The 70,800-nt window shown below is 46.0% G+C and overlaps 2 protein-coding genes across 4 annotated transcripts; both read left to right on the top strand.

Annotated features, from left to right (window-relative positions):
- Positions 1–1,018: 1,018 nt before the first annotated feature.
- On the top strand, positions 1,019–9,667 carry UBE2J2 (ubiquitin conjugating enzyme E2 J2). The gene is made up of 7 exons (XM_019494021.2): positions 1,019–1,161; positions 2,149–2,279; positions 2,718–2,758; positions 3,148–3,250; positions 3,372–3,510; positions 4,174–4,254; positions 6,139–9,667. The coding sequence occupies exons 1-7, from the start codon at positions 1,072–1,074 to the stop codon at positions 6,421–6,423; spliced, it is 870 nt and encodes a 289-aa protein (XP_019349566.1). The 5' UTR covers positions 1,019–1,071; the 3' UTR covers positions 6,424–9,667.
- A 5,414-nt stretch (positions 9,668–15,081) lies between these two features.
- On the top strand, positions 15,082–51,511 carry C1QTNF12 (C1q and TNF related 12). Of its 3 annotated transcripts, none has more exons than XM_019494006.2 (8): positions 15,082–16,328; positions 29,633–29,752; positions 30,372–30,483; positions 31,723–31,901; positions 37,711–37,819; positions 38,505–38,595; positions 47,848–47,926; positions 48,501–51,511. In XM_019494006.2, exons 1-8 carry the CDS (start codon positions 16,158–16,160, stop codon positions 48,597–48,599), a joined length of 960 nt encoding a protein of 319 aa, XP_019349551.1. In that variant the 5' UTR covers positions 15,082–16,157; the 3' UTR covers positions 48,600–51,511. The 3 variants fall into 3 exon arrangements, with proteins under 3 accessions (XP_019349551.1, XP_019349552.1, XP_006277853.2); XM_006277791.4 differs by having other exon boundaries at positions 15,083–16,328; positions 31,720–31,901; XM_019494007.2 differs by lacking the exon at positions 29,633–29,752 and having other exon boundaries at positions 31,720–31,901.
- Positions 51,512–70,800: the final 19,289 nt, after the last annotated feature.

A 70,800-nucleotide genomic window follows, 5' to 3' on the forward strand; every position in this document is an offset into this window, starting at 1 on the left:
ACTGATTTATTGTGGCATTTTCTTCAAGCTTAACCTGATCTTTAGATCATCCAAATCATGCCAAGTAAGGACACTTTAACCACCAGCTCCATAACACGGCTGATTTGGGAAATCTGCATCAACACATCCGCCATGCAAGGGAATAGGTGGCCTAATAAAAATAGACTTAAGTAACTGTGCCTTTTCTTTCCTAGCGCATGAATGGGTGTTGCATATATTTTCAGGGGAAATGCAGATGGAATCTATCTGGTCTTGAAGAACCCAAACCTCTTCGCTTCAGCGTGTCACGCAGCCTCTTCACCAAGGCATACAGGAGACAAATGGCAAGGACTGAACACCCCTTTTATTTGAGAACACGCAAGAGCGGGAGGGAAACAAAACCGACCCCCCCACAAGACCCGTTTCCACTGGAACATTTTCTGTGATGCATCTTTCAAGCGCTTCCAGTCTGAACCGGGTTTCCGCTTCGCTGGGGGCAGCTCCGTGCGGTACCCCAATGCAGGCTTCGCCTTCAAAAGCTGGTCGGACTTCATCCCAAACCCTGCAGCTGGTCAATAAAAGATATCACCTCCCCCCCACCCCCCAAAAAAGCCCTCAAATGCAGAAAAATCCAAAACCCCAAAACAAAAAACCAAATCCAAAACCCCAAAACAAAAAAAACCACTACCTCAAAAAACAAACACAACACCCCAAAAAACAAAAATCCCCCAAACAAACCCAGAAAATAAAAAGACCCCAAACCCCTCTAAAAGCCCCAAACCCTGGCCCGCTTCCTAAGCATCAGAGCAGGGCAGGGAGCAGCAGGACACACACGTGAAGGCTCCAGCAGACATCACGCATGCGCCCCTCTGAACGTGGAAGCGGAAGTCAGCTGAGCCAAAAGCGGAAGTAGCTTGAAGGGGGCAGGGCCAACCGTCACCTTTCCTGTCGGAAGGCGGAAACGCTGCGTTCCTGCCCTCCCCCTACCCTGGCGGAAGTGAGCGCGGGTTGGACCCCGCGCCCCCTCGTCTCCTTCCGGTTTCCGGGAGGAGACACCGGGCCCGGCCCCGCCTTCCTGGGCAGCCATCTTGGATGGTAGCGACGGCGCCGAGGGGGCCCCGCAGTCGCCGCTCGCCCCTCCCCAGGCCCGGAGCGGCCCGGCCCGCGGCCCAGCGCGGAGAGGTGAGCGGGGCCGTGCGCGGGGGCCGGCTCGGGCGCCCCGCCTGTACCGCGCGGCCTGACCATACGGCGCCGCTGCCCGCGCTCCCAGGCCTCGCAGCGTCTCGGCAGCTCCTTCCCCGCGTCGCCGTGGCTGGGGGCCGGCGGCCGGGCGGCGCGGGCCGGGGCTGAGGGACGCGCGCGGGCCTGGTTTCGGCACCGCGGAAATCCGTTAATTAAAGAAAAAGGACCCAATTTACTCGGAGGATCTCGTCTTCTGCCTCAGCCGGGCGAGGAGGAGGAGGAGGACGCCCTCCATAGGTTGCGCTTCGAGCCGAGCTTCATCTTTAAAAAGCAAAGCGGGAAAGCGCTGGTGCATTGGGAAAGGAAAGCCGCGGTTTTAGGCCGAGGGTTTTTCTCTCCCGGGCGAACGGGGAAAAAACGGGATTGTTACTTTTCACATGTGTTTTTTATTGTCATTTCTGGCTCTGCCGTCACTCGCGGTCTGTAACGCCTCTGAGCACGGTTTGCAAGGCGCGGCGGTGTGATTTAGTTTGTACCGGGCGGCGCTTACCCTCTACGACTCCATCGGCGCGTCGAAGGGCTGGAAGGCACCGTCGGGTCCAGCCCCCTGCGCTAGGCAGGGAAGACAACTTGAAGGGCTGGTGGGAGGATGGGGAAAAGGGAGGGAATTTGGGGGGGGTTTGTCCCCTTAGTTTTGGGGAAAAAAAAAAAAAGCAAATCATTGGAAAAAGGTGCGGAGGGTTTAATCTATTAACGTCAGGCCGCGTGTGGCAGGTCTGGTACCGTGTTCAGCCTCGCTTTTCGTATCTGTGTCGATATGTGTAATGTGGAACAGACGAGTCCAGTGGTATTTGGTGGGATTTTAGACTTCGTTGCACGCGCAAAACGCTCCTGCCCAGCCCAGCGGGCGAGCGCGCGTTTGCGTTCGTGAGCCGCGGTCGCCGCTGCTGTCGTTCTTACCCCGCGATCGTTCCTGTTTCTTCCTAGATGAGCAACAATACTAATAAGAGAGCACCAACCACAGCAACGCAGAGACTTAAACAGGACTACCTTCGAATTAAAAAAGATCCAGTGCCTTATATTTGTGCTGAACCTCTCCCATCAAATATCCTTGAATGGTAAGAATCGGAGCAGATTAGTCTTCAGACAAGCATGGAGAGACCCAGGCCATCCAGGTCGTCGAGTCTGACGCTCCCTCCCTTCCCCTCGCTCTTCATTTTGTGTTGGCATTTTCTTTGGTGAGAGAGGTGTGAGCACCTACTCTGGACCCCTCTCAGAGTCAATTGGACATTTATCTTGCTGGGATCCTGTGACCCCTACTGACTTCCTGCCCCTGGGGCGGGGGACTGGACTCCATAATCTTCCGCGGTCCCTTCCAGTCCTAATGTCTATGAAATCAATGAGAGGTGGTAAAAGGGGGAGGTGTTTTACATATGAAGCTGCTTAACTAAAGGAGTAAACACATGCGTGATTTGCTTTGTTTTCCTTTGGAAACTTGATGGCTCTCAGTGGGCTGGATTTGCTCCTCTAAAGCAAACTTCTTTTGCTTCCTTTAGGCACTATGTTGTACGAGGACCTGAAATGACTCCGTATGAAGGTGAATATTAGCTCGTGGCCAAAGCGCACACGTACTGCTTGTGGCTATAACGGTTGTTATACATCTGTATCTGTCTGCGGACTAAAAAGTGCCTCTCCGTGCAATGATTTGCTTCACTTTTTAAACTAACCTTGGCCCGTGACTTTCATGATGCCTCTTGAGATGCGATAGTATTAGCGTTATCCTCTAATGATTTCTGTTGTATCAAGTGTTTCTAACAAAGACAGCAGTTTGTATGTTTGAGGGTGTTAGGATGATTAGTTTTGATGTTTTCATTTTACATATGCACCAAACACCTTTACATTTTATTTTATGCTTTATAACTGTTTCAGAAAAAAATGTTTCTGAGTACAAAACAAATCATTGATGTTTTTCTTTATGTAACGCAGGTGGCTATTATCATGGGAAACTAATTTTCCCCAGAGAATTTCCCTTTAAACCTCCTAGTATTTATATGATAACTCCTAATGGAAGGTTTAAGTGTAATACAAGGTAAGGATTTTTTTCTAACACTTGTGCCATTAACACCTTTTTAAAACATGTTTAAATGTGTAAACTGTTCCTCTTTATTAACAGCAAGGAATTAAATGCATTGGTTGTTTTGTTTTTGAAGGTTATGTCTTTCAATCACTGATTTCCATCCTGATACATGGAATCCAGCTTGGTCAGTCTCCACAATCTTGACAGGCCTCCTTAGTTTTATGGTGGAAAAGGGCCCCACATTGGGGAGCATAGAAACCTCAGAGTTCACAGTAAGCACTTAATGATATTATGTTGGGGGTTTTTTTCAGGTCAGTGTGTGTTGTTCATGGACCGATGGTTAGAGCAGAAGCCTGGGAACCATTAGTTCTGGGTTCTAAAGCTAGCTGTACCATTGTCTGGTCATAAAGGAGGGGGGCAGAAGAGAGGTTGTTTAAAAGAACCTAGGGTCAAGGATCACAGGTGGAAAATGCATGCAATGCCTCAGTGCCGAAATTTCTGGCTGCAAAGTTAAATGTTTCAAATTGGCTATTTTTTTACATTAATAGGTGGATGGAAATTCAGTGGTATCTTGAATAAGTGAGCCTCAGATTGCAGGGAGGGATGTTTATAAAGTGTTTTTCTCTTGCACCCTGGATTCTCTGTAAAATGTAGCTACAGCCTGTATTAGCATATTGCTGAGAGCGCCTCCCCAAAATGGCATAGTTGGGTAGATGCAAACTATGGACAAACATTCAGATTAAAATAAGGAGTCCTGAAGAGTTGGGTTTAGAATGCCATTAGTGGTAAATCCATATTCAGAAATATTAGAAACTTAGTAGGTTAGTGCCTTGCAATATTCTCACTTGAAATAACCCGGTGCTTTAAGGTTTAAAGTAATGTGTTTTGAAATTTTTATTTCCAAGCTGATATTTTCTCCTTTGTTGCCTTGACAGAAAAGACAACTTGCTGCACAGAGCTTAGCGTTTAATTTAAAAGATAAAGTCTTCTGTGAGCTGTTCCCTGAAGTGGTGGAGGTAAGAAGGTTCATTTGACTTGCCTCATTTTTATACCCTGTGTTATACATAAGCATGCAGATAGTGCAAATTAACTGGCCAAAGGCTTGCAGGAGACTAGTAAATCTTGTGGTCTACCTGCTTAGGCCTGAAGATTAGTGCCACTTTCCTTTTACTCCCCAGCTTATTGGGCATACCTTTCGCAGAGCTCCAGCCTTGTGAATATCCTGGTGTCCAGTTTGTCCTCTTCAGGGATGTGTGAATGGTGAAGCAAATGGACCCAGACTTTGTACAGGCTTCCTAAAACAAACATTCTTTAATTTTAGGGAGCATAAGATATTTAAATTTACATGGATCAAGGTAAAAATGATGATGAAATACCTACATACTATATGGCATTTGATTAGTCCTCTTGAATCAAAGTCTCTCTCTCTTTTCCCTCCTTTCTCTCTCTGGTTAACTTCCTTTAACTTTTCTTGGTCATGCACTGAACCCTGCCCCACCCATTTGTTCCTCTTTTCTCCTCTGTCTCCAACTCCCCTTATCTGAATCTGTAAATGGCATTACTGAAACACAGTTCCTTTGTTTGGCTTTTGGAGAAAATAAATTCCCTCAACTTCCCCAGAAATATTGGGGAAAAAACTTGTTTCCCTGGGTTTCATCACCTGCATTGCTGTTGGGCGGTGTCCTGTAACTTTTGAGAGGGAGAGGGGTTGTGACACTTGCTAGTGTAGTTGAGGGCTGGAGTTATCCATCAAATTCATAATCTCAAATGGAATTCATAAATTGTACATAGATAGTCTCCCAGTCATCAGCCGAATTACTGCCCGTTGATGCAGATGCTGGAGAAGTGGGAAAATATGCAGGAAGCCCTTTTTTTTTTACTGTGCTCATACCAGAGTGTTTCAGAGCATAAAATGAGGCCAGCTAATGCTATTAGCAGCACTCATAGTGCTGGAGGGAATATTTGTGAGCCGTAGTAGTAATCAGTGAATTAGTAGCTCTAGGACCTTCATAATAGTTTTTGAAGCAGCACATCAAAGGGATCCTGACTTCAGAAATGGTTTACCTGTGGTTTCTATTACATCCATATTCATTCAGACCTAGAGTTGGTAGGATTTTGACAGGTAGCTGTCTGAACTCATGGCCTGCCCTATTTAGCTCTGTTCTCTCTACTGAAGAAAACAATGGATCTGTTCCTCTCCAGGGGTCAAAATTCTAAAATTGTCTCTGTGGGTATTGTGATAGCTTGGTTGTCCCAGACTCATATACTTTTGGAGCGTACATAAGTATTTTAACACATATATATATATAAATAAAATGTTATATATAACAAATATATATATTATTTTACCCGAGTACGTAGCCCTGAGACAAGGATCTCAGGATTTTGATTTCTTCCATTTTAATCTTTTGAGAATTGCTGGTTTATTCATCATTTTTAAGAGGTACCTAAGTGCACTTTCCCACTCAGGGGTCTATACAGTGAAATTCATCCCATTTAAAAAAAAAAAAAAATTAATATCAGCATTTGACCTGGTGCTCAGCCAATGTACTGCTGAATGCTAAAAGCCAGATATACTTTTTGTAAATGGCTCGTCAGGTGTTGTAGTTACTGTCTACAAACACTTACGGTTTAAGATGTAGGTTTCTAGGGTTGTGCAAAAGGATTTAATGCAGTTGTATTAAAAAGCAGATTTGGATTAAATGTTTTTCCAGAGTTGTCAGCAGCCAAGCTCCTTAGACTAAAGTCATTTCAAGGATATATATTGAAATGGGACACTTTCTGCCCGAATCGGTTCTTTGCGATGATTAGACTTTAGTAACACACAAGGAATCTTTCAGAACCTTTCATCTACTTCATTTACATTGGTCCTTTTATTTATGTATTTATTTTCATTCCAGGAAATCAAACAAAAACAGAAAGCACAAGAAGAGCTCAATAATAGACCTCCAACCCTCCCGCTACCAGATGTTGTCCCCGATGGGGAAGCACACTATGGTCAAAACGGGATACCACTTCTTAATGGGCATGTACCACTGGCAGCTGCCAATCATCCAGATCTCCAACAGGCCAACCGTAACCATGGACTCTTAGGAGGAGCTTTGGCGAACTTGTTTGTTATAGTTGGTTTTGCAGCCTTTGCCTACACAGTCAAGTATGTACTGAGAAGCATAGCGCAAGAATGAGGAACATTACAGAAATCCAAGACCAAATTAGTGGTAGTTGCAGAATGAGTGGGACTCTTTGGGCATCAGACTTTGACACTGGGATAAATATTTGTGCTACCAGGATGCAGGTAAAATACTGGTTGGCTCATGGGTTTAGTTTGAAGCACGTGCAGTTTGTCAGAAAGGGAAAAAAAAAAGATGTTCTGCTCTCAATTCCTGTTGTCCTCACTACAGTTCGGTAGTGACTCACTGGCAAGTCAAAGCATTATTGATGAGAAGTGGCATTTTTAGTGCTTTGATTTTTATAGCACTTACCCATTCTCTTTTCAGAAATTAAAAACCTTTTAAGGAAATAAGGCTTTTTATGAGATTGAACAATTTTTAAAATGATATTTGAAGACACATCATATGTTCTACATGAAACTTAGCTGAGAATTTCATTGCAAAGGGTCAGGGTGTATACATTTGGAATGAGTAAAATGCAAGTTTCCTCACTCTATTTTGGAAGGGCCTGGTTTATTGTGAACATCTGTGCTACAGAAAGTAGCTGGTACATTTTATAAAATAGAATGGACATCATTGCATATCTAGTCGATACTAGTGATTAGATTAATTGGAAAGGAACGCTGAGCGTGTTGGTTAAATGTGTTTTCAAAATCGTCACAGTAAAATTTAAGAAGGTTCAATTTGGGCAAAGGGAAGCGCAATTGCCAGCCTTTAAAGGCTGTTGGCCAGCAAAAAGCATTAATTAGTCTTGGTGTTTTTTGCATTTATTTAGTAAAAATTATGGTTTTTACATTTTGGAAGTTCTTGTCATTTAAGTGAAACAAGCTATTTTATTTTTGACCACAAGGTGCCACTGTTCGGTTTAAGATTAGTCTGCAAAGAATGAAGAGTTTGTTACATTTTCAGAAGAAACATCTCTGGATTTCTTGTATTTGGGTGTTTTTGGTAAGTGAAATGGTATTACCCGGAGGCTGTAAAGAGGCTGACTACCAAACCAGGTTCTTACAAGACAAGTGGATTCTTCTGAAAGGCCACTCACTACAGTAGACTTGTACTCCATACATGCAGTCAGCACTGCTTACCTTGATTGACCCTATTTTCAAACTCCATTACCAAAAAAAAACTTAACTGCAAGAGGCTTTTTGTTTTGTCTGAATTTTATCCTTTTTTTGCTTCTATTACATTAGTTTTGCTATTCCCCCATCAGCTGACTAACAGTTAAATTCCATCGGATGGTAATGAGGTTATGATTATATGAATATGCACTAAAACTACTAGTGTAGTTTGACAATTTGAAATGTTACTTTTACAGCTCATACCTTCTCTTTCCCTTATGACTTAATCCTAAAGCTTTGACTTATCACAGAGACAAACTTCCTGTGCCTTTGAGAATTGGCAGTGGCCACCAAGCGAATGAAATACTTGCTCGTTGTTATGATATCATAAAGACTGTAATAGGTGTTGGCAGGGTAAAAATCTCTGCACTGAACTGCATTTTTTTGTTAAATTTTCTAGAGAGCCCAATAAATGTTACCTCATGTATTTAAGAATGTGGGTTTTTTTTTTCTGGGCTGTTTTATTTTCCTTTATTGGTTATTGATGTTTGGTCTCTGCTTCTGCTTGGTACTTTGAAATAACCATTGAATTAGGGGCGGGGCGGGAAATAATGGTAAACCCATGAGCCATGTAGCATAGATAATCAGTATATATGTGCTGTGATCAGTTTTCTGGACTAGGTATGGATTAGCAGAACTAACACAAATAGCTCCATACTAAAGGAATCTTAAAGCAGACCTTAATGTGAGTTGGGGCGGGGGGAGGAGGGAGTGTGGGAAGGTATTGTTTTAAGACATGTATTTATAAACTTTTTGGAAAAAAATTGAATCTTGTTTTTGATCAAACTTTTATTTATAATTGGTTTTTAATTTGCCTCTTGTATGTGCTTAAACTGCTCCTGTTAAGAGAAGCGCCAGTTGTACCTGTGTCTAGAAATGATTTTGTTCTGTCAGTCTTGGAAACGTGTTATGTCTTTTCTGCAGTGATGGAGATTTTAAGATTGTTTTACGGGCTGTTTTTTTTGTGGGGTTTTTTTTTCTCTCCCCCCAAAGCATACAGGTCTGTAGCAATGGTTGAGCTGCCTCTTTAAATCTTAATATCACCAAACCCCGCTTGAGACATTCTTAGTATGCTGCCTTTGCTACTATTGTCATTCACTACAGGCAGACATGTAAGGAGCCTGCTATGCAGAATGGGGTATTTTTCTTCTCTCATGGAACCTTGTTGGGCCTCAGGAATGAAGACCAAGGCTAGGAAAACGTGGCTGTCGTACTTGTGAGCCATCTGTGAATACATCTAATTGAGGTGAAAGGATTAATAAAATCAAGAGGATGTTGCTTTTCAAAAAAACAAAACAAAACAGTACTTTTATTGCGTGGCAGGAAGTTGGCCCCATAGTCCGCTGTGGACATCTGAAGGCAGAGTATCTTAAAAGGAAAAAAAAAAAAAGTGCCTCAATTGGGAGTGCAAAATTGATACTAGTTACAAAACCCTGAATATGCTGCATTTTTTGATGATTTAGAGGTTTTTTTGTTTTTGTTTTGCTTTTTGAAACAGAGCTCGTCTTCCACCAGTGATTTTTCTCTTTGACATCCTGGAGACTGAGAATGAGTTGGTGGTGATTTCAGGTGCTATTTGGGAAAAAATAGGAGCTGAAGCTGATTTGCTGCCCCCTCCTTGTCCCCCTCCCCATCTTTTTATACATGTCCTTTGCTGTTATGCCTTTGGTAGCAGAGTACTTATCCCTTGCAGTGTAGGTTTATTAAACAACATTTATTACAATATGCAGTTTCTGATCTTTGATTTTGTTACCAAAGTCAGTAGATGAAATAAATTTTGCCATGCAAAAATGCGATATCACGCCCCGAGGCAGTATGTTATCTCGATGACACAATAAAAATGAAAGCTGTCCTTTAGTGTGTTATGCTGGTATCTTTGCCCTTCACTTCTGTGTTGCATTTCCATAGAGTAAGACTGTCATGTGCAGCTGGTGGGTTGGATTTACCACTCGCTTGGAACATCGCATCTTGACTAGCCTTCTAAAAAATACAATTTTTTCGTTTTTGAATGACGGTTTTTAGATCTGTATATAGTTAATGTTTTCCCCTGATCTCCAGTTGACGTCACTTTAAGCATGTTTTGAGGAGTAGAAATGACTGCATTGTAAAGTTATCCATTCATAATAAAAGGAAAAATAAAACTCGTGGTAGAATGCATATTTTCTATGAGACCAGTTTCTGGGAAAGGGAATTTTGGGAGAAGTCCTAAGCTGGAATGGTGGGATGGACAGAATGTACAGAGACAAGCCCGGCGTTACTCAAGAAATAGGTAGTGACAATAACGGCTCCGATCCGAATATAGCATCAAAGCCTAGTTTCTTTTAAATGGCTACTTTTCAAGAAGCAAAGAATTTTAAAATGATACGGCGAGACTTTAAAATGGAGATTGTTTCCATACAGGCTGTTGAGGTACACTACCAGAAAACAGAATTCAAAATGCTTAGCAGCTACTGTAGCTGAATGACTTACCTTCTGTCAAGTCATGGGCATAGTTGGGCTCTCAAATGGTTCATTTGTTATTACTCTCTTTCCTCCATGAGATGCAGTTAATCAGTTCTTAAATACCAATTGCACAAGCCAGCAATGGCAGCTCCAGCTTTTGAGTGCCCCCAGTGCAATTGGCCTTGTACAAGGTGTGCAAAGAAAGAAGTCTCACTTACACTAGGCAATGGAGAAATAGCATTTCAGCTCTGCTTCCAGGTAAGTCCTTAGACTGGTTAAAAAAAAAAAAAAAAAGTGCACTCTCCAAGTCTGGAAAATAACTTGAGACCCATTCTGCCTGAAGGGGTCTTGGCTCTGCTACGAACTAATCCATCAATGTCATTTCATCACTGCAACATAGCTGTTGCTGTGATTGGAGTGCAGCACCCAACCAAATATACCTCTGTCCTTTTGGTCTGAGAAGCGAGTAGAAACCTTCATCAACTGTCCTCATAAATAAGTGCGTCCTGATTTGACTTCCTTTGAGGCGGGGAGAGGCAAAGGTTTAAGACTCTGAATTCGGTAGCCCCTGATCACTGTTACACTCGGATAAACACATCATAAAACTGATATTCTCTTCTGAACCAAAAGCGAATGGATATTTCAACTGATGGACTTGGCATAGTGTAAAATAGGATAATAGTATCCTGTCATTTACTTGCTCATCTTCATTTCACTGTTTTTAGAGTTTGTCATTTTTCTAATAATAGATTCAGAGGCTTCTTTCTGTTACTCTAGTGAAATGAGTGGACCTCCATGCAAGTCATGTGCCCCAGTTTCCATTATATAATAGTATTTTCTTCATAATCAGGATATCTGCATTTCTAATTTTCACTTGGATCCAAACTAGGCTTGGAAAGACTGCAGAGCAGTATAGCTGTGTAGTATTGAACCCTTAGTAGGGGATCTCTTTTGAACCTGACTATTTAGAAAGTTAGATGCACCCATCATTGTTTTAAATTGCCCCAAACAAGGGTCCATAACCTACTTTTTTTTTCCTTTCTTTTCTGTATTGGTGGCATATGTAAAATAGTGCATCTGTGTACTATTAAGAGAAGCCCTTTTGCATAAACTTTTATAATGAAATGAGTATACTCAGGTAACTACCCATGTAAAAGTCATGGCTTTAATAAGATAGACCTCTCATTCTTCATCAAAGCCACAGGCACCTTCCACAGCCAAATCTATAAGAGGAAATACTCTTTTTTCCATGAGGGCTTGTAAGGTTTGCCAGTAGGCAGCACTGGTGAACCATGCCAGCTAGTACATTATACAGGAAACTTCACATACCCAGAAGACCCAGGAGAGAGAAGGTGGAGATGTGAAAGACTAGTTCTCACCTTGACTTTGTGCATAGAGGAGGAAACCCCAAAGGTTAAGGAACCAGCATGCTATGAGCTGTTTCTTTTTCCAAGGAAAACCTCAGCAACTTAAAAACTTAGGTTTAATTCGGTCACACTGGGAAATCCATCCGTTTCAGGGAGCAGGAGGTAGCCTTTTACCCCTTTGAATTGCTTTCGCCTGTTGGCATCTAGGTGTAACCTTTCCATAACAAAGCAATTTGTAGGGGAAAGGCAGAATCCCCCCCACCAAAAAAGCCATGCACTAGATGCTAAAACGTCCTTTTTGCTACAGAATTTTCAAAGTATTTTTTTAAATGTGTGATCTTTAGGTGATTGGAGCTGATTTATTTGGCAATATCATGGTTTAATGAGCAAATATGTGGATTTAGGCAGGACATTAAAAATAGTTTCCTTCTCTCCCCCCTATTGTGATACCCTTACAATTTGTTTAGTGCTTCAATGAAATTAATATAAAAGCCTCAACTGGAGTTGGACTGGGCCCAGAATAAGTTACATTTCCACACTGAGCTACCCTTACCTGCTATGCAACTGCATATCTAGCACGCATGTTGACCTTGAGTTGGGAGAAATTTCATGGCATAGTTGGTAAACTGAAAGGACCGGGCTATTTTTCAGTCTCAAAAAATACATGGTGTCAGAATCTTGGCCCTTTACTCCCTGCCAACAATCCTTTATTTATTGGTTTATTTTTGAACAGCTTGTTTTTTAATTACTTGAGACAAAAAAACCCCCTTGATTGCTATTTGGCTTTCCCTGCCGCTCGGTGAAACGGCTCAAAATGTGCTAACTGATTCTGTTTGTTTCAGACTTCGGGGAAAGGAATCGGAGTCCCTTTACTGAGATCCAGTTGGCATCCTTTCGTCTGGTGAGATCTTTTCGTCCTGCACCTCAGACAATGTTTTTGGGGGTTTTTTTTAGACTGTTGTAACACTTCAAAAGACAGGGGAATTGTGGGAGAAACCCTCGAGGAATGGTAACGTCAAATATTACAAGCCCAAAGCTTGCCTGTAGACATAGATGGGATATTGTTCATTTAGAGTGGTGGTGCTCAGTCGCAAGGTGGCACTGCAACATCATCTAGGTGTCAAGTGTGCGACCGAACCAGACTGCTGGAAACTCCCAACTGCTTGGTGTGGTTAGGAACGTATAGACAAAGGCTCCATGCAGAGAGTCTGAAATATTATTGGCATACCCTGCTGTGCTGAAGTATGTTGCAAAACACAAAGAGAGCAGCACAAGCCTTCCTCCCTCCTCCCATTGCAAGCTGCTGTTTGTTTCTAGCTGTCTGGGATTTATTTTGTGAAGCTGGTTTGAATAGGTAACCACCTGAATTGTGGTTGGGTTTAAATAATGGCACATGGGCATGTGTAAATCAAAGACTTGGTCATTTAGGGTTCCACCAGACACACAGCCTGCAGAGAACAACACAGCCAGGCAGTTGCAGCAGTGGATAGAAATAAATGCTTGTGGGTTCCCGAGTGCTTTGGCATCCAAAAATTGTGAACTTTGGCACTGGTGCCTAAGTGTCTTTCCCTAAATCTGCAATGGGCAATGCTGGAGAGGCTCCAACCCTCTGCAGACCTTCTGAGATTTGGATCTTGCTATCCTTGCTGTCCTCAGACAAGATAAAGATTCATCTTGGAAGCCAAGGTAAATCACAGAGATCATGACTTATTCTGTGACTCCAGGGTGCGTGGGCGAGGGGTGTGATGTAGTGGTCAGAGCACAAGCACCGCAGGTTTATATATGAATCAAATCCAGGTCAAAAAATCTACCTCTCAACTAGGTTCTGTGGCTCAAAGTCAGTAATTACCTTGCCTAGCAATTCAGTTCCCTTTATATTCCGTGGTTGCTTGCCAGCTCTATTTGGATATGCTGTTTTACAGCATCTGCAGTTGTGCGATATTGGCTTGGCTTGTTCCAAATCCTCGGCATTTTGAAGTGCCGCAAAGGAATGGCTGGGCGCTGGGAGCCAGGACATTTGGCTCTGATCCCATAAGTCCCAAGGGAACGAAAGGTGGCTTGCTTGACTTCTGGATGTTGCTTTCTTCCAGCGTAGCCTGACTTTAATGCTGCCGGGCTTGCAGAGTATGATGAAGCTTCATGTTTGAGTGCTTTGAGATCTTTGGATGGAAGGTGTGAGATGGTGCACAAGGGGCCGTTTTGGTTTCAGGCTGGCATGGTGCTGCTTTGAGTGTGACAGGGACACCGACACGCTATCCTGTCTCCATGCTCGGGCAAGGCTCAAGTATCTTGGAGCAGCTGGGCTGCAGCGATGCCGTGTGGATAGGCCTTGCCGGGAGATGCAATGCTGAGCATGCCTCTCCTCAACAGCTCAAAGGCTGTGTTTGGGGCCATGGGAGTTGTACCTTTTCCGCTGACCCACTAGTCTGAGCTCATTGCGGAGGGGTCTCTGGATTGGGGTAACGCCTGCCCATGATTTGGCAGGGTGGCAGGGATTTCCACACGAGCCCTGCACCGGCCTCAGCATTTGGCTTTTCGGATGGGAAAGGGGATGTTGCATGACTCGGGCTGTCTGCACCAGCAGACAAAAACGCCGTCGCCCCACTCCAGCCTCGAGAATGTCATTTCTTGCCATGGTGTGTGGATCTGTCAGGGCTGTTTAGCTGCAATATGACAGATTGTCCTATTAATGTGTCATCAAGTGCACTTTTACAAATTCATGGCTTGTCTACAACTAACCTGAAAAGGGGCTTAAGTATGAGAAGGCGCCAAAGAAAGTTAAATATTATTAAGAAATAAAGACTGCCACATAGTTTTGATGGAATGTGAGCTGGGGGGGTTGTTAGCTGTTTTGATGGGCTGTTAACTGTTTAGTTTCTCTAGTTTTATTTTTTTTTTCTTTTCCCCCAAGATCTGGTTCTGTGCTTCTGCGACTGACTCGCGCTGACTTTTTTTTTTCCCCCTGGGATGTCGTTTTACCAGTCCATACTTTGGGGTTTTTTTCATTGGAAACATGGATGTAATGATCCTATCCCAGCATGATTCTTTAAGATCTGCTGATGGGTTGTGCTGCAGGCGTGCTGAGTATTTACTACTTGGGAGATAAGTAACAAAAAAAGAAAATAAAGTGGGGGGACTCATTCCTGGGAACACATTGGTATAATGAACAGAGGAGAGGGTCGATGTTGGGGCACCCTGAGCTCATCAGAGATTGCGGCTGTCTCACTGTGCCAAGCTGCACTCCTCAACTTCTCTGTGCCTCAGTTTCCCCGTCTATAAAAACAAGTCTGTTTTTCCCTGTCTCATGAGTCGGTGAGGATGAAAACCCCTAAGCTAAATGCTTTTAGGATTTCCCCCAGGACGTGACAAGAAGACAACTTAGCCCCACACTGAATCTGAGGTGGTCTAGAAATTTTTTAATTATTTATTTTGCATAAGGCAAAGCAGAGTAAAAGACAAGCCCCGATGCCTGGATGGGTGTCGTGTTGCTGTGTGCCTATTTCAAGCCACATACTTCTAAACTTGCCCCATTTTCCTGTGTAGATTTGCAAACTTCCCTAAAAAGTGCTAATTCCCCTGAGAAAATGAAAGGGAGGTGGTGGGGAATGGGGCTGGGGGGTGCTGATTATAATATCTCTCCGGTACAAGGGCCAGGTCCACTTATCAGTGAGTCTCTAATAGGAATGTGAAGAGAATAGGCTTGACAGCTCATTAGAATATGATCCCTCCCCCTTTTTTTTTTTTCTTTCTTCAAGTTGATGGAAACTCTTTCAGGAAAGAAGTACTTATTTGCTGAGGTAGAGCAAAGGCTGAGGAGGGCTTTGCCAATTTGCAGCTAGAGAACGGAGCAAAGGGAAAAATTAGAGATGATCAACACTTAGAGAGAGAAAGGGAAAGGTACCTGAAATACTTTTGCACGGGGAGGAAAGGAACTAGGATGAGAGAGGCACAAGACTCCACATCCCCTGACAGCTGTTTACAACCCCGGGACTGACTGCTCATCCTGCCAGACATAGGGCTAGACTTAGGACAACTTGGATCCTAGCGGACCTGGGCGTCTTCGCCGTTTCTTTGCTTCTCTCTGCTTTACCTTGTATTGTGTGAGAGAGGATGTTTCTTTCCTCCAAAGACTGAGCACCTCCAGCTTCCCCTCAAGACGAGCAGCGACAACAGCCTTGGGTTTTCATCTTCCAGCATCTATGAAGGCAGAGACAAGTGACGGGAGCTTCTCGTAGAGGAAGAGGGGCCACCCCTGAGCGGACGATGGATGGAGCCCATCGAGTCACTCTTTGAATTGTGCGGCAGGGTTCAATGACACAAGGCAAAATCTCCCATTGAAAAGGAACAAACCCACAAGCCCCCAAATGGGCTTACGTGTTTTCAGCACCGGCCTGAGCTACCTGTCTCCTGAATCACTGGACTTCTTCTAGGTTTCGTAGCCAAGCAAGCTTCAACCGAGTCTGAAGACTTGTCGGGGCGGGGGGTAAAATTTAAAGACAGATTGGAGGGGGAATTTCCAGGACCTCTTGTATTGATGATCAACCTAAAAAGCTGAACAGACTTCCTTCCCTTTCCCTTTGCCTTCTTCAACTGCTGCTGTGGATCCGAGTTTGCAAACCCACCTATCGATGTCATTTCAATGCATCCAACTTGAAGAGAGCTCTCTCCAGAAACAGGCGCGTTGGTGCACGCTGATACTTTGACATTGCCTACCAGAGTGGCTCACCTTCAGCAGCAATACTTTTTCTTTTTAGAGATAAGTCTGTATTTATTATTTCTTTCTGCTCCTTTCATCCAGCCAGCTGCCCCCCCCCCCCCCAAAATGAGGAGCTGGATCTGGGTATTCGTGGCTATGTTACTCTGCCAACAGCTGTCTCTTTTTAGAGTGATGGCAGCAAAAAAAGAAAGGAAGAAAATGAAAGAACCTAATCAGTATACAGAGCCCTTCAATGCCACCCTGTCCAACAGTGAAGAACTGCACGGGCAATCTAAGGTATGTCTTCAGCTACGAGAATAGTGACCCTATCTGTCGTCAGTGCACTGTGTACAATAGTCTCTAGCTGTAATGTAATGTCAGACTGTTTTTTTTCCCCCTTTGAACGGCCAGTCTTAACAAATTCCCTTCCACTTGCAAGCGAGAGATGTTACAATCTTCTTGCTCTGGCGGGACTCCAAGCTTCCCCAGAAATGACTGGAATACAATAGACAGTGATGACGACTTGCTTTATAATGTGCTCTTATTCATATGCCCATCCCTGCAGGGTCTGAGCTATGAAAGCATCCTGTTTACTAGGAATTCTTAAGTGTGCAAATTACTTTTGCCCCCCCAAAAAAGGTAGCTTAATGAGGGAAATATGACTGTGTAGTCTTGAGGCAAGTATCATGGTTTCAGTAATGATGCTGGAATATTAGTGAGTCTGTTGCACACACACATCTGTTGATTATGGACCACGCTGTCAAAGCTGGCTTGGACAATACAGAGGTATCAGCACCTGAGTATGCCTAAACCTTTTCCGCACCAATGGCTGCATGTGTTGGGAATTACAGGTCAGAAAAAAACCTAGCGGAGAGATGTGATCTATAGCGGGGGAAAGAGCATGTGTGACATATGTCAGTGCCTGCTTGTGCTCTTTTACCAGGTGTAGCAAGTGAACTCTTCAGGGTAGGATCTCTCTAGTCTGGTGTCAGGGAGAATCGTTCCAGCTTGAAGTTTGCAAAAAGCTGCAAATCAGTTGTCTGGAGCCCTTAAAATAAAGCCACTGAAGACTCCCATTGTGTGCATCTGGGATGGGGAGGGTGGAGCAAATTTATAAATTGCTGCTGGGATTACAAGCTGGAAAGAATGAAAGAGGACTGAGTGCCGCAGCGAGACAGGATGAGTAACCTCCTCCATCACACGGTCCCTTTTTGGCCGTTTCTCACACACGAAAATGTCCCTCATTTCAAATGTAGATGACCTCTAAAATGCGACGTCTTTGATCATGGGCATTGGGGACGGCAGTCGCTATAGCAATGGAGGAACAAACCTGTCAAAAATTGGGGCACGGCCGGGAAGGCAAATTAGAACAATTGGGCTGACATTCTCAATCTCCCATTCAAAGCCATTGTGAGAGTAATTGGTTAAGGTTGGGCAAGTCTGGGAATCTGTCCTCTATATTAAAAAGCTGGTGGCTGCTCTTAAATGATCATTAAGGGGAGTGTAGGCAGCATCTCTTCTGTTAACCTTGTGCTGTTTGCGGGCTTTATCATTACAGACTGTGTTACTGGGCACATTCTTGAGGGGCTCAGGCTTCTGATCTCAGTCACATTTCCCTGTTGCCTCTTTAAACATTTCATTCTCCTTCTGCACGTTGAGCCAAATCCATCCCAGACGTAGCTGCTGCAGTCCATCTAGGAACGAATATGGCCCAGTGAGCAATTCATCTGGCCTCATTGGCACCTGTCCTTATTTCAATGCCAGCAGAAAAAAAAAATCTAGTCCAGGTTTAAATGACCATATTATTGCTAGAAGAAGTCGCTTTGCTGTTTAAGGGCAGTGGATGTATATAATAACATACTTCAGAAGCTGCAGCTTCCCCCACGTTGAATTGCTTTGCCTTGCAAAATGCACAGCAAACATTTGACTACTCAAAGAGGCTGATCGTTCAGTGAAAACCGTTTCTGTCAAGTAAAGGGAGGGGATCAACCCAACTCTAGACGCAAACACTTTTGAGCGCTGGGGATGTTTGAGATCCAGTTCCAAATTTTGCATCTTGAGCTGATTCTTCTAGGAATGCTTCTAAATATATCACGGATGACAGGCCATGGATGAGTGTGTGTTGTATTTTATATTTATATAGCACTTTTCAAGCCAAGGGGTTTTATCCAAATTATAAATGTACAGCACCATGGAGCTGCAACTGTCTCTGGGGTGGACAGCGGCCATTGAACAGTGTACACCACAACAAGCACTTTGGTCGAGCACCGCAAGGAAGGCAATTAAGTTGCCATGGGTCCAATAAAGGGCTGGAGTTTTTAAGGTCTCCTTTGAGAAATCCCAAGGCAACGGATTCACTCAATTTTATGCATCCACTTGTATCATTGACCCTATCATATTCTGAATGTGTGGTTTTACATTGCTGCGGGGGTTTATACCTGATCTTGAGGCTGCAAACTGCTTTGCAAGCTAGAGATAAGTATGTCCACCTCTTACTGAATGAAATGTGTTTAAGTTAATGAGCGTGAATTCAGCAGCCAAGCACAATTTGATCTATTTTTATGCATGAGCAGCTTGGTGTGGTTAGAAGTAAGTGTCTATTAGATTAAAATGTTTTAAAAATAGGGTTAAATCACCAATGCATTCGTTCAAATCTGCCTATGTGGTCTGATGGTTGCCTGGGAGTGGCTGATCACAAAGGAGATGTTACTTTTAATGGAGGATTTACATATATGCTGCCCCCTCTTCCTCTCCCCTCAGCCATGAAAGTGTGGAGATCGCCTGCATCTCCCTCCCACTCACTAGACTACGTCAAAATGAAGAAACGAGCCCCTTGTGCTTCCTTTTGGTTTAGAACGATTGAGTGTTGAAAGAAAACTGCTTTAAACGTCTTATAAATATAAAATACCAGATGTGACAGAGGAGTAGCCAGAAATTAGTGGTTTGTACATTACCCGTAATTCGTATCTTACAGCGAATAGTAACTGACATGGTTTGAAGAGGCGATGGCCCTTCTTAGCCAATTGGAGGGAAGAGGAGATTGGGCTGCGGTGTGAAAGACTGCAGGATTTTTTTCTATGAGGTCATTCAGTAGATTGAAACTATTTTCTCTTCAGTTATCCTTCTACCTATTCTTGACGACGACGATGATGATGACATTTACATCTCATGCGGAGGGCGGAAATCAGAAATTTGTGCTTTCAGATCTTACCCGTTTAACTCCATCGCTGGCTAGAATGGCTCTCACAAAGATGGAGTTAGATTTGCTAATTTATATATCTTAAAAACCTTTCCTGCTATTCTTCCAGCCTTTTGCAATACAAATTAAGTCTTTGTCGACCCTTAAAAACTCAGCAAACAAATGGAGAATTGGTAGGCTTGTGAAATCACAAGGATCAAAACGCAATTTTTTGCATGGGGCGGACTCACTTCTACCTTTTCAAACAGGGGCTGAGTGAGCTCCCTGCTGATGTGAGCAATGTAGGAGCTACCTGGTAAGCCTCTGAGAAAAACAGAGAAGCTGAGGTTTCATAGTTTCATAGTGTCATAGTTTCAATCTCCTGTTATCTTTAAGGAAATACTATGCATCATACCTCCAATATTTTCCTCTGATTGCATCACTTTTAAAGTAGCCGGCTTTTCCAGCACACAAAGAGGGTCCTCATCTTTGGTACAAACATAGATGTTCCAAGACAAGGACAGGATAAATTGATGTTGAGGTTCTGGGGCACTTGTCTACAATTATGGTTTGGTTCCCACATCCTCCGCATGCACTGCTGCTTTTTCCTTGCTGAGCACAGCCTTGGGCGATCAAAAGGGCTGGAGAATAACTGTGTTAAACTCAGTGCTCGTTGTGAGCCAAGTCCATCCTTGTTGTTTGTCTGTTCATCTCAAGAGAGTGGGGCAACTTGGTGTGGGTGGGAGTGATGATTTACTTTCCTTTTTTTCCTCTTGAATATTTCCTTTCATGCAAAATGAGTCAAATGTTTTCAGCTATGAAGTGGTTCTAGTTTGATAAATATTCTTCTGTTGAGACACAGAAGAGGCAAGTTTCCATGGCTGCCAGTTTGACACCTGTCATGAGCATTAATCACAGAACAGTCTCAGGTCAGCATCCTCCAAGCCTGGTCTGCAGGGACCTCTTCCATCAACTGGATGGGCATTTGACCTCTGCATCTTACTTAGTCCTTTGCTTCATTGCTGAGTTTGCCACTATTACACATAGCCCTTTGGCATCGTGCTTGGACCCTTCCTGATGATGGCTGACTTGTAGATAGGGGCTGATGTTCCTGCTACATGTTGGTTAATGGAGTTGGTTGTCTTAGCTCAGGTAGATGAGGCCTGTGCCTCAAGCAACAGAGATCTCGGGTCCATTTCTTGCTGCCAATGACCCAATCAAAGGTAGGGTGTTACACCCAGGAGGACTCACCGGCATGCATTTGTCTGCCAGGGAGACTAACCTGATGATGTCTAAACAGGCATTGAACAATAACTTTTTGATCAGTGTTGATCTGGGCTAGATTTGAGTTGGCAGCCAGAAGAGGATTAATGCGCTTGATCCTATTGCCAAGCAATTAATCCTTCTCTCACCTCCCCCCGCCCCACGTTCCTCCCTCCCTCCCTACAATCTCCCAGCTCAGTTAAGGGCTTTACTTTAATGCAAGGATCTGAGCGTGTTTTTTTTCCTGCTTCCTCTTCAATTGGAAGTTGCTCTGAGAAACGCAAAATGCTCCGACCCATCCCAAGGACACAAATCTCTTCTGGTGCCGCAGCTATGTGTTAATCAGTTGAGGAGTCTTTTTATGACAAAACCCCAGTTGGGCTTTCATAGACCCAGCCACCACAAGTGCATATGGCCCGCCATTTATTGTTTGGTCTTCTGCATCTTTTTGCCAAATACTATCCATTCCAGAGCTGCTGTCCTGAGATAGGAGAGGATACCAGTTTCACGGTCAGCCTGGAATAGCGGTGTCTTCATCAGACATCAGCTAATAATTCATAAAGACTAAACAACAATTCAGTGAATGCAGTCTCTTGGTCTGCAAGCAGTTTAGAAGATTTTCTTGAATTAACATTGTCCATTTATGTTCCAAATGACTGCTGCTTGGACTGTGCAGTGTCATTTTATGTGTGCTGTCTACTAGTCCCTTTCTCCGAGCGTGGCTTCTCTGTCTGGGATGGGATCGCATCACTTGCCACTGCAGTGCAGCTGTCTATCCCCAGAGATCACTTCTGCTATCTCCTTTCCACCCTGAAAAAAATAAAGAGCCCCAGTGATTTCAAAGAGATTCAGTGTGGAGGTGAAGGCCCACTGGAGTCAGGGCAACCTTCTGAGCTACCCAATGGTATTTAAACTGGAAAGTGAAGAGTAATTCTTCTGGTGAAAGGCAGGTTTTCAACAGAAATTCCAGTTAGGATTTGGCTAGGACACAAGGCTTAACACCTCCTCTCTAGTGACAACTCCCAGGAGATCCTAAAAAACACAAGTGGTCAGGACCTTGGTTTTACATCTCATTAATAACCAAGTGTGTGTGTAACCATGAGTTATTAGTAGCTGACAAGGGATATTCCACGCTAAAAAAGAGTGACATGTCATTTTTAACTGATTCCAACCAAAATATGTTACCGGAGTTAGTCATTTGTTACTAATTATATATTGGGGCTGCTGATGCTGTCTGGTGTAAATTAGGAGCCACACTATGGATGTCCATTGCTAGGCTGCTGCAGAACTGAGTGCAAGTGAGAGAATGATAACCGGCTCCAATTTGTGTCTAGTCAAAAGTTAGTCAAAAAAAGAAAATTTGTTAAACATTCTCCAGCAGTTTAGTATAAGAGTGATGCAAAATAACAAGTGTCCAGTGATCTGGGGGCTCATAGAGGAAAGCTCAGGATGTCATAAATAGGAGGCAGAGAACAGATGTAGTTAGGACCACGTGGATCGTAGCAACTGCTCAGAGACACATAAGTTTATTGGAGAAAGCTGAAGGGGCACTGTCTCAATGCAAAATCTCTTGCTCTGCCTCCCCAAATCCTCACTTGTCCTACTAATGGTGCTGGAGATGATCAGGAGGGACAACTTTTTAAAGCTAATTTGCTAAAGTATAATGAATGCAACGTTGGTTTTCTTAATTTCTCATTTCACTCAGCCCAGACCTACGTTGGTCAGCAACATTTTGGTTCAAGAGTAAGATGGGCTTGAACCAACTCTTAGATCCCGCACCCTTGAACTTCAGAAGAGTTCAAACATTTCTCAGGCTCCAGATTCTTCTGTTTGATACTACAGTAATATCAGCAGTTTGTTGCATGACAGGAGAGTCCAGGCCAGACCCTCTGTGGTGCCTCTGGGCAGCACACGCTGTGTTCGTCTGGGAGCTGGGGAGCCAGAGGGAACCACAAGGTCTGTCTGCACTCAACAGCTCAATTACAGCCCAGCCAGTTTCTTATCTGCCATTAGAGACGTTCTGGGGCTGGAGCTTCTTGTCAGTTTTGCAAGCTGATTCTTATGTGCGAGCAAAAATGCTTGGGCTTGAAGGCAATGCTAAAATGCCAGTTCCAACATCCATTCAAAGTCAATGGAAAGAGCCAGACTGATGTCAGTGGACTTTGGATCAGGTCCACGAACCCAAGCCTGGTCTCATCAATTGATAAGAAAAACTACCCACTCCAGCCGGGCACCTCCGCAGTAAGGAACAGCAAACGCCGATAGAGGGGACCCATCTCCTGCTGTGCCGGGTGCCTGGGAGCGCGCTCAGTCCTGGCGATACCTGAGTTGGCTGCAAGCACACTCTGCTGCTGGAGCCTGCCTCTGCCAAGAAAAATAGAGAGGCTTGCATGCTTATTCCTGGGATTGCTTGTGCATGCCATAGTAATTAAATAATAATACCACAAGGATGGAACATTCATTTTAACCGTCAATCATGCTTGCTCTGGAGAGATCGGGGAGAGCCATGGCTGCCCTGCAGAGGGATTTGTAATTTAAGGAAGCCACAGGAGCGATTGTGTTGAGCTGCAAGGGGATTTCTTTGTCCTTTATTCTGCAGGGATGTGCCACTTTTTCTCTCTCTTTTCTTTTTGGTTTGCTTCTCCCAAGCTGAGCCTTGGCTGCTGCAAAGGGAGCCATCTTCACACTAAATAGGTCAGCTCTGCCCAGGGCTCTGCTGGCTCTAGCCCCCAGCCTGCCTGCTTTCCAATTATTTAAGCAGGGGGAGGGCTTTATGCCCATTTCACAGCCTAATGAAACCAAAAGGAGCCTTTGAATCAGGCCCTGGCTCCTTTGCCCAGCTCATTAGTTTTATTTGTGCAGCCCACTAGACAATATTGCTGAGTCCTCCCATATGAGCCAGCTGTTTCCATTGGGGCCCAAGGCATTTTGGTTTCCTCTCCTCTGGAATCCAGCTGTTCTCTTGCTTTATTCCCTGCTCCACCTGGGATCATTTCCACCTGCTTTGCAAGCCGCACTGTGGCTTTACCACAGACCCTCCAACCTCACTTGCTTCTGCAGGAGAACAGCACCTGCTTGGCTCAGCCACGCTGTATGAAGACACCTGCCAGTTCTTTAATAGGGAGACTTAAGCTCCCAGAAAATTCATGCATACAAGATAGCGGAGCATGACTTAGGACAAAGTGTGCCTTCGCTCGGTGTCAGGGATGAGAACCAAACACAACCTGAAACCGCAGCTCTGAACCTTTTAGCTTTTTCCTGAAATTTCAATGCAGATTTTTGACCTCTGTGCTCAGAAGAAGCTGAACCACATGTTCTGCTCCAAATGCTGCTCCAAACTTCGGGCAGGATCTGCCTCATGCCTTTGCAGCTTGGCCCCTCTGGGGTTTTTGTTCACCTCGATTTGCATAGACACATTTACTCCAACAGCTGCCGGTGAAAAGGACTTGCATCCGAAGCCTGCCAGAGGCCACCTTTTTAATGTCCTTCATCCTGTTTTATAAAGATTTCAGTCTGCCAGTCTGGAAGCAGATGAAATACGATGCGACTGAAGTGACCGATCACACACCAGATGGGGTTTTCACAAGAGCCAAAGAAACTTAAGTGTCCAATTCTCATTTTTGGAATTTTGGTATCTGAATTTCTTGGGCTACTTGGAGACTGCAACCACCACGAATAACGACTACCAAAGAGTCAAAGACAGAGCTGAAATGAATAGCTTTCTAAGACCACACAGGCTAAAATGCAGCCTGCAGCTGACTGCAGACCAAGTTGCAAAAATCAAACTCTGTTCAGGGATATTTTTGAACAGAAACAGCGGCTTAGTTTTTTTTTTAGTTCCTGTGAAATGTTACCCTTTGTTCTTGTTTTAGAGATGTTTGCTGAATCTGAGCTATTAAGGGAGTGTACCTGACAGCCATAATTCTGACACTAATTACTTAATTATAGTGGAATGTATCAACAATTTGGAAAAATGATTTGGGATACCCTCATGCTGGCTTATTCTGTAGATACCAGTTACCTGGAGGGAAGGGGCTGCCTGGATCGAGCAATTCTGGGGAGTGAATTCTGCCTGTGAGTCATGCCTGAACAGAAAATCACCTGAGATTAACTTCAAGTTTTCTGAGACTCAAGTTTAACTTCCCCCCCCTACGCTGCCAGATGCACAGAGCACTTTGGATTGCTTGCTGTCTATCCATTTGAAAACCATCTATTGACTCATGCTATTGAAAGAAAATAGTTGTGGTCATATCTATCTGTAATCAATGTATTGCTGCATTGCCCTGTGTTCGTGTGCCTGGACTCATGCTAGAGAGGGTGGGTTTTTTGGGCTGTGCATCAGGTCGGAAACGCTGGCGCTCTTTATAACTGCAATCTGGAATTCCATCAGGCTCCCTCAAACTTCTGAGGGAGATAACTTGGCTCCAGACCACTTTTGCTCTGCACACATCTTGCAGATCAGATCGTGCAGGCTGCAACCTTCTCTCTTTAAGGTGGATGCAAAAGAAAGGGTTTGCCTTGATATCCTTGGCCAAAAACTCCCGGCCTCTGCCTCCATCCTCTGCTGCTGCTGTGCAGTGTCTTGTCTTCCAGTTACCTGCCTTTCTCCACCTCAACCATGACCGCTTTCTAATTGTGAATCAACTCTCTATAAATGCATGGAGTTGACAAAGTGTTTTGGATACTTCGGACTGCTGAAGGTGCCCTATGCATGTTGGGCAGCTGCATATAATATAACTAAAATAGTGCACAGGGTGAGCAACACCAAGCTAATTGCTTTAGCTAGCTACTGCATAGTTGCTTTTGGCAACATTTGGCTTTTTCCCTGATGGAGCAAGGACACTGCCATTACCAAGATGACTATATCTATTTGTTCAACTCTCCTGTGAAATATGAACTTCCATTTCTACCCAGGAGAACTTTTACAATCTTTTCTCCGATGCCTGAAGAAGGACGTTTGTGCCCAAAAGCTTGCAATTAAAGATTTTTTTTGGCAAAAATCTAGTTGGTCTAATAAAAGATATCACCTTTACCATGAGTCCTGATTCCTTAGGTAAAGCTGGCACTTTTTGAGCAGTAGCAGTACTGCGTACATATAGCATGGCACATGTATGCAGTGCTTAGCAGATGGAGACCAAAGAGAGATTTTTAAAGCAGAATGCTTAAACTTTGAATTGCCAATAATGGCTCCTTTTCCTCTCCCTGCTTTTCCCAGTTTTCATTTTGTATCCTTCCTGAACCATGTGAGTTTGTCTGACCTGCTGCTACATAAATTGTTGCTCACTAGTTTCCAACTCAAATGGACTTTTAGTGGTCTAGGAATCTTGTCAAATACCTATTAAATTCACTGCTGTGTTTTACTGGCTTCCTGTTTGAATGTCTCAATCCATACCCGCCCCACCTTGCTTGGGGAAGCAAAACCACATGCTCCTTGGATGATTTCCAAGGTTTGACAATAGGCATTTTTTCAGATTTGATGTGTTCATTCCAGTATTTCCTCTCCCCAGCTCTTTCATTAACGAGTCTAAATTTTGAGGCATGATTCATTAAGCTCTGGGCTTGACAGTTCATTCTGACGAGGGCAGAGACAATTCGGGTTGGAGAAGGGCTTGTGTTTTCTTCTCCTCCCTGCAATGGGAATTTTGCAGCCGGATGTGTGAATGGATGGTTACCTTGATGGCTGAAGCTCAGTTGGTCTTGACGGGGCAGATAGCTGATAACAAAAGGGCCACAGGGCTTTCCGTTCTCCTTGGAGCTGAAAGTTCAGTCCCAGCTCAGATGAATAACAGCCAGCAGGTGTGATGATCTGAGGGCTGTGGCTGAAAGCCTTTGTGAGATGAACATGGGAATATTAATCCAGCTTCCAGTACGGCATGGATCCAAATTGTAAAACCCTCCAGAAAAAAGCTATGCATTCTGGATGGCCTTAGCGAGATCCAGAAATGGGATAGCAGTAGATGGTTTAACTGGTTTCAGGTATATTCAAGATGAATCCTCTTAGGTCATGACAAGGAGTTTATACTTCCCAAGGTGCATCTATTGTGTGCCCATACAGAAGGACTGCCTTCTCCATGGCTGTCTCTCTTGGTGACTTTCCCTAGCAGGTGTTTGATTTTTATTTTTTTTGTTCTTTTAATTAATGACATAGGCTAAGGGGCTCTATGTCTAAGTCTATGGCACAGTTTCCCCTCCCATCACCCTTCGTAGAACCAACTATGGCATGCCAAATCTTGCAATGAGAAGATAGATGAGCACCTTCTCAGTAGGTTCACTGTATATATATGTAGTGAGAGCATTGTTGTCCAGCAGGTCAGGAGCCTTATGTCCACAACTCTTCTAGTGCAATGTGGTATGGTCACAGCCTAGCTCATAGTGAAGTCCTGGCTCTAACTCACCACCCCCACTTGCATACTCAAGTCCAGGCAAGCTATCCTCGGCTTTTATAGCACTTCCAAAGCCATGTCAGAGTCTGTCCTATTAGGAGGGGAAGGACATTGAGATAAAAACTCAGGGGAGAGCCCAGACCAGCAGTGCATGGGAGATATACCCATTCACATGTCCATGCCATTATATTAGCTCCTTTTTTGAACTGGTGTTCTTCCTCTCCCCATAAGTGCACGTGCGTGTGTGTGTGTGCACACCTGTGCATAATGTAAAAAGAGAATGACGTGTATGACACAAACCTCATTTTCCCCATCTGGGGATAACAAATCCTATTTATGGTGGTTTTGAGAAAATTCATGTTGGCAAAGCTGATGCATGGCAACCTTACTGGTAGTCATCCTGTTAAAGAAAGTCAGACTGAACTGATAGCCTTCCTTTCTTTTCTTTGCTACTTGCATTGATATTAATGCCCAAGCCAGGTGCCTGAACAATGCTGCTGACAAGCATGGTAGCATTATTACACCAACAACACGCTCCTTTTGCACAGTTATAAATAGGAGGCGGGGAAGCGGGGAGCTGGAACAGCAATGGATAATCAAGTGCCAGCTGCTTACTACAAAGGTAGCATGAAGCATTGGCTTAGTATAGATCCTGCCAGAACAGGAAGGTTTCTCCATGACAGCAATGCATACATGTACCTGACACTTAAAACTTGGAAGACATTTTAGGCCCTGGAAATTTCATGGTCAAGCTGTCAGTCTCATGGTATTTCTTTGAATCCAGCCTTTTCACTCCTAAAGGAGTGCAGGTGGGTGAGCAGGGTGGTTGCCTGTGGGGGACAGTAGCAGGGGTTTCCCATGAATGTGTTAACTTGTCAGGCAGGTGAAGCCATAAATATTCTACTTGATCACCGGGTGGAAACTGCAAACTGGTTGCATATTTCTGACCTCCACGATCTTCTCACTGCTGCAGTTTCCCAGCCTAACAAGGAGGGCGAAGCGGCACAGCTGGCTGTATGCTGTCCCTGCTCTGCATGGTTGTTTTTTCTCTGCCTTCAATGCATCAAGGCCATCTTTGGCTCAGTGCAGTTAAGCAAAGCAAATGGGCTTGTACAACTCGAGTAGAAATAGGGGTCAAGTCACTCACTCCAGTCGTAACCTTTGGGCTTTTTATAGGTCTCATCTGACTGTTTGCCTGGCAGGTAGCCAGGCCTAGCACATATTGGTGCTTTTTAGAAAGTTTCAGGAGATCTCCTTGTGTCTTGTCTGCTAAAACTTCCCTTTGATTACAAGTGTAGCAGTAGCACCTCCTGCTTTGGGATTGGCACGTGTGGTCTGCACGTGTCTGCAGATGCATAAAGTGCATGTGCATGCACACATGCATGTAAGATATATAGATGGATGTGTTTGTGCATGCCAGCATGCATATGTTTGTGCTTGTGTGTACCACAATAGATATTTCCATATAGATACTACTGCCCAGTTAAGCAACCTTTGCTTAGGGGAGACCTGTAGGCACGAGTGAACTGTTTGGGCACAACTGGTGGCAAGGAGGAAAGCATAGTGCATGCAGAGTGTTTCCCTGGTTGCACACCTGGGCATAGCACAGAGCGGGCATAGACATGCTGCTCATATTTATATCATGGTGGCATCCTGCAGCTCCAGTGATAGCCAGGACCACACTGTGGTAGGCACTGAAGGTATCAACACTTGGGTCCAAAATTTGTTACCTTTCATTTAGTTGTGGAAATGATCAATATGTGCAAGTGGCCTTTTTGGCCTGATGCAGTTTGAATTCCTTTATCCGTGTGATGTGGATGTATGAGCTGCACCAGCTGAATGGTTAGGACAGCTGTCCAGGAAGCAGGAGATTTGGGTTTGTGGAAAACCTTCATGCAGGCGGCACTTGAACTTGTGTCTTTCTGACTCCCCAGCACAGGGATCTGACCACTAGGCAGCATGTTAGGCCTCATCCAGGCTCTTCTCCACTGTCCTTCGAAGCTGGACTGTTGGGCAGCCCAGACAAGGAGATATGTGGGACTAGGAATAAGAGAACAGATGGTGTGGGGCCCATTGAAACAGCTGATGACTTGGAAAAGGACAGGTTTCTAGCTTAGACCTTGGCTCCCGGTGGGGCAAAAAGTACCCACTGCTGTCTATGTAATGCCTGTTAAATGCAACGTGCAGTGGCTCAGCTTCAAAAGGAAAGCACTAGATATTATAGAGTTTAACTTGTAGCGCTAGCATTCTCTGGGATAGATGCTCACTCGGGTCCATGTGACTTTGCCCAGTTGCCTTACCCATTGAACTGCACGACTCTGTCCCTCTGTGGCAGTCTTTGTGTTGTGCTTGACTATTACATAATGTTGTTTACCCAACATAGCAACCCTTGCTGCAGCCTGCAAGATAGGGTCTAGTTCCTGTAGTTCAGAGCCCTGTCTTCCTATGCAGTGGATGACTGCTCTGACCTCCACAGTCGCGCTCCATGTCCTTACATGACAAAAGCTACCCTTCCACACCCCAGATCCCAATCCCAACTGATCTTCATTGGAGGCTGTGCTGGCGCTTGCCATCTCTGAAGCACATGTCCCTCGGAGGTCAGCGTGTTTTGGATGGAGGGGTCTGGTTCAGATCCGTTCTGCTGCAGAGGTTCATCTGAGAGATGCCCAGACAGTGGCGAGGGCAGGGAGCGCCAGCCTTCTGTACCCAAGGTTGGGATCTTGTCAGTGGCCAAAGAGACGCAATGACGTCCCTTCTGTGTTCTTGTTTCTCTTTAGATGCTAGAATCTCCGGACCCTCGAATCACAGATCCACGGCGCACCTGGATCTCATTCGTACACCGCCCGGATGATGGCAACACCTCCAAAAGGAGATGCAAAGGGAAAGACAAGAAATTAGTAGGTTACCACTAGACTGTGATGCCAACTACTGAATATCTATGTCCCGGGCCAAAATTTTCTCTCTTGTTGGTATTGTAGAAGGTGCTTTGTGGGTGACTTGGTGCCTTCCCACCCCAGGGAGGGCTGCATTTTCCCCTGTGCTGTGTGCATATATAGTTTGTAAAGCATCTGAGGAAACTTTATGAGAAAATGTGCTATATAAATGGAGAATGAGGTACGTGTGCATGTCTGAAGCGGTGCGTGCTTGTGCATAAAGGCTGTCTAATAAAGCGGGTGTTTTTATATTCTACTTCTGTTGACAAGTATTGAAAAAAGCAGCCATTTCTTCTACTGAGTTTTTCTCCTTAACTGATAATACTAAAGTACAAAGGTGTTTTCAGTTAAACCAAGTTCTAAGTTTCTTAAAGGCTAATAATCAGTTTAGGGCCCAAGTCACACATGGTGACCAATTTCTAGGAGTACACAGTAGGTATTTCACCTTCCTGCCCTGCCTCTGTGTTCCCTCATTGCTGTTCTCCTGAGTTGCACCTAACCCACTTTGTTCAAGATGACCATCAGGTGTCAGTGCAGATGGTGGGGTCTGATCCTCATTGCTTTCTTCTGGCTCTTTCCACAGCGTGGCCTTGTTGGACCCCCAGGACCACCAGGACCCCAGGGACCTCCAGGTGCACCGGGAGCTGAAATCACCCGGGAAGTCCTGATGCAGGAGTTTAAGGAGATACTAAAAGGTAAAAACTCTTGGAGCTACACATCTCTCTGCATCTTTCTCAGATATGGCACCTACGGCCAAGTGTCATGGCAGGAGCACCTTCATTAAGGTGCAGCAAAGTGCTTATGTTGTATGTCCTTAAATCCCATTCACTTGAGTTCACAAAGCCAGTGGGGCTCTGGGTTTATGGAGATCAGTTTGCAGGCCAGAAACTTCCAGGTTCTGGGCCTAAGTGCGTTAATCTTCTCCTTCCCTCCCACCCATGGTATTAGAGGGAAGTGTGGCTTCAGGTGCAGCTGAGCTTAGCAAAATGGCATTAACAGGATTGCCAGTGATGACATCCCATGTCGGACTCGATGGGAGTCGGATTCAATGATCTGTTGAGGTCCCTTCCGACCCTGGCATCTATGCATCTCTGAACATCATGAATCTGGCCTTGCAAAATCAAGAGACTGATTTAACAATCAAGACAAGGGTAGGAAGAGTCAATGGGGGATGTTTGCTTATCTTCTGGAGCCTGTGGGGTGCACCTGGGAACCATGTTAACATTTTTTTTCCTCTGTCCTAGGAGGAATTATTGAAAAAAAGGAAGCTGAGATTCATAGGAAGTGGACTGTCAGGGGTGGGGGAGTAGGGAACTCTACTGTGAACCGGGCTAAAATCAGGATTGTTGGCCACAGCGTGTTAAGCAAAGGCTGATGTTAGACAGAGTATGGAGATCAGCTTTCCAAAATGTGGGATCTGTTAAATTGAACTGCTCTTTTTCCAGAGGAGTGGTGGGAGGGGTAGGGTGGAGTAGAAAATGGGCTCGGTCTACTCAGACTGGCTTGATTAGGGATGCCGTGTGGTCTCTTATTATTCAAGATTTGTCTTACGGTAGTGCCTAGGAGAGTCAGTCATGGGACTGGAAGCCTACTGTCCTAGACACTGAGCAGACACTGAACAAACTGGTGGTTGTTGCCCCAAAGAGCTTGCAATTAAGATGAAAGGCAACCACAGGACACAAAGAGACAGAGAGGGAAGCAGACTGAAACAATGACCTCATGTGAGACTGCACCCGTTCTCTGACCATTATGAATTTTTTTCGTATGCATCATAGCCAAGGAGCATTTTAAGGAAGGAGTTGATAGATAACACTGCGGAGGCTTTGCACTTGTATTTGACAACTATGGGCTGCTAGTGTAAAAATTACTCTGATCTAGTTGATTTAGTTTAAGTCCAAGATGGTGGTCTATACGATTTCTTTTCTTTTCAGAAGCCATAGAACGGCGGGCATCTCTGGCAATCTCGGCCCACCCCAGCCAACTGCCCCCACTGCTGCTGTCTCTGGAGGAGATCTCGCCGCACAAACGGGTGGAGGAAGCATTTCACTGCAAACTGAAAGGGCAGGTCATTGTGGACAAGAAGACCCTGGTGGAGCTTCAAAACTTCCAGTCGGTAAGCGGGTCTCGATCTGGGCTTGCGCTGGCCTGAAGAACGGATCTTTTATATGATGGCTTTTGCTTGCAGTGCTCCCATGTAGATATGTAGATCAGGATTTCTCCTGAAAGGGTCCTAGGAGCCCATGTCTCATATGCTGGGAATATGGCACTCATTGTTGGGGAAAATGTCATCACTTTATTCCATGTGGCCTCGGTTCTTTACTCGTTGAAATTTGGGGTTTTGCCCTGACTCCAAAGGAAGTGAGAGTGGGATGACCTCAGTTCAACCTCCAGTGCCAACCTCAGTCCTAAAACTCTGCTTCAATGGGACAAGGATTTAACTCTGAATCCTTTCTGCTCCATATACTAGCAAAACCACAGGCACATAGTGCTCCCACTGGACCCCAACAAGTGCAAAACGAGCCAGAATCAGGCCAGAATGAGCTCCAGCATCTGCTGGCAGCACCAGAGAGCTAACAGCCCCGGGCCAGAAAGGACTGGGACCAGAGCGGCCTTCTGGCTCCAAACCATGGTCAGCACGGTTCTGACGGTGGCATCTTTCTTACAATTCATGCTACCAGGGCTTGTCTGCACATGTGGTTACTCTGGAATAGCCCTTCCACTTCGAATACACACATCGTCCTATTCCAGAATAACTTCCATGTGTAGACGAAATGTTGGCTCAGAGGGATCTCCAGATCCCTGGCATGAATTTGTGGCTCTCACAATTAGGAGGACCCTTTCATACTGCAGTTCTGTTTATATTGCCTTATAAAGGGTTGACAAATCACTGGTATTATAAGGGCGTTCCAGACATGCTGACCGTGTCTTTCTGATGGTTAGAAATTCTTCAGTCAAAAATGTTAGAGTTGATTATAAAATGGAGTTAAAAGGTTCAAGTGAACTTGTTATACTCTATAATATTCAGATAGTAAAAGACCTATCTAACTCCTTGCTCATCCTTTGGAGGCTGTTTGTAAATTGAATTCTAATGTTCTGTTATGGGGAAGGGGCATCTAGGTGCTAATTATCTTTGCTCTGTTGGCAAGACTTGATCTGAAGACTTCAGTGAAACAGATATGCAGCTCTACATCTTTTACAAAGTTATTTTCGGAGCCTGACTGAGGACATTTAAAATCTTTTAATTGGCAATTAGTTCTCTTGCTAATCGCCAGTAGTCCTTAGTTAGAAGTGGCTGCATTTCCCTGGCATTTGCACAAAGCCCTGTCTTGGAAAGGTCCTGTTCTGCATGCCTTACTCTGCAAAGCTGTCTTACAGCTAATGGGACCCCTCAGATCTGCAGATGTTGCTAGGGACGTTGCCTGCAGACGCCGAGCAGGGTTCTCTGCGGCAGGGAATCACTGCCTACATTGTGCCAACCTGGTTAGACGGCACTGCAGGTGCTGTCTCGGGAGCAAGTTTGTACTTGAAATGCAGGCAGGGCCAAAGAGAGAGCGCCTGAGCTCCTCGTTAGGAGGGAGAATGTGAATAAAGACATCTTGGCAATCGGTGCGTGGGCTGATGCTTCCCATGCCTTGTTATCATGCCCGTCAGTCCCTTCTAATTGCTGCCGGCCCCTGCGCTGGGGCGGGAGGGCCTGGCAGGTTACCTGAACCTCTGGGTGCCAGAACTTCATTTTAGCTTTTGGACAAGAACGACCTGGTTTTAGCTTGTGCTGGTTTTAGCAGACTGTGCTTGCTGAGGCTAGGTGCTTCTGGTGGGACAAGAGCATCCTCTCTTGGGCATCCAGGGGAAGGGATGTGAATCTTCCACCTCTGGTTCAGCCGTGCTAAATCTGAAAGGGCCTGCTAGTTGGAAGTAGGGAGGGAACCAACCTAACTCCTTTCAGCTGACTTGGGGCACGGTCCAAAGCTCACCACAATCATTGGAACAACTTCCACTGGGTTTGGGGTCAGGATTTTGTTGTCCCAAAGTGTCAAGCACTGAAGTGTGGCATCTTCACTGTCCTGACCTGCGATGTATCCCAAGAGTAGCAGGGCTTTCATTCCCCTGTGAAATCCCCTCCTTCTGGGCTAGTTATTCCCTTGCCCTACCTCCCACCCTGCCTTTCTCCCTATTGCTTTAGCTGTTCTCACAAGTGTCCTTAGCATCTGAGATTAAGTGGGCAGTTTTTCTCCCCCTCCCACTGACCTGGTCCACCATGGTCCAAGCATGCTGCTGCCTCAAGCATTTACCTCTTGGACACTCGGAGTAATGGACTTTGCACAGGGAAGCTTCGATGGGCCACTGTCTCGAGAGCGCAGTGAGATTCTGGCTTTTCTCTCTGGATTGACTGATGTCCAGGGAACATGATGGGAGCGATGCCAGACCCACCAGGGCTAAGAGGCAGCCCAGGTGCTTCTTGTGATGAGCAGACCTTGGGAGTTTTCCAAGGAAGAGTCCCGGTATCTCTGTTTGGAGGTCAAGCTAAACTTCTAGATCTGGCAGCTGAATTTTAACACTGTCTGGGAGGTCAGAGGGCTCCCTATTCATTGCAGAGGCTGCCACACAGGCTGGCTTCTTGATTTTTGTTCTACCCACTGATTTAATTCAACGAGAGTTTAACTAAATCGGTGCATAAGTTTGCCAGCTCTCAGCTTTGGGGGTCCCTATCTTAAACCTTCAGTGAAGGATTCCCAGCCCCCATCAATGGGTAGAGCATGCAGCAAGGTGGGGAGGTAACCTGTGTTTGGAGAGCAAAGGAGGGCTGGGGATTTACCTGCCTCGGGGGTGCCTGTGGAAATTGCCTGAGAGCAGGTTGCCAGTGTCTTGGGGATGTTTCCCTGCAGCAGAGGAATGATTGGGGCTAGGGTCAGGCAGGGACTCCAGCAGGGAGCTCTCGTGGCTGTTGGGCTACTGGAGTACGGTGCCCAGTGATTCCTCTCCCTTCCCAGAGCCGACACTTTGCATTATTGACTTCCACTCACAGAAGAATAACAAAGGGCATGAAGAAACAGGAATGTTTTACCAGCGATAATTTACTGGTGCCTGAAATTACTTTCCACATTCAGCCGGTGGTTTTCGAATTAAGTTGCTGCTGTTAATTTAATTGCTGCAAGGAGACAGGAATGGAGGAACTCCCAGGCACTGTTCTGCTTATGCACGTGGGGCCTGGTTTTCTTGTGCCTTAGAGAGGTGTAAATCATGAATAACACAGTCAATGCCTGGCAGTATATTGGTATCAAGTTAGACAATGATCTTCCTCTCTTTTGACTCCTGCTACCTTTATCTTGTAGACTACAGCTGACAAAAGTTTGTAGCAGGGATGGCACTATACACACATGCACCCACATGCACACTGTGTGTGTGTGTGTGTGTTCATGTGCTTATTATACATTATTGCAATGGGGGCCAACCTTTTTAGCAGACATGCCACTGATTTCATTCAATGAGAATTTGACTAGATCAATGCACAAGTTTGTCAGCTCTCAGCTTTGGGGGTCTCTACCTTAAACCTTCAGTGAAAGATTCCCAGCCCCCATCAACGGGTAGAGTGTGCAGCAAGGTGGGGAGGTAACCTGTGTTTGGAGACATGCCACTAATTAGCCCCATACCCTCCCCAAGCGCTGCTCTGGTCCCCTTCCCCTGCCTGATCTGCTGCTCTGCTTTCTGCTTCCTGCCTTATCTGCTGCTCTGCTGCCTGTCCCTTTGCTGCTCTGCTGTGTGCCACATACAGAGGCCTCCCATGTCACTTGTGACACATGTACAACAGGTAGGCCACCCCTGAATTATTGTATATAATGTATACAGATAGGATATTAACAGCTGCCTGTTATATATATATGTGTGTGTGTGTGTGTATGTCTGCGTGTGTGTATACATAATAGAGTGAAGTGCATTTGAGATCTAGGAATTACAACTGGCTCGTTCTGGATGAAGGCCAAGGCTTATTTTTACTCATTTTTTTTCCCCTTGCAGTGTAGAAGCACACTGAGGAGCTTGCTTGCAGGCTGCGGGTGCCCTGCCAAGGGTTGAAAATTGCCAAGTCAACTGCATGTTTCAGTCAGCTCAGCCCTTCTACCAGACAGCACCCCCTGCAAACAAATACCAGCATGCCCAGAGATCGGCAGTCCTTATCCCTCCTAAAAGGCCAGGGCAAAGAAATTGGGCTTGAAAGTTGGCACTGCCAGGCTTTTTTGGATGGGAGGACATCCTAGATTCCTTCAGGGCCTTAAGAGACAATCCTTTGTCAGATGTCTCCTTTCTTCTCATAGCCAGAGGGGATCCAGCGATCCGGCGTCCCTGTCTCGGCCGGCGGTCTCTCTGAGAGGGTGCATCCACTCCCCTTTCTCAGAGAGGGAGGCTTCTGAGCCTGCTTGTCATGTCCACCTGCTCCCACCCCTGGGTGACAAAACCAGAAATGTGGTGGTCAAGCTGCTCCAGGCACCCTGCTGTCTCTGACTTGCTGGAGAGCAGCCGCAGGAGGCAGCCCCAGGCTGCCATGTCTCCAGGTTTGGTGCATGCAAGCAAGGAGCAGGGGCGCTTTGGGGAACCTCTCTCCTTGAGGACACCAGGGAGATGGTGTACACATACCCATGACACTGGGTCAGAGGAAGGCCTATTGAGGGAAAGATACAGGCACACTCACCACACTATTCATTTCTATCAGGGCTCCAAAGCTGTGTGTTGCATGCATCATCAGATGGAAATGTGGCATACATCAGAGGGAAATGTGGCTTCAGGTGCAGCTGAGCTTAGCAAAAAGGCATTAACAGGATTGCCAGCGACAACATCATGCATCTGGCTTGCAGCAGATGTTGTGTATGTGTGTGTGTATGCGTGCATCTGTATATGCATGGATACACATCCTCTAGTGCTGTCCTGTGTGTTAAATCAGTGCAGCGTGAACCCTGCAAGGGCATTTTATTGCTGTGTTTGTCCCAACGCACTGATATGACACAAAATGCCCTCACGGTAGAGACTGTGTCTCTGAGTAACAAGCTCTTTTGGCCCATTGAAGTTATTCCTGCTTTTCCCTAACTCTAGCCAAAACCATACTGAGCAGGCCAAAGCTAACAATAAACACACCATGCCGAGTTTATATTAGGCTAAGTCAGATAATCTGCTGCGAGTCCGACTTGAGATCGCGCCCTTGCGTGGGGAGATGCCGCGTGTCGCTTTGCTCGAGTTTTGCCTGCTGTTTTCAAAGAGAATTCATGCTTAGAGGACAGCGAAGCTAAATATAGATACAAGGATCAGCAAGATTGTGCAGGGTTGAGAAATCACACATGTCATCCTGAAGCCCGGAGTGGGTAGAAAACCTGTGGAGGCCCGTAACGTAGTCTCCACCGTGTCTGCATCGCAAAGCCAACACGCAGCTTGGCACAGGAGAGAGCCAGGACTGTAATAATAACACGAGGGCACGGCTGGTACTGACTGAAGTACTTTGGGAGGACTAGGGAGATGCAGGACTGCAATTTGAGGCATCATTGCAAAGGGGTCCCCGGAGCTGGCAGAGTCGGGGGGTAAGGCTTGAGATGCACTAGCATTGGGGGATGCTGGACCAGGGTAGCAAAGGGCTACTGATAGTCAGGACTAAGGTGCATTGGTAGACTAGGGCATGGGGCAGCTGCAGAGAACTAAGCCATGCTCTGTCTCTAATATTGGCCAGTGCTGGGAAATTGTTCCCTTTCATGGGCATTAAATCTACTCAAAAAAAGAGCTCACACATGAGATGTGTTTCCCGGGAGGTAAAAGAGGCCTTTCCTACCTCCCTATACACACTCACTCATCCACGTTCGCTTGTTCTGTCCATGATGGACAGAGATCCTGTTGTGCAGATTGCTGAGGGATTTGTTCAAGGCCTTTTGTTCTTTCCTCCACAGCCTTTGGCCAAAGGAGCCTTCCTCCGGGGATCGGGATTAAACCTGGCAACGGGGCGCTTCACAGCACCTGTGTCTGGCATCTACCAGTTTTCAGCCAATGTCCACATTGGTGAGTGTTGCTCTCTGCCGTGGCACTGTCTGATGAAGGGATGCTACTTTATGGCTCTCTGTCTTAACACTTTACTATTAGGGACTGCTGCATCGGACTTTGAAATGGCTTTTGGGCCAGGGTTAGGGCTGACTGAATTATTCATAGTGAACAAATTTCTTGGTTGACTTCAGAGATCAAAATGTTCATAAACAGATCACAATGTTGACTCACATATTTGTTAGTTGGAATTTGTTGGCAGGCGATCGGCGGGAATATGTTGCAGCCTTGGAAGTGCTTGGGATCTGCTCTCTGAGAACTGCAGCATAAATCTGCTATTTGAGCAGCACGAGGCCTCTCTTCTACAGCATGAACTTTGTGTCTTCATCAACAAATCTCGGTTACGAGCCCTGAATTCCCTTCCCAAACACATTCCTATGTGGGAAAACGTGCCCTCTGCGAATGATTAACGAAAGTGGGGGGAGACAAGGGGGGAAATAGCTGCAAATTGAGCTGAAAGGCAAGGTGATTCAGAACCCGCAGACCTATACGCTTTGTGATTTTTCCTCCTGTTTGGCCCTCCCTGACATAGCCTGTTTCAATCAACCCCCAGAAGTGTGTTTCACTGATGGAGCCATGAGGGGCAGGTTGATCGTATGTCGTGCTTCAGTGTGAGTTTATTTTTATGGTTTGCTTCTTTTCCAAGACCACAGTGAGCTGAAGAGTAAAGTGCAGCTCCGAGCCAGAGACAACGTCCGTGTGCTGATTTGCATCGAGTCCCTCTGTCACCGATACACGTGAGTCACAGCAGTCTTACCAACCTATGTGGCATGAGCAGCTGCTTGCTCAGTCGCTTAGTGGATGCCCTGCATCACCTCTGTACGTGGTGGACACTCGCACAACTTTTGAATTCAATAAGAGGCAGTGGGATGCAAACGTACTATTATCTCTGCCCTTCCTTCGTGCCATTAGGGTTCAAGGCTAACCTGCGCTCTGACAATGCAGGTTCGGCAGGAGGCTCGGGGCTTGGATCCACTCCTCTTCATTCCACCAAAGTCGATAGTTATGTTCTTTATGTGTGGTCTGTATTTTATCCTTGGGTTTTTCCTAGGTTTGCATCTAGGCAAATAGTTTAACTCTGCAGGCTCGAGGTCCTGCTTTGCACGGGGAGGAAGAACAATATTTCTCTGCTTCACTACAGAGCGGCGAGCTGTAATTGTCTAGTTAATGAATGAGACTGCTAGGAAGCTCGGAACAAAATCCTGGCCTCATTTAAGTCTGTCAGAGTTTGCCATTCACTTTAATAGGATCGGGCTTTATTATTCTAATTATTATGTGAGATGACCTCAGAGAACTCCTTAGTTCAAACCCTCCTCGACAGGAATCCACTTCCCTGAGCTGCTCAGCCACACTTATTATAATTGATTTCCTTTGCACAAGTCCTTGGGCTGAGCCAGCAAAGGAAACTACTCTTCCCCTTACCCCTAAAGCACCTGGTCCCTCTTGAGATCTGGGAGGATGTCCATCCATGTGGAGTTGCCTGATGGCTGAACCTGATCCGTTCCAGGCAGACTTTTATTCTTGGTTGCTGCTTTCATGAAATTCACTGCGAAATGTTTCAGACCCTTATTTAAAAAAAACCCAAGAGGGACATTTGTCTTGAATCTAATAAAAGACAAGACTGGAAACTTAACAGGGTGCTTCTGCACAGATCCATTTAGCAAGTGGACGTTGTAATATATTTTGCACTTGCCTATGCAAAGCAGCAGCTTTACTGCCCAACCGGATGAGGTCGTGGATAGAAAATGCTGCCTTTAGTACCATGTGGCTGGCTCACTATGACTAAGATGTGCATTATCGAAGCTTGAAAACTAGCTCGCCGGCCTCGCTTAGGCAGGAAGGCTACACAACTCTAGGCCTCTGGACCCCTGCTGCAGAGAGGCAGAGTAAACCCATCAGGCTTACTGTTAATTTTATAGTACCAGAGTTGCCATTTTTGCAAAAGCTCAGTAAATCCACAGCCACCCAGTCATTTCTGCCCCAAATGCAGAAAGCCCTATCATTTGAGCTGAGGGAGTGCCTTTGTTAGCAGTGTGAGGTCTGTGACATGCAGTCAGGCACTACTGAGTCCATCCAGCCTTCAGCAATAAGAACTCGAACCCCTTCAGCCATTGAGCCACGAGCTGGTAACTATAGAAGGCTTTTATCTTCTTCGAACCAGTCATGGGGTCCAAGAGCCGTGCTCTTCTGGGGTGAGTTACCTAAGAGACCATGTGAATATACGCTCTGGTTAGCACATTTTGTTGGCTTTCCTTCTTGTTTTTGGGAAACGTATTCTCAAAACTGATCATCAAACAGAGCTGGTTTTCTTTTTCCTCAATGACATTTTACCAGCTGTAGGAAGCCTTTCTGCTGTCCCATAATCGCCACACTAATGTACCTTTCCTCACAAAAAAAAGATTTTTTCTGGTTGTGTTGCTCAGAAACTTTTGTCCTGTTGAATTTCAGTGACCGGAATAGACCAGTAAATTGAAATCTTGCGTTTTGAACTTGAAGACCTACCACTTAAGTGTGACTGATTTAAGTGCTGGTCAGCACAAGGGCGATCTGTGCTGTACTTATGCTCCATTATGAGCACTGACTGTCTGCTGAAGGGTAAATCTGACATGCATCTAATCTGCTGCAATGCAAACAGAGGTCATATGCTTGACACAGGAGCCCCCGGATGCATTCTGCAGCTCATGTTATGTAGAAAGCTGGACGGGTGATGGTCATGGCTTCTTCTCCCTTGAAAATTTTCAAGTCTTGGATGATCAGCTGGCCTGAAGGAATTCTTCTTCTTCTTCCCCCACCATACACAGCATGGCACAGTTGGATATGTCCATTTATCAGTATAACATAGACTTACCCTACTGGCTGACGTGCAGGGAGTCTACCCATCGCAGCACGGAGTGAAGCACAGGCTGGATTAATACTTGGGTGTTTCTCTGTGCCGATGCTCCATGCCTGGCACTGCCAGCAGTGCCGCACCCAGCTCATTCAGGCATGCTGACACTCTGCTACAGCTGTGGCATTGACTGCAGTGAAGGTATCTACCATAGGTCTTCAGGCATTTGGCACTCCTGGAGGCAGGTTGGTGAGTTTGAAGGACTAGTGGTTTCAGCTTGTCTGGGAAACTTTGTGGACTTAACTTCATCAACCAGGAACTCTCTGTCCAAGGAAGTGGGGAGGGAACAGGACCTTGCTTAGAAAGAAACCTCTGGTCCTTGAGCTTTGTGTGAGTCTTGCTGTGAGCCCCGACTCCTTGGGAATGAACGGTGCTATCTACTGGGTGTAAATAATCTGTACCTAGAGAGAGATAGAGTCATGGTCCCACAGGGGCCAGAATCGAACTTGGTGGACGGGGCTGAGTTGAGAGAGCAGTACAGAAGTGTCAGAAAGGAAAGACTGAATCTTTCATTTTGTTTCCAGGAGGAAAGAACAAGAATGTGGTTCGGAAATACAGGAGCTGTTGTGGCTTTTACAAGTTTTATTAGCTGTGAATGGAGTTTCTCCCTTGCCCTGACTTCAGACAGCCCACACCCATCAACTGCTTCCTCTGCTTAATAATATAAGAGCCCTGCTAAATCCCGGAGATGTACAAGTTGTCATTATGGCAACCTTTCCGACCCAGCGGCCTATCAATCTTCCTGAGGAGAGGCTCCCACAAACCCACCCCTTAGATGTCACTGCAGAGAGATATCAACATGTTAATTCAGCATTGGGCGGATTAAGTTAGCTTGGTGTTTGTTATTTCAGCTGCAACCCATCTGGCTGGAGCTTAGCATCTCGGTGATACTGCCCTCCAAAACGCTGAGCTGATTGGGAGAGGGGATCGGGATGATAGCCACCGCTAAGTCTAGTTTTTGACTAAAGTATGCTGATACTGCTACCCGTACTAGAAACCCAGAGGTTCCCGGCTGGAGGGTCTTGCTTTTCTGCTTAGCATCACACCGATCACTCTAGGTCTGAATGGCATGGACTGTGGGGACATGGGCTGTAGTGTGGGGCATGGCCCTCTCTCTTCTGTGTCTGTATTCATAGATTACTTCCCCGTCTTTGTAGTGTCAGGGCAAGGGCCCTTGGTCTCCTAGACTGTTGCCTGGGGTATGTTATAGCATGTTCTAGCTGCTTTGGATATTGTTCCTTGTAGTTTTTCTTGTGGGTGTGAAGTGTTGATTTGGGAACTTTCTTGCATTAATGGTCACCTGTGAATGCAACCATTGGGATTGATAGCCTGTGAAATAAGGCATTGCTATGTAGATGGATGGTCTGCGATTCCTGGTGCTAAATGTGCCAAGAACTATAAGGCTCTTTCATGGGCATCACCTGGTGCCCATGAAATCTGTGAAAAGGCTGCTCATCACTCCATGATGGCATCTATAAATCACAGTGAGCATTTGAGTTCAAGGCACAGGTTATTGAGTTCATTGGCCTCTTAGAGTTTGGGGCATTCAGGAGAGGCATCAAGGCAGCGCTGTGCCGTTACCAAGTTTGTTCTGAATGCAGCAGTCCTAGCAGGGAAGTGGTATAGCCATGTTAGCATGGCACTGGGTCTGGAATAATTAGGCCATCCATGTCGACTTTGGTATGAGAACTAGCTCATACACAGCTAGCTCAGGGGGGCTCTGCATGGCACGGCATGGAGCCACGTTATTTCTCAAGGGAGAGAAGGAAAAGCCATGAAAGTACAAGACTACAGGGAAACTTTCCAAAGGCATCTGAGCAGCTTAGGAGCCTGCAGCCCATATTCTAAACTGACTTTGGCACGGAGGAATCTGAGTTTCGCTGAGAGTCGCTGGGCTCCTAAGAATGTGGAAAACAGGATGCCTGACCCTTGAGGCAGAAACACAGTGGAGGTGGGGTGGGGGGATTGCAGGAACGATGCATTGAGGAAGCAGCACCTTTGCCTTGTACGCTAGAGCAGGCCCCGTGTCTGGCAGCTAAGGGACAGCAGAGGTTCAAGTGACCTTGAGGTATGCCTGCACTGCACCCACAGGCGTGACTCTAGCATAGGCAAGTCCACCCCATCTAGTTATTATGGTTACTAGTGTAGGGCACTCAGACTTCAGTGCAAGCTAACAACCTAAGTACATGCCCACCACCCTCAATGGGCTGCAGTCCACGCTGCCAGGTCTTCCCCATGCTAGGCAGATTAAGCCTGCCTGGGGTTTCCTGCCTGTTTGACTGCAGTGTAGACCAACGCTTTGGGTCTAGAGGGGCAAGCTCAGCCCTCATCAGCTTTTCCTAGCTCGTGCAGGCCCGGCGTTTCCCCCAGCAGAGGGCGGTGCTGCTCACGTATAGCAGCCAGCTCCTTGTCGGAGAACTCCCGGAGGAACCATCGGGACGAAGACGATCCGTCCCTCCTGCCCTGCGCACCAGCCAGGATAGAGCAAGCCGGAGCAAGGCCCACCACCGAAAATATGTCCATGAACCAGCTTTACAGGCGTGACCTCAGCCCACAAAACCCATTAAATGCTAGCCTCTCCACCCGCCGCTTGTCCCCGCTCGGCAATGCGGGGCGTCCCCGGTGGAATCGACCTCGCCGCAGCCGTCCTAAATGCGAGACTTTTATTGGAGGAAAGGGATTGAAATAAGACCTTGCACAATAAATACCATGTCTCGATCTTATGTTTCATTGGCATGTGGAAAAGACTCAGTCGGTGCCAAAATACCCATTAGTAACCAGGGTAATGGGCAGTGCCAGGTGCCCGTTGACCTGTGGGGAACAGGAGAAACTTGCTGGACAAAAAAGCTGGCACCCACTTGGTTTTGCCGACTCCTTTTTATACTGTTGGTGCCCAGTGAAGCGAGAGCTCGATGAGACTAGCTGTGGGGAACTGAAGAGGTACACATGTCTCCTTCGCATTTTTGCTGCCTTAGGATAGTCTCACTGGTCGCCTTCCATTCCTGGTCCTTGCTATGTGGGACCAGGTCGAATCGAACATCTGGGTAAGCTCCCTTCCTGCAGTATATCTCTGCCGTCCTGCACCAAACCTCTGTCATCTTCACAGTCTTGTCCTTCCTGATTTCCCTGGGAACGGGTTGGAGATTGTTGGCCCTGGGACTCTGGTTGGCAGAGCCTGCCAGATGCATCATGTCTATCATACTTTTGGGATGTGGAAAAATGTTCCCAGTGGAAGAAGCTGGTCATTTTTAGTGAAGACCTTAGCCACTGTGGGTCAATGGCAGAGGTTTTCAAAATCACCTGAGGGATTTGAAAATCATAGGCTATTCATATAGCTTGCCAAGGAAAACGGGCTGTTTTTATTTTCAGCCAAGGGCCATCTTGTTCCCCTGATTTTCTTCATTAGTAGCACAGCCGAAAAACTGCGTTCCATTCTGTAGTGCAAACAGCGCTTACGTTGACTTCCTAATCCTGCTAAAGCTGTAGACGGTTTTGTGGAAGGGCATTTCAGGTTTGCAGAAAGTAACTACCTAGGTAGGAATGAGAGGGGCTGTTCTGGCAGTCCTTCTGGGGGGAGACTTTATAAAAAATGCACGCTGTTCCTCCTTCCTTATGATTCACTATCAGCAAACTATTTTCTGGGTTGTTTTGAAGTTGGGCTCTCGTTCCTCAGAAGCACATTTTTAACTTGTAAGGCCCTTGATGCCATTACAGCTTGGCTTGGGACGTGTTTATTTAAAAGTCCTAATATTTTTAGAGCTGTAGGCACTTGGGTCTGATTGTCACTTCATGCCTCTAGGAGAGGAGAAGAGAGAGAAACCATTTGTAAAAATAAAGAGAGCTGGGTGCGGGGAGATTTCCTCCTTTAGCAAATCCTCCAAACTCCCCACTGCTTTGCTGAAGGCACTTCAGGGAAAACGAAGTGCTTTTCATCAGGGACCAGCAGAGACTCCCTAGGCCCGACTGCACCCAGAAGTTTGCTGAGAACTTTTTTTCCACCTATTCAGTTGGTCTAACAAAAGATATCACATCTACCCAAAGGACCTTGCCTGCCTTTCATCAGGGAAGTTCTTTCATCTCAATCAAAGAAGAGATGGGAAGTTCTGTCTGTCTGTCTGTCTCCCCACCCGACAGCTTAAACCAGGCTAGGAGCAACAGTACTGAAAAATGGCTGCTAACCCCACGTCTTTTCTGCTACGGCTGTAACCTGTCTTCCTTGTTTTCATGAGCACAGGGCTAAGATCTAAGCTAAAGCAGACTGTGGACTGACCTGTTCCCCACCGACTAGGAGCTGCTCTATGGGTTATCAGTAGCGCTGTAACTGCCTCCCTGGGTCCGCTGGAGTTGTCTTCAGCCAGACAGGTGCAGTCAGAGGCCTTGATCCTGCGAAAGGGTCCATTTAAACGGAGCATCTCCCACACATGCAGGCCCGCTGAGGCCGGCAGGATTCTCTGCGTGGTATAACGGTCTGCCCCGTGCATCCTTTCTGCGGGACTGGAGCCATCATAAGGCCAGGGACTCTAGCATCATGTAGCAGCGGCCACGGCCTCTACCATGTCCTTGCTCAGTCAAAACTAGTTTAAGAAGTAGCTTGATTCAATTAAGCTCCCTTAGGTCAGTCTTCATGAGGAAACATGTCTACATTGGCTGTCCAATGTGTCTGCATTGGCTGTCCATGTCTACATTGGCTGTCCAATGTGTCTACATTGGCTGCCCATATCTACATTGGCTGTTGATGGTCTTATGGGGCTAACTAGGGTGTCCTGTGAGTTCAACAGTCATAGTGGCTAAGCACAGTCCATACTTGCTTTTGACAGGCATTGCTCTTGCTTTCTTAGGGTGGGTGAGGACCTTACAGGTCCTTGGGTGGTGGGAGGAAGGGCGGAGGGGCAGGGAGCCTGCCTGGACAGGTGTGCTGTTGGCACCGGCTGCACTGCGATAGGAGCCGGTGGAATTTGCTGGGGATGCCTATATGCACAGTCATTAGTTTTAGGGAGCTGAAAAAGCCCTTGGGGCTTTCGGCTGAGGCTGGGAGTGAGAGGTTGAAGGAGACGGTGAAAGAGAGATTAACGATGGGAAGTCCCCACCCAGGCTGGGCTTTGGGCAGGATATGACACATGTATTCGGCTTCTCAGTTCACGCTTGGTGCCAAGTGGTTTGTTCTCTATGGGCCAAATAGTCCCCCCACGCAAGTTATTTCCATGCAAGGGGGCTGGAAACTCTACATGTTTGCACTTGTTGTGTGTTTCTTCACAATCCTTCCATGGAAGGGAGATAGGGTGGGGTTGGTTTCCCAGGGGAAGAGGCTAGAGGTAGTACCTGTTGACACGATAGATCTTGGAGGATCCCAGTCAGACAAAAGCCCTGGGCCTTTATACAGCGTTCTTCCTCTTTAGCATGCTGTTGGCTTGGAGCTCTTTCCCAGTGGCTTGACCTGATGGTCACTGCCCTACCAGCTCCATTTTTTTTGCAGAGACAGAGCATCTCCCTTGCTTCACATCCTGCCAGTCTTGGCTCCTTGCCCCTGAGGATGGCCTCTGCAGGGTAGGAGAGGAGACGGGAACCTTGCGAGAGCCCCCAGTTAGGTTTTGGCTGCGTGGAGCGCCAGGGGTGAGCTGCCCCATGAAAACGATTTTCTGCTGCATTTGAAATGACCCTGAATAAATACAGTAGAGCATTTGCTTGACCAAAATTTGGGTAAGAGAAGAAGAGGCAAAGAATAGGGTCGGGTTAGAGGATGCCACAAGATGTGAAGCATTTTAGAAAATACAAGGAAGATGGAATGAAAAAAAAATTAGGCTATCAGGTGCCTAGAGTACATTTAGTGGTTTGATGCTAGGCAAGGCTAATTCTAGATAAGATATAACTCAGATCTGGAATAAAAATAGGTATATGAATATTCATTAGAATAACACCTATTAGAAATGCTTAAATAAGTATCTCCATACAGCTACATATCTAGATATTGATATAGATCTATATAGATATCTTTATCTATATCTAAATATATAGATATAGAGAGAATATATATAGATAGATTTTTTTTAACTTACTTAGATTTTTACTGCCTGACTCAATATACAAAAAATTACTGAGTTAATCTCAGTTTAATCTCAGAAATATGGTTCATTCTGAATAGCTCATCTGTAGGTGCACTAAGATCAATGCTCTTTTAAAACTTAATTTGAAACCTAGGTGAGAAGGCCTTTTCCTTAGTTAGAGGCTCTGACTATTAGAGGCATTTTTTTTTTTCAACTTTAGGAGTTAGAGAAATGAATTAAAAACCCTCTTAAATGTTACCAAGGCTGTTATTTCTTTGGATAAATGTACATTTTATACATTTTAATCATTTGCTTGATATGCCTCATCTGTACTGTTTAGTCATTTATGTCTTTTCCGTATTATATTATTGAATTTGCTATTAAAAATTAGGTAACATTATGTTTGTATTTAATTTTGGTAGAGCTGGCTCTTCAAACCTTTCCTGGTTCTCAGACTATATCTGAGGGTCAACGCACTTCTTCCTAACAAATTGTGGCATGATGTGCAGAAATGCAATTGAAAAAAAGACATAGAGCTGGCTATTTGGAGAGCGGCTACTGTGCACCGACTACTAGATCTGAATACTCTGGGGGCATCCTTTGAAATCTGGGATTAGTGTGATTTATAATTGCGAGAAAAATGTACTGAAAGCAGAGGCCTGGCTTTCGGCAGAGTTGAGCACCCACTTAAAGTCAGTGGGAGCTGTGGGAATTCAGGTCCTCTAAAAATGCAGGTCTTTTTCGTTCTGCTCTTGCTTTTTATGCATGTTCTGGTAAAACCTTATAGGCCTTCTAGGAGTTTTTTGGACAGTAGATTTCCCTAGGGATGGAGTATCCCATAGCTGTCACTGCAGGGGTTTGTACAGCTTCCTCTGAAGCACCTGCTACTGACCGCTGCCAGAGCCAGTTGAGTGGACTAGATGAGCCAACATGGCCATGTTTATGGTGACACCGGGACATCCCAAGAGCAGAAATGCTCTGTGAGAAAGGAAGGCTACAAAGCAATCTGGTGACTTGCTGCTTTAATGCTTCTGTTCTGTTTTTCTCTCCCCTCTGTGTAGGTCTTTGGAGGTTATTGCTGGCCTGGAAAGTAACAGCAAAATCTTCACAGTCTACGTGCATGGGTTGCTGCAGCTACAGGTAAGGATTTGGCATGGAAATTGCAGCGAAGGCACCATTGAGGCCCCCTGAGATTGAATGATTTGCCTAAGGTGACAAAGGGGTAGGGGAGGGGTCTGTGTTAAGGCTGCAAACACAAATCAGATCTCTTGGCTCCTAGTCTTCAGGTTCATCCACCAAAATTCATCTTCCTTTGATGACGTGAAAATAACAACTCAGTATTTTGCACTGAGAACACGTCATCCTCATGTGGACAGCACACCGAAGAGATGGGAAAGCATCATTAATGATCTCCATCTCACAGAAGGGAAACTGAGGCACAGAGAATCATATGTGTAAGGAGGGAAGACAGCGCTTGACTGCTCTGACCCCTTGAGCAGTTCTCCCTCTTCCATCACCAGGCCCTCTCAAGACAAAGACACAACATGGCAGTGAAAAATCCCATCTCCTGCAGCCGCAGTATCTTACATGACTGATCCCTCTGGGGAGGGATCCCCATGTTCAGCCTGGCCCTACTCCTGCTGCAGTTCACCCTCCTTTTTACACTGGGCATCCCTGTCAAATTCCTTTCTCTCCTTCTGTTTTGCATGTGCAGGCTGGACAATACACCTCCATATTTGTGGATAACAGTGCGGGAGCTCCTGTCTCCATTCAGAATGGATCCGATTTCATGGGGATGTTCATGGGTGCATAACCTGGATAGGCTGCCCGGGGTTAGGGGAACAAAGATGAATGGAGGAGCCTCACAACGTATATTGGAGTGAAGAAACCTTTCCTTTGCCCCTCATCAACTGCTTCTTGTTAGCCTTCCTTTGCAACACAGCAAAGTAAGCAGCCTTTTTCCCTTTGCCGACACTACAACTTGCTTTTCAGAGGTGGCCACTTTTCCACATTCAGATCAGTTCTGCCTAAAGTATCCTTCAGTCGTTATTAGCAAAGAGAAGTAACTGTATATTATTGAAATGGTCTGTGCTTCACTCAAAGCTCACTGCACAATACACCAAGGTCTGGAAGTGCTGCATTGTAAATGGTTGTCTAATACACCAGCTCTTGTATCCAGCATGTCTCTGGTATAGATGGGTTTGGCTTGAGTTCCTTTGCAAATTAACTGACAAAGCAGACGTAAAAGAATGGATGTATTCTGTGTGTTTGGGAGGAAGGAACTGGGACTTTGCCAGCAAACTCTACTCATGTCATGCCTGAGAGGAGGTGAAAATCCCATCTCCTGTTGGATAACTGATCCGCGGCCTGTCGACTGCTTTATCTAATACCATGCTCAAGCGACGCTCAGTGTAATTGCAGGAGCCAGAGGACTGAAGCCACACCATTCCTTTGTGTTCAAGTAGTTCCTTAATCTCTTGATGAAGCTGAATATTTTGTGTTGGCTACAGGGTTATATTTTTCTACTAGGGTAAGACAGACAAGCAACAACAGTTCTAGCCAACTCTCCGCTTCCCTTATTCTTATGTTTTAGTAAGATTATATGTATGTATTTTTGGTCACATCATATATCCAGTATTCCCTCGGGCACCCCACAGCAAGTTGTAAATGTCAGACGTGCGGCGCTAGTGCCAATAGGTCTGGCAAAGTTCGGGGAACAGCGGCACCAGACCGACAATGAGAGCGCTGTCATCTTTTTATGGTGTGAGCTTGGCAATGGAAGAGCTGAAAGTATGAATAATAACATGGGGTGAAAGTCACTTCTGTATAAAGGATGTTGCACCTTATCCCCACGTGATGGTCTTAAATGATGCAAAACTCTCTTGGATGTCACCCTGAAAACACTGAGCAGGTCCAGACTTCTGCAGACCCAATAAAATAGGTGGTTTAGTGGGTGCTACCAGTCCCAAATTCACCCCAAGATGTGCAATTCTGACCCAAGCGGAGGTGTTGGGAGCTGTGGCTTCAGTGGGATCAGAATTTGAATCAGGATCTGCAGATTCAAATAGCCTTTGAGGCACATTGTATGGATCCTCGGTGTTAAATTCAGCCACCATAGATAGGATTTGGATGTTTCGTAATGCAACCACATCAGAAACCCTGCCTTGCAGGATGATGCTAAAAAGACACTGGTAAGGCAAAAAAGGAATTGAGAGTACTTTTAAACTGATGAGGAAAATTCAACAGATCCAAAATGGGTGGGTTTTCTGTGTGTGTGTGTATGTGTGTGTGTGTTGTCTTTTTCTAATCAGCCATGCTGTCTCTTCGCAATACAAGCTAAGGGCCCTCGTACACCATTTTTATGGGACCTATGCAAACCTGGTCCTCAGATGGATTTATAGAAAAGGACAATCAATATGCCTGGGTATTCAGTGTTCGAGATATGCTTGTCTTGAGTATTGTGAACAAAGATGTTGAAGTTAAAGCACTGGGGAGAGTAGACGGTTTTAAACCAGAAATTGCTACCTTCATTTCAGCTCATTCTAAACACATGGAGAAAAACAGCAAGATGGGAGCAAAAAGCTATTTGCAGTTTGCTAAGAATGTATTAAAATAGTATTGATTGGAAAAACTGGCCCTTTTTGTTCTCCTAAATGCAATAAACTTATTCAGCGTTGATGGATCAGTCCTAGATTCATAGAATCATAGAAATGAGGGTGGGAAAGAACTTCAGGAGGTCACATCTAGTCCAACCCCCTGCTCAAAGCAGGACCAGCCCCAACTACATCATCCCAGCCACGGCTTTGTCTAGCTGGGTCTTAAAAATCTCCAAGGATGGAGACTCCACAACATCTCTGGGTAACCTGGTCCAGCGCTCGACTACCCTCCTAGTGAGAAAGTTCTTCCTAATAGCCTACCTAAATTTCTCTTGCTGCGACTTGAGCCCATTGCTCCTTGTTCGGTCATCTGTCACCACCGAGAACAGCCCAGCTCCATCCTCTTTGGACCCCCCCTTCAGGGAGTTGAAGGTTGCTATGAAATCCCTCCTTAGTCTTCTTTTCTGCAGACTAAATAAGCCCAGTTCCCTCAGCCTCTTCTCACAAGTCAAGTCCCCAGCCCTCTAACCATTTTTGTTGCCCTCCGCTGGACTGTCTCCTATTCCCTACAGACTAGTGTGACCGTCGAGCATCCAGCAGCAGTACCAAGGTATGTATTACACTGAGTTAGCTACCCACTGCATCATATATACTAATGTCTCCCATGGAAGCTTTTGACTAGTGTGCTTGGTTGCTGGAATCAGGCAACCAGTGGTGGCCCACCCACTAATGGAAATGAATCCCCAGCTACCAAAGGGAAGAGGCAGTAGCCACAGGTTACGGTTTCTGGTCTCAAGAGAGCACATGCACGCACGCACATAAACGCACTCGGTTGTCAGCTAAATCCAAGCAGTGAAAACTGACCATTCACATTGGGTTGTTACAGAGTAGATGTAGCCAGGACGAGTAGCTTATAACCCAACATATATTTCTATACCATTTTATATTGTGTGAATATTTGTACTATACGGGGCTGTTTCATGCATGTCTTGCAGCGACATAATCACAGAGTGTTGTGCCACTCAACGTGTATTGTTATACGTATGGATTTTTGAACAAAGTTTCACTGTTCTTGGCAAATTGGAGTTGAAATATTTATTTTATCATAGAACTAAACCAGTTGTCTGACTCTGCCTTGTTTTTGTGTGTGTCTTTGAGCGACTGCTTTCTCCCACTCATAAACTCCCTCGGTTGGATCTGCACCATACGAGGTACCTGGAAGGACACAACCGTCCTTGTTGTTATTTGTATTAGCATCATGCCTGAAAGACCCAGCCATGATCATTGCCGCCATTGAGCTAAATGCTGCATAAACATGGAGCAAAATACAGCTCCCTCTCTGAAAACGCTCTAGACTAGGAGCCAGGCCCTATCTCACTGCCCAGCTATGTAAGTGGTACCCAGGCATCTCAGTGGGATCCTATTCTGCCCTGCCTGAGACCCTGAGAAACCATTAGTGCAACAGGCAAGTGAGATAGATCTCCTCCTCCACCTCATCCCTTTGAGAGACTTAGTCATAGGCTTGTTATAAAAATTGGTGCTTCACCCACTCTAAAAGGACTCCCCTTCACTGCCCAGTAGGATCTGGCACTTGCTAGATATAGGGGTGCAGTTGCACAGGAAGGGACCTTCCCAAATTCATGCAGGACGTCATCGTTAGAGCCAGGTACAGAACATAGGCCTCTTGTCTTTGGGTCTGGTGCTCTATTGACTACACAACACTGCCTCTCCAACATGGCCAACAAACAAATGTGCAGTGGCATACTCTTGGTGCAGAGAAATGGGTCACATTAAGGGTCCCCACACTAAGGGCTATGTTGTGGCTTCAGCCATCCATCAAATGAAATGTGGAAAAGACAATGGGCCCCCCAATGGTAGGACCAGGGTGAGGAAGATAAAAGGAGGGCGTCTTGGGAGGGAAGCTAGCAGGCATCTTGGCAAGGGAAGGCGGCGAAGAGCTGACGCAAGGTGCCTGTTTTCGGATGCAGTGCTGAGAGTGCACAGAGCTCAGGAATAATAGCTCCTAAAGTGAAAACAGAAGACTCCAAAGCAGGACATGCGTGCAACGAATGCATTGAAAGGCCTGAATGCTGTTTGGAGGCAGAAGAGATTGATGGTGTGAGAAGCAAAGTCTCAATGCTCCTCTGTTTGTAGCCGTAAAATTTATGGTCCAAGGAACTGCAAAAGCTTGGGAGAATGGGAGTTCAGTGCGAAGGAGAGGCTGTTTATAACCAGACAAAGCCAGAGCGCCTGAGCCTTGCGGATCAATGGCTGAGGGTATAAATCCTGCATCAGCAAGACCCAGAGGGAAGGGGGGAGAGGATGGGTGACGGCTCTTCCAGGGGCAAAAACAGAAAGAGGCACAACCTTGAATGGTGTTTTCTACTTCCCCAACCCAGTGAGATGCTGATGTTTGCAGGCTGACCGTAAGAGTCGTTCGTCTGCCGCACATACATCCACACATCTCAAAAGGCGGTTTATTTTACACTGCCGCTTCCCTGCTCATCGTGCCAACCTCATTTGAATACTTCTGGTCTTTTATATTTGAAATGCTCCATTCTGAAATTGTCCCCTTGAAAGCTATCACAGTCCATATTTCACATTAATTGTTTCAAGCCCTGCAATATGCTGTGGCGATCATCCAGTTTTTTGGGCCATTACTGAAGGCTACTGTATGTTGTACAGGGGGATAGTTCTAAGCAAATGATTTGGCAAAAAGCTTGTCTATTATGCTAAAGAAATTGCTGCCAGTGCCATTCAGATCAGCTTTAATCACCTCTGATCCTATCGTTAGCGATCCCCTGGCACTTGCCATGTGAATCAGGATTTGTCCTGATGTCTGTGGGCAACATTTCCCATGTTGATCAGTATGGATCATTCAGCTGGCTTCTCTGCCCCGCTGCAGAGGTGGCTGGATTTCACTGCCGCGAGGCATGTTGTCTGGGCTCCTACGAGATGAGAAGTCCTATGTAAAATATAAGGCAGAATTATTTGCGCTCCCTGTCCCTGCTTTGTTTCTTATGCATGTGTGCATGCATTTTTTTCTCTCTTTGGCTACTCAAAAAACCTGAGGCAGAATCGATCTAAGTTGTGCGGTTTTCTGTAAGCGGCATAGTTTAGATCGGCAGCGAACAGAGCACACATTTGCCCTTCGGTGCAGGGAGGGGCAAAGCTTAGACTGGGCTCCACCATTTTTAAACCAGTCTGTGCATGCCAAACTTCTGTTCCGTTACAGGTATAGACTGGTTTCTGATCAGTCCTACTGGGAAAAGGGCAATGTCTCTCTCTCATTCTGGATCTTTGTTCTGTGCGCCCTACCTTTGAACTCCATCGAACTGAAAGGGAGGAGCATGCCGCAGCGTCGCCTCCACGGTGCGGTATGAGCAGAACGAGAAACATGCAAACATTCACTGCATTTTTTCCAAACCTCTGAAAAGTTTTGGTTTGAATCATGGACAAAATTTCAGGCAGCGGAGGGACAGCTGTATTTTATCCCAACATGTCTTACTAAGGAGTGTGCGCTTCCCCCTGAAAGAGGCATGATCTCCATCCCAGCTCTGACACAGACTTCTTCGTGGTCCTTGGGAGAATTTTGCAGCTGGTCTGTGCCTCGGTTTCCCCAGCTGTAAAATGGGGTTAAGATTACTAACTGCTCCACTGAGGGGCTTGGGAGAGTGAATTAGATGGTGCTTGGAAATACCTCAGATCATTTACCTTGTCTGCTCTACCAAGCAGCAAAGCCAATGGCATCTAGGCACCAGATACTCATTTAAGATGATTTTTGTACAGGATACCCCAGGGTGGGCAATTATTTTGGGTGGAGGGCTGCTTACTGAGTTTTGGCAAGCCATTGAGGGCCACATGACAGGCAGCCAGGGGCAGATAAATAGTAATTTTCTAAATTTTTTAGGGGCCCCGCAGGCCGGATAGAATGGCTTGGTGGGCCACATCCAGATTTTGCCCACCCCTGTGATACCCCTATCTCTTGCATTGGTTAGCTTTTTAGTGGAGTTTTTCCCCCCTCCCCCTCATGCTCCCCTTCTCCCCTTGCAGTTTTCTCCTCTTCCTTCCTCTTCCATCCGGTGACCGGTCCAGTCTTTGCAATAACATGCGTCATTCCTTGTGCCCTCAATACAACTGATGCATAAAAGTTAACAGCCAGATACTAAACTGGTGTAAATCAGCCAGATGCTGCTGAAGTCAATAGCTCTTGGCTGAGTAATGCCAGCTGAGAGGCTGGGGACCATCCTTTTTGGCAGGCATGCCACAAATCAACCCTGCACCCTCCCGAGGTGCCACTCTGATTCTTTCCCCCTTCCCAGTCCTTTGCCCTGCTTTCTGCTCTCAGCCCTGTGCTCCCTGCCTGATCTGCTGCTCTGCTTTCTTCTTCCTTCCCTGTGCTCCCTGCCTAATATGCTGCTTTGCTTTTTGCTCCTGCCCTATTTACTGCTGTGCTGCCTGTCCCCTTTCCAACCTGCCGTATGCCATGTACAGAACCTGCCATGCCACTTCTGGCACCCGTGACGCAGGTGGCAGCCCATTGCATTGTGTAAGGTACAGGGGCTTTGAACTGGATTTTTTAAAATAAACTTCAGGGAACTAAAAATTCCTCTCTCTGTGCCAGTATACAATGCATGCCTGTGCTTTCCCTGGCTAATACCGTTCTCACTGTTACTCAGACACTCACATAAACTGAGACCACCTTACTATATAACCTCGATTTCAAGAACAATAAACGGAGCTGTCCCAGGATGAGCACTGATGCCTAAATGCAGCTCTATTATAATCATTATCTTTGCTAATAATTCCTTATTATAAACAGGGACCAGCTAAAAGTTTCCAGCTTGGAGCTAAGGTTCCAAAAAACCTTCCTGCAGCGTTTCGGTGGAGACGCCGCTGTTGAGTCTAAGGCCAAGGCTGCCCCGTGGTGCTAGCTGGCTCCTCCAGCTCCTACCACGCTGAGTGCCTGGACAAAAGGTGGCATGATTTCTGGTATCCAGTGCCAGGCAAAAGGCGATTGGCATTGCTTTCTGGGCCCTCTCAAGCCAACAGAAACCTGAAAAACAAAGGCCAGCTGGGATGACGTGAGTTTTTTGCACCCTGTTCATCCCAGCAAAGGGGCAGAGCTTAAGCGCAGTTTGTGCTTCTGGTAGCCAGGGCTGCCATTGCTGCTGGCACAGGGCAGAGCATGCTTCAGGGGTGTCTTTATGTAGCACTTCTGCTGGCCTAGCTCCTATGAGCCATCACTGGGATGCAGTATAGGTGGGACTCTATTTGCCACCAGCCTGCACCTAGGGGTCCCGCAGAAATGATCCTGTCCTGGTGTATAAGTGTGAGAAGCCAACTGCGGTCCCACTGTCCCTTTGTCTCAGAGCCTGCTGTCACCTAGACACCATGTCAGTCTAGGCCCTTTGCTTTCGGGGAGCTGCGTTGAGCCCCTCCAGCTGATGTCTTATAGGGCTACCAAGTAGGGCCACTCCCCAAGCTCGGCTCCATTTGGCCTGGTAGCTTAGCAGAGGAAGCCTCCCGAACTCCCAAAGTTATTCAGCCCCCGATCCCTCCCGCTCCTTTGCTCACTGCTTAAGAGAAAGAAAAGCAATCTTCCTGGCACCTAGACAGCACAAGACTCCCATCTCAGGCAGCCTGTGAATATTTTCCCTGGCTGGGAGCTGACAGGTTATGGGGTTTTAAACCCTATTCAAATTTCAGGTTTTGTAAATGATTTCGATGCCACACTCCAGACTGACTCCAGGGGTATTTATGTTGGATTAGCAGCAGATTGCCTGCCTTTCTTCACTTGATAGAAGAAAGCGCGGCGTATGTAAACTCTCCTTGAATGGCGTGCTATTAAGCTTGAAGCAAAATGATTAGTTTGTCTTATAAAACTCCGTTATAAATAGGGACAGGTTATAAATCACTCCTGCGGACGATGATGAAATTGCACAGCGATGGAGAGGGTTCCCCCAGCCTCTCGACTTGCAAGCAAGAGCAGGAGGAGACTGCTAGTTAGACAGTTAGTTAGTCAGCCTTCAAGGAACACTGCTGGGAAAGATGAAAACTACTCTGAGGCGATGGTGGCCATGAAGAAAAGGAGGTGAAGCGGGTCCAGGCTGTGTTTTGGACCTCTAATACTGCAGGACACTAGAATGATGCAGGGACTATAATCAGATTTGTGTTATGTATGTTGGTGCATGGAGAAAGGCCTCTAGAGAGAGTTTTGTGGGACAGAGACCCTCTGGAAATTACACTGGAGTTATTTCTCTGAAAACGAGTCTGCCCTCCAACGAGGCTGTTTTCTTTGCAGCTTCAGGTCCTTTGCACCCCCGCAAAGGAGGGGGTAAGCTCTTCTGTTGGGATAGGGTCACAGTCTTTGTTTAATGTGCAGGTCACAGGTGTAAATGGGCACCGATGCTATGAGACAGGTGTATTCAATAGGGAATCATTTCCTGGCAAGGAAAGGATTAAAGCCATTCAATAAGGACACCCCTCTCCCCACACCTAGCACTCAGCTAGATAGAGAGATGGCAGGGCAGATGTTTCCAATAATCATATCTATTCCTGGCACCTGAGGCCCTGTGGGGTGGGAGATGTCAGTCTGCAGGGTGAGTGTCTCTGGTCTTCCTTTGTGCTTGGAGAAGCCCCCTCCCCAGGAACCAGGGCTGCAATGAGCTTTGTGTTCAGAGAGGGCACTTCCTCCATGGCTTTGGTGGTGAATTCTTTTTTAAAATGCCCTACCCTGGCAGGTAGAGCAGGGCTGCGAGGGGTGTCCTTTCCTATCCTTTCCCTGGGCAGTTGTGTTTGTTCATAAACTCTGGTTCCCAAGAGAAGTGCCCTGGGTACCCTCCAGCTATGCCCCAGTAGCAATCCAGGGGCACGGTATGGGGGAGAAGGATAGGGGGGTGCCAGCTGGGTGAGCAGCCTCAGCAGCTGTTCACTAGAAGCAGGGTTTTCTGGCAGCTAGGGGTGTTGGGAGGGCCCAAGGGCTGGGTGCTCAGAGGAGCTCAGCCCTTTCCAAAACAGATGACCCCTTAAGATGTCATAAGCTGGAGACTTAGGATTGTGAGGTTGAAATACTTGAGCGCCTGAGCTGGGGCTTGAGCTCACACCAGTTCAAGGATTGATGAGGGATTTCTCATGGCCCCAGTGCAAAGTCTTCAGCCAAGCCTGTCTTCAGGGTGGGTTCACGGTGTCATGAGATTAGCATCACAGCGGTGTCTGGTTTTCTGTTCAAACCACTGTTGTATGTGGTACTATCTCTGCTCAGTGGCTCTGGGATCCAGCTGCTCTGTGATCACAGAGAAAATACTCCTGTGCCCAAGCCCTGTCCTCTGGCCTACCCTGCAAGTGTCCTCTGCTCCTCATGGCAAAAGCCCCTTTTGCTCCAGTGCCACAATCTCCAGTTTCCTTCATAAAATTGTTTGCTTAGGTAATGATTTGGAGAGAGAGAGAAATGCAAGTGCATGTACAGTCAGGCATGTGTGAGTGCAGGTAGGGTATATGGCTGTGTATCTATGCAGATGCACGTGTCTGGATGGGACTGGGTGTGTTAATGGAGCTGTGCATTTTTGCACGATCCTGTGGGGTTGTGTGTGCCTGTTATGGATGTAGCCAGGCAAGGCTCTTTGGGTAGAAATTATATCTTGTATTAGACCAACTAAATAGTTGGAAAAAAGTTGCAAGCTTTTGGGCACAAGCACCCTTCGTCAGGCATAGGGAGAGTCTGCTGGTGTTATGTTATAGATGTAATCTTTTGGGTGTCTCTGTATGATGGTGAGCATAGCAACACACGTGTTCATGCATCATGGAAGCATACTGTATGTGCATGGAAGTGTGAGCTCACCTGTGTAGTCCCATTGTGGCTGCATTGGTTTTATGTGTGTGACGTGTTTGCAGTTGAGTGCAGGTGGTGGATGTGTGTGCTTCTGTGTGGCCAGGTATGTGTAAGAATGAGTGCATGTACGTGATGCTGCATAACCGCATGTCTCTTGGACACATGTGCCTTTCATTGTATGCAGTGGGGGAGGACAGTTGAATGCTGAATGTTGGTAGGGAAAGGAAAATTCCTGACATAAGTGGAATAAAACCAACATAAATCTCACAACAAAGCGTTCAAAAAGGCAATTTGGAACATGCCACAATGGCAACACAGATTCCTTCCCCACTAACTTGCTCCCAGACAGGAACCAGCCTGTTGTAAATAATGTGGAGGCAAAGCCCAGGATGCATTTATCACTGTCCCATGCGCCTGCTCCAGTGTCATAAATCCCCCACTTTAAAAAGATCAGGGTGATATATTCTACTCCAAGCCTATTCTTTCCCTCACTTGGCTTCCACCTTGCCAAACCTCCCTCCACCTCCTTCCTTCAGTCTCTGCAGATATAGACATTGCCTCAATGACACTGTTTTTTTGTACGAGAGCTCAAAAAGTTGAAAGTTGGTAGAAATCCAGCAACTCTGTGAAAAGCTTCTTCTACCATCAGTTCCCAAGTGCTGAAGGGAGCCCTCCTAGGGATGCTGACCAGCAAGAAGAGGAAACTGGGTTACTTTTTGAACAAGAGCTGCCGTGAAGACCCGTAGAGTCTATGGAGGGTTTGTACAGCGCCTAGCACAATAGAGTCCTAGGAGTGCTCTCCTGTGGGCCTACAGTTGGGATCTCAGGGGGCTCCCACCATATAAGTGATATGTCGAAGTAGGCATGTGTCTGCGAAAAAGGATCGACACATTAACTAGCATCTCTGAGATCCCTGAAAGGAAATTCAGACCCTGCAGGACCTTCTTAAAATTCTCTTGTGCAGCAAAGTCCACAGACACGATCCAAGCGGAGACCCCTCTTAGCAAAGCAATGAAGCTCATGCTCGTATCCAGACCTAGGGTTCAGATTGAGAGCGAGACTGCGATGTCTCTTCTGGGAGCAGAGCTCCAAGCTGCAAGGGCTGTTTGCCCTGTGGTTGGAAGTGCAACCGTTGCACAAGCAGTCCTGCTACACTTGCTTTAGTCTAGGACCGTGGATCTGGAAAAGGCTCTCAGTCCCCTGCATTCTCGGGCAATCATTCACCAAAGGGATGCCCACCGTTGCCACTTCAGCCCATCACCACAGCTACCAGGAGCAATAGCCAAAGTGCCAACACCGCCCTAAACGTACGACTAGAAAAGGGTTCCTCACAGGCCATCAATCCCAGTTTTATGCCTTTGCGGGGCCCTGAGAAATATCCGTTCTCTGTAAGCACCAGGTTTAGGAAAATCCGGCCGAAGCATTTCAAGGCTTTTGTGTGGTTTTAAGTCCATATAACATAAGTCAATCACACCCCTTCATCCCACGCTAGGGCTGAAGCATAAGCCCATTTAGACATCACCATAACCACATAATAACTTGGTTTCTCACACACGCAGTTAAGCTTGCCCATGCAGTTCCCATGGCCCCATAATTACCTGGATCTATACATCTGCTGAAAAGTAAGTTGTGAAATGTCTATTGCACCTTTCCTTCACCTGTGAAATTGCTCATATAATTAACACAGGGAGTTCATGGAGATAAAAGTGGAGAGGCTTAAATGTCAGTGTAAAAATAAAATACTGAATGTTGAGATGTTCCCAGTGGCTTTTAAGATTTTTGAGCGTTTTTTGGCTCATACCTCTCAAAAATCCTCTCTCTCTCTCCTGACCTCTGTTAGCCATCTTTCCTCTTTCAACCCTGTCCCTACTTGTTATCCTCATGCACCTTTCTTGCAAGACATCCAGCAAAATGTTGGAGTGCTCTAATTGATGATCCTTCATAACTAGCACCTAGTAATAATGGGCTAGGTTTTTAATCTCTTACATAGCAGTTCTTCACATGAGCAATCTCATGGTTTTCAAATGAATAGTCCTAGTGTCAATAAGGACCCCACAGTGCTCTGTGATACAATGCTGGAAGAGCTTGTTCCAGTCTCATAATTAAGGTTGATTTGAGCTTTGTCTCTTTAAATGCATCCTTAGTCGCTTATGAAGGATGCTGCCTATGCTCTTTCAAATTCAATAAGCATCCCAGGTGCCAAATCCCATGTCCCAAATGCCATATGTATCCCAAAAGCTGTAATATTCATTCTCTGAGTACCAAATGGATTTCCTGAAAGCAGTGATGATTAGGGCTGGGTGAAAAATTTTGGCCAGTAGTGATTTGACCCAAACATGCTGTCTTGTGGGGGAACATTATTACAGAATTTGAGTCAAATTCAATGTCCACCTACAAAAAATAGTGGGGGGGGAAGAAATAATTTCAGAAAATGGAAGCATTTTGTCTTGACTTTTTTTTTTTTTAATGAAAAGTTTCAGTTGGGAGGGGGATATTATAAATGGCTTTTTCATTTTAAAACTGATTACATTTCAAAGAAAATTATTAAGACAAGGATTTTTTTTGTGGGTGACGTCTTTTATTGGGCCAACTGCAGGGTTGGGGGAGTCAGATGAGCTATGTAATGCAATGTATGCACAACCTGGTGAAGAATACCTTGCATTCAAAGGCTTTCCTAACTATATCCCAACCCTGCGGTTGGTCCAGTGAAGATTTTACCCACAAAACTCCTTGCCTCTTGCATAATTCCTGGCCCATCATGGCGACACCATCACTCCAATGGTACTAAAAATTGTTAAATTTCTCATTTTTTTTTTATAAATGATTAAATAACCCAAATACTGCCTGTTGGAAGCAGTGAATTTTCAGTTCAGTCCCCTGTGGTGGTGGTGATATGAGAATCCAATGATGATAGAGCCAGCCAATTAAAGTTACCCTCAAATTATCTGCTACCAACAAGATGTGCTTCTGTTTTTAGCTAATCACTCAAACCTCACATAAGTCACAAGCTTCTCCCCAACTTCTTGGAAAAAATAGTCCAGAGATGGATCCCCAGTTACCCTCAGGAGGCGTTGTCTCTGTAGGTGTGGGGTGCATAAACCAGACTCTAATCTCCCGTATCCGGGAGGTACTATAAAACAGGGGTGGCCAACCTCTGGCATGTGTGCCACAAGTGGCATGGGCAGCCTCTGTGTGTGGCATATGACAGATCAGGGAGGAGACAGGCAGCACCAAGGCAGACAGGGTAGGGAGCAGACAGCAGAACAGCAGATCAGACAGGGAGAAGAAAGCAGAGCAACAGATCCGGCAGGGGAAGTTTCCTAGTTTCATAGTGCTTAGGGTTGGAAGGGACCTAACCAGATCATCGGGTCCGACCCCTGCCCCCGGGTGATATCACCCCAACCAAATATCTATCCAGCCTCCTCTTGAAGACCCCCAAGGTAGGAGAGAGCACCACCTCCCTTGGGAGCCCATTCCAGAAGGAGTCAGAGTGGCACTTGTGAGGGCATAGGGCTTAATTTGTGGCATGCCTGCCCAAAAAGGCTGGCTCCCACTGCTGCCGAAGATGTTTCATCCGACTTTGCACCTGCAGTAATGACGATATTAATTAAAAAACCCAGAACAATGCAACCAGAGTTTGATTTAACGCAAGAATAAGTTTGTCTTTGTGAGAAACAGCCCTGGTCTTGCCTTCTTGCCAAAGAACTCATCTGTTTATCTCCCAGGTTAACACTCAAACCTAAAAAATATTCATCAATAGAGAAGGATCCTGACTATATGAAGTTACAGGGGTGTGACTTAATGCCTCTCAAGCAGTGACTGCAAGCTCTTTAATAGAAAAGGACTTGCTTGTTGTTCTTTGTCCAGCGCCCAGCACGGGGGTGCTACCTTCATGCAAAGAAAAGCTGCTCCTTCTGGAGAGGTAGCATGAAGACATGGCTATCCTCCGTTTTCTATCTTCTATATACTTGGCTCCATCACTCATTTCCTACATGACCTTTTGTTGTCTCTCTTTGCCCTCTGGTTATATGGTGAGCTCTCCGAGGCAGGGACTGTGTCTCATTGCACTTACAAACAGTGCCTGGCCCTGACCTTGGTTGGGACTGGCAGGAAATATCATAACGCAGATATTAAGTAGTAACAAAGTCCAAGCTTTTCTTGGACTTTAATTCACAGTCCTGTGAAAAACAAGGGGGGAAAAAAATAGCACCATGTTTTTAATCTAAGCACAGAGCATCAGCTTGGGTGTCCAGGTTTTGCCTCTCAGTGTTTATGCAGCCTTTGTGGGCAATAAGTCAGGATCTTTAATTCTTTTATAAGGCACCTGCTTATTTGTTTGCCTTGCTTCTTTCTTCTTTTAGTTCTGTTTCTCTGGCAAATAAAATACTTTCTCTTCTAGTTCAGCAATCTGTCTTTGTACCTGCTCATCTCCCATTTGCCCCCTGCCCTAGAGGTGGCTGCATTTCAATGATGCTGCGTACGTGGCTTGCGAAGTCCTTTAGGAATAAATGTCCTATTGAGATGTAAAATATTATCATTCCAATGACCCCAGCTTATTGGGGAGAGACAGAATGACCGCTTGATTATATCTGGAGGAGAATCTGGTTCTACAAATCAGGACGTGAGGTTGTTGGCTCTCGCTCCCTTTTACAAAATTGTTCTTCGCAGTATGCTTTCTTGGAACTTCTTTTCCTGAAAGAGATGAGAGAAGAGACATTTAGGACGTGCTGACATGGGTAAGCTAGACCCAGGCTGGGTTACTGGAAGGTAATAAAATAAAAGTATTTGTCAGGGAAGGAAGGGGAGTGAGTCAGGGCTGAAAGAAGGAGCAGAACTTGGCCCTGAATTCTAACTCAGTCTCTCCTTCCATGGGCAACGATGTGCCTCTTTGTTTATAAATGCATAGCACCACCGTCTAGCATCTTTTTGACAGCAACTTTGGGAGGATCTTCATCTGAGAGGCACCAGGAAGCCCAAGGAATAGGGATCCAACTAGCCACTCCAAACTGCATCTAAAGCAGAGTGGATAAATCTGTCCTAGTCCCAGAATCAAGGGTCTGCATAGGATTCTGTTGCTGCTTGAGCCACTGACCATGGGTCAGTCACTTAACCACCCTGTGCCTCAGTTGGCCCTCCTGGAGAATGGGTACAACACCCACCCACCTCACAGAAACATTTTGAGGCTGTGTAAATGAATGTTAGTAATACTTTATTCCGGATAGCATGACAAGAAGTGTTAGAGCAGGAGATTGCCAGAGGAGGAGTGCTTAAATGAGTAGGTTCCACAGCAACTAGGGCAATAGGTACAGGCTAAGAGCTTGTCCCATGCAGCTGTTTCATCTGCCACCTTTTTGACAGATAGGTGGATGTAGGCCTGGTGGGGAGGGGGGTGTGTGTGCATGTGTGAGTGTGAGTTACACTTGGAGTCTAATAAAACTTTACAGCCCGATGGAATCATTTTTTTTAAATCAAAGTTCTCGTGGGCTGTTGTAATTCTCAAGTGCTCTCCTTCCCAGCAAAGGGCGCCAGTGGCTGCCAGTAATCTAAAAACCAGGAGCAGGCCGTCCACCTCTGGGAAGTGATTTCAAATGGTATAAATATCCCCAAATGGGTTTGAGTCCTGTGGGTTTGCTCACTAATGGAAATTTTGGAGGAGGTGCAAGCTGGGGGTGAGGCGTGGGGTGTAGGTAGGTCAATGGGTGATGGGCCAGGGGTGTTTAATCCTGAAGCTCTGCAGTGAAAAGTGGTGTTGCTGGGGCTGTGACGTTCTCCAGGGCCAGCTGTCTGCTCATGCGCAGTTTGGGGCATTCGCCTGGGGAGCCACCATGGCGCTGATGGAGAGTCAGAAAACCTGGGTTCTGCTCCCAGCTCTGCCACTGACCCACGTGGTGGCCTTGAGCATATACCTTCATGTCTGCTTCCCTTCTCACCCATTGTCCGTCTAGTTTCTTTAGACTGGGACTATCTTCCTGTGTGTTTGTACAGCACCTAGGATGAAGCAGCCACAATCTCAGTGGGGGTCTCCAGGCATGATCAAAAGAAAAATACATTTGAGACCTATATCTACCAGCTGCTCTAGCTAAGAGATGCCACGGAGGCTAGTGTTAGTAGAGTTTTACTTCAACAACAGAGTTCAGCATAACACAGGGTCTCACTCAGGCCTCACTTACCCAGTGTGTCCCCATTACTTATTTACAGGGGTCTATTCAATTCTCAATTTGCAGAAACTGAGAAATCTGGGATTGTCCATAAAATCAACTGAAAAAAATAAAATAAAATGCAGGCTTCTCAATGGGAGCCAGAGGTCCTCACTACCATGGCCCAGCCTCACCGGGCAGGGTGGAGGGGAGGAGAGGCGCTAGCTGGCAGGGCAGCAGACAAAACGGTAGCTACTCCTTCATCCGTCCTCCTCCCCTCTGATCAGCACTGAGGGTTGGGACCGGCAGAGCACATCGAGGAAATATCCGTGGGATTTGCTCCTTGTGCCGCGACCAACCTGCAAAAATTGTTTAGCCTTGTGCAAACAGTCACGCAGTTGCAGCGCAGGAAAGGGCAAAAACCATTGTGTGCACAAACGCTCGCTGTGATTTAAGTTGGTTTTTCCTACACATTTACAGCGAGACGAGAATCAGTCTTCATGTCTCAAAACTCTTCTCCCAAGTAAAGACACTGGTAATGACAAAGAGAATAATTGGAAGTAAAGAGGCATTAGGAGACAGAAGCCATGGAGAAAAGAGGGCTTCTTTCTCCAAAGGTGTGACGAAGTTTCCAGATAGATAAGCCTAATCCACCCTTGTTGAAATGAATGGCATTACATTGCCCCCGGGCTGCATTTATACGAAGGAGTGAATTGTATCAAAAGGCCTCTTGGGCTGAGAACAAAGGGTGGGATAGATCAGTGCCCTGCAGCTCATGTCATCATAGATGCCGATGCAATATGCTGTTCCATCAGAATGGGGCAATGGGCAAACGGGCAAGTTACTGCAAGGTAAGCCAGCCTAGCATTTACAAAACATTAGCTACTCTGCACTAAATAACTGTGTGCAACGCATGCTCTTTCCGTATGATGAATGCAAGGTGGCTGACCACACTTTCATGGAGGAATTAGGTACCTGGTATTTAGTAGGAATATGTATGCGAGCAGGTACTGCAGCATAGGTGCAAGAAGAGACCTTGCGGCAATCTGTTTGTCCCCTTTTCCTCTAGTTTGATTGCTCAAGGGGGAGATAGCACCACCCCACGAGCTCCAAGGCTTGCATGGGATCTAAAACCGCCAAAAACATGATTTCCTAAGCAGCCACTTGGCTTGTTTCTGAGCGTGGCTGTTGCCCCTGAAGATCCATCAGAGGGTCTCTCAGGGCTTTACCAACATCAGTCAATGCTCCCAGTGGCTCTGTGAGAACAGAAAGCAGCAACCTCATTTTACAGATGGGGAACACATTTTATTTCATGGGGAACACATAGCACTGAAGTTAAATGACTTGCCCCACATCCCATAGACAGTGTGAGGAATACCGGTGTAGATCCCAGGAGTCCTGGTGTAGGAATACGATGTAGATCCCAGGAGTCCCGCGTCTTGGTTAGGTGCGCCGACACCAAAAGAACATCCTTCTGTGTTGCTTCAGGCAAAATGAGAGTTTCTTCTTCCTCCAGGAAGAGCGCACCCACCACCTGCAGATGCTTCCTCAGCCTGACGAAGGGTATTCAAACCCGAAAGCTTGTTAAGAAGAACTTTTCCAACTATTGAGTTGGGCTAATAAAAGATATAAGATTTACCCCAAAAAACTCATTTGCCTTCTTCCTCCAGAACTTTAGCTCCAAACACAAAATGAACCTTTTTTTGGAAAAGGAGAGAGCTGAGGGTGACAGCCTTTCAGTTAGCTTTCCTCTCACTGGTTTTCATTGTCATGCTGCCTTTGCATTTCCAGATGTGTGTTGCAAGCAGACGTGATGAAATACTTCAGGAAAGACTGACCTCTGAGATTGGCATTTCCAGCCCCAACCACAGGAGGGACTGGAAATACCAGCCTTTGATATTTCCAGGCCTTCTTTGCTGACTCTCATGGTTTGGATAAGACCCTGTGGCTAAAGCCTGCTTGGGATGAACCAGCATCACTCCATTAAGGTCTATGGAGCAGGGTTGATTTACTCCATCCACTAGCCTGGCCCTTGTAGCAGTGAACACCTATTTGGATGGAAGTCCTGGACCACTAGAGAGTTATCGGTCTTTCCCTGGTGATCCCATTGTCAACTTCAATGGCAGTGAATCTAGATGAAGGACTGGAATTTAAAAAATCCTATTTCTGAGTCTGTCGTAGCCTTATTCTTCCCTGCTTACATGTGCATGATTAAAGCCAAAGACTATTTAAAAAATGTGTTGGTGTCTGGCTAATGAAATCTGAGAGGTATAGTGAGTTTTTATTTCCCCTCCACTCCACACCCTGATAGATGACTGGAGGGTTTGATTTCTAACCAATTTTGTCAGAGTTTTTGAGCGCCTGTGGCAAAGCGGGGTTAACATTTTCTGCTGTGCTAAAAGCAGTTAGTTTTTATCAATCAAGTTAATTTCTTCCATAAATAAAAGCGCATATGACATCCAAATCCTGCACATTAAATCCCGTCTTATAATAATAAAATATCTCGGGTTACTTTTCTGAAGGCTATTCCCTGGCAATCATGAAAACAGCTTAATTAGCAAGTGTCTCATTTTCTCAGCTCAACCGGGTGACTTGTTCATATCTGAAATCATCTAAGGGAATCCAGGAACTGTGAAGTTTTCACCAGTCAAACTGTGCCCTGACAAGGCTGCTTCAAACCATTCACCGGCAGTGTGAAGTGGAGCACAGCAAGGGCAGCGTGGATGCACAACCCCCCTGTTGCTTCTTAGCTTATTCATCTTGCTCCTTGTAGCCTCCATTTGGGAGTCTCAGAAAAAGAAACGGTGTTTCACACCGGGGCAAGTGTCTTTGGTCTCCTGCAAATGGTAATATTTAAAGAGGTGCTGCTATTCTGCATGCTGTGATATTTTCAGACCCCTAAACCTGAAGCAGAGGTTTATACAGGGCCAGGTGTTGCATAGACAGCCAAATCCCAATGACTTCCGTGGGTACAGTAGGGCATTTGATCGAATCTGTCATAGGCAGGACTTCAGGGATCATCTGATGCAATCCCCTGCACAAGTGGAGGATGGAATTGGGACAACAGATTAGGATTATGGGTGGGATTATGACAGGGCGTTTGACTTTGTGGCTGACTGAAAGGACAATGCAACTCTAATATTGAACAAGAGCAAAATGCTTTTAACGTGAATTGCCAGCAATGGGGAAAATATGCCAAAGTTTGCGGGAACTGGGGGAGGAAATTATGAGAGCAGCAGTCTACAGAGTCTGAGAGGAAGAAGCTGCTATTCTTCAGAGACCAGCATGGAAAATAGACCTTTATCAGTGTCTTTAAAGGTCTGTTGTCCATCCTGATGCTGAGGTCCTGCTGACACTTGTGAATGAGGCTTGTTTCGAATGGAAAAGACAGAATAGGGCAAGTTGGCCTACCTACCCACCCCTAAGAAGTGGTGCGGTTTTATATTCCCCATCCGAGGAAAGAGGGATAGTCTTCTGGTAAAAGCACCCACCTGTGTATTGTCAGGGCTCATTGCTGCTTTGCTTATGAGCTGGACCCCCAGGAAGGAGGATCACGGGTATAATGGTCTCAGGCTTCTTTCGTTTTATTCCCTCTTGCTAAACTGCGTGCGTGTGTGTCCATGCCCGCGACGGTGCACTGAAGTGATTATCCCAGCAGCCTATCTAGCAATGCTAATAGGATTCTTGACAGAAGGGGAGCTTGCCCCCCATTCATAAACTTGTCCTGCCACAATATTTCCTGGATGCAGCTTGTGGCCCATTCATCGCATCTTAAAGGTGACCAGCTTGTCTTCCTCCCAAATAAGCGCCCTCTGAACTAGCTGTGGCAGCTGTCCAGTTTGTCTCGCCCCATCTGGGTAAACCCTCGGTCTCGGTAACACCTTGTGGAAATGAGCTGGACAGGTCCCTGCCACGCTCACCCACACGCAGAGTTGTGTCACAGCACAAGGAGCTGGCTCAGTTGTGCCCAGTGTTCCTTATAGTGATTTTTTTACACACACTAGGTGAAGCTGCTCACCGAATTTTCTCTTTACACCGCGGTGGCTCTCAGCTTACCCAGGGGTCCCAGCTGTGAAGCCATTCTGGATAGCTGAGGCCAATGGGCAAAATAGAGGATCGCAGCCTGGCTGGCTTCCTAAAAGCAGGTATTCATGGAATCGAGTTGTACTTATATCCTTGCTCTGTTTCCTTTCAAGAAAAATGCCAGGGGAAGAGGGAGAGGGAGAGACTGTCAGACAGTCCCGCTAGACATCTCAGTGCCAGATCTCCAGCCATTACCACTCGCCTCCCTCCATCTCAATGGGTTACATTCTTCTGCCCTTTCCCTACCCTGTTTTAACAAATAGGAGCTGGAGCCTTAAGGTATATTAAGGAGCGATATGGATCTGCGCTGATAACACCATTCTGGGATATACATGAGGAAGCCATTAGCTTAAAACTCACAACGAACACAATCTGATAACTAATGGAAGAGGTAGAAGGTCGGGAGCGGGGAGGGAGAGGAAGACTTTGTGTCGGTGCCAGGGAATGGGAAACAACAGTCCAGATATTCATTCCACCTCAGAGCCACATAGACAGAGTGGGTGCCTCGGGCCTGGGTAAGTGGTGATGGCAGCAGGAAGTTTTCCATGAGCTCAGCAGGAATGTATGAACCGTTGTCCACAAGATGCCTGTGTGTGTGCATGTGCGAGAGAGAGAGAGTGGAAGAGAATGAGTCTAGTGTGTGTTGGGCTGTGTACATCACAGGGTACGGACAGGTGAACAAATTATACCGAGTTAAAAGGAAGGGGGCACCTTTGGTGCTCAGCTGTTTTACGGTAACTGCTCCATGTATCCCTCATATCCCCAAAGAAGTGAAAGCTAAACTGTGGTCATTTTAGCCTTGTTTCATTTGGGATTAAATTGGCGGTTATCTTTCACGTACCGCGGGACCGGAGCTGACACATGAAACAGCTATTGCAGGGTAGCTTAATTCCCACTCCCTCCCTGTGCCACCTCCTGGTTTAACTGTGGCTTATTTCTTCATCTTAAGTATAAGATGGAGACTGAAGTATCCCTGTTACTTATGAATGGGCTCAGTTTGCTAATAATCAATTAGCATCAAACTACCTTGGTATGAAGGTAATATAGAGCTTCACACAGCCCTGCTGTGCACACTCTTGCCTTAACTAACACACACACACACACACACACACACACACACACGGGATTCCTGCAACGTAGAACCTCATTAGACTTGTTCATGCTTGAGTTGTCAGTGGAGACTTTCAGACTAATTAAAAAGCATGAGCTCACTTAATGAACGTGTGGGGGTTTATTTTCTTTCAATAGTCACCTTTAGGCAGTCTGAGAGAGGCAGCCATGCCAAACCTTCCTGCATCAGGCTACGGAGTCATCGCCTCTGTTTCTCCCTATTTCTCTCTCCTCCTTTGGAGATGGAGAGAGGAAGAAGGAGCTGTATTTAAATGACACAGGCCCGGATTAATATTGGAGCCCTGGGTGTTTGGTGCTGCATAATTATATAGTGAGAAACACGCCTATGATTTAAATAAACAAGACGAGACCGAATGGAGGGGAAACGGTGGTTCAAAGAGGTGAAGAGACTCAACTAAGGTCATTCAGCGGGTGAATGGTGGGACTGAGGGTCCCCTGACACTCATAGTACTGCCCTACCCACTGAACATAATTATTTAAAAATATGATGAACCATGCTGCTTTATTTTATGAAGTTTGTTTCATATTAGCATCTCGCCAGTGGCTTTAAAAGGTAGCACTGAGATATGGGGAAAGGTAAGGCACTATTCATGGAACGGTGCCCGGGGCCAACACAAAATAATGTGATTATTGCTGTGTCGTCAGTGTGTAGACCACAAACGTGGTGTGACAAGACCACACATAGGTAGAGAGAACCTGGTACCGAAGGCACACATTGTGCAAGCCCTAGCTATGGGTCCATGCTGGTTCTTATATCTTCTACAACACAGACACAGTATGCACCTATAGAGGCTCCCCAAACTATTTAAAGGGATTTTACCTTCTTCCTACAAATACTTGCCATAGTATTTTTGCACTTCTCCACCTCCTGTCACTTTTCCCAAATGCACAGAGACTGACAATACATTTGGGAGAACAATATTACTCTCATTTGTAGTTGGAGAAATGGAAAGCTACAGAAATCTAAGGCTTGGTCTCCCCATAGTTATTGTACTTATGTATCTAGCTTGGTTCAGAAAGGCAAATAGTTAAATTAGTAGGCTAGTAACAGTATCTTATACCCATATAGCTTGGTTCAAGACATTTCCTGTTTCATTCCCCTTAAGTAGACACTCTTTGGGCATGTGTACATGGCCACATGAACTGGTGTCTTGGTTCTGGGGGTTTTGCTGCAGCATTTTTTTTTGCACCTTGCTAAATCTCCACAATACCCCTTAATGAAGCCAGAAATACTGA

Source organism: Alligator mississippiensis, chromosome 13 (assembly GCF_030867095.1).
Source record: "Alligator mississippiensis isolate rAllMis1 chromosome 13, rAllMis1, whole genome shotgun sequence".
Classification (NCBI taxonomy): Eukaryota; Metazoa; Chordata; order Crocodylia; family Alligatoridae; genus Alligator; species Alligator mississippiensis.

What these genes read in the sequence shown, in the direction of transcription:
- UBE2J2 (XM_019494021.2), top strand. Translation starts at nt 1,072, where the DNA reads ATGGTAGCGACGGCGCCGAGGGGGCCCCGCAGTCGCCGCTCGCCCCTC. An exon ending in CCATCAAATATCCTTGAATG is followed by an intron (nt 2,280 to 2,717) that starts GTAAGAATCGGA and finishes TGCTTCCTTTAG; the next exon opens with GCACTATGTTGTACGAGGAC. An exon ending in TGAAATGACTCCGTATGAAG is followed by an intron (nt 2,759 to 3,147) that starts GTGAATATTAGC and finishes TATGTAACGCAG; the next exon opens with GTGGCTATTATCATGGGAAA.
- C1QTNF12 (XM_006277791.4), top strand. Translation starts at nt 16,158, where the DNA reads ATGAGGAGCTGGATCTGGGTATTCGTGGCTATGTTACTCTGCCAACAG. An exon ending in TTCAGCCAATGTCCACATTG is followed by an intron (nt 37,820 to 38,504) that starts GTGAGTGTTGCT and finishes TTCTTTTCCAAG; the next exon opens with ACCACAGTGAGCTGAAGAGT. An exon ending in TCCCTCTGTCACCGATACAC is followed by an intron (nt 38,596 to 47,847) that starts GTGAGTCACAGC and finishes CCCTCTGTGTAG; the next exon opens with GTCTTTGGAGGTTATTGCTG.